The 70738-nt window shown below is 39.1% G+C and overlaps 11 protein-coding genes across 11 annotated transcripts; 6 read left to right on the top strand and 5 right to left on the bottom strand.

Moving 5' to 3' along the window:
- Positions 1 to 45785: 45785 nt before the first annotated feature.
- K441DRAFT_577753 (uncharacterized protein) lies at positions 45786 to 46445 on the top strand (the record flags this gene model as incomplete). Its single annotated transcript, XM_067644259.1, has 1 exon — positions 45786 to 46445. The coding sequence occupies one exon, from the start codon at positions 45786 to 45788 to the stop codon at positions 46443 to 46445; it is 660 nt and encodes a 219-aa protein (XP_067500372.1).
- Positions 46446 to 47063: 618 nt separating this feature from the next.
- K441DRAFT_577957 (CNDP dipeptidase) lies at positions 47064 to 48557 on the bottom strand (the record flags this gene model as incomplete). Its single annotated transcript, XM_067644273.1, has 2 exons — positions 47064 to 48362; positions 48426 to 48557. The coding sequence occupies 2 exons, from the start codon at positions 48555 to 48557 to the stop codon at positions 47064 to 47066; spliced, it is 1431 nt and encodes a 476-aa protein (XP_067500371.1).
- Positions 48558 to 49001: 444 nt separating this feature from the next.
- K441DRAFT_680095 (uncharacterized protein) lies at positions 49002 to 50212 on the bottom strand (the record flags this gene model as incomplete). Its single annotated transcript, XM_067651337.1, has 2 exons — positions 49002 to 50090; positions 50150 to 50212. The coding sequence occupies 2 exons, from the start codon at positions 50210 to 50212 to the stop codon at positions 49002 to 49004; spliced, it is 1152 nt and encodes a 383-aa protein (XP_067500370.1).
- On the top strand, positions 50105 to 50809 carry K441DRAFT_232909 (uncharacterized protein). The gene is made up of 3 exons (XM_067640657.1): positions 50105 to 50518; positions 50574 to 50702; positions 50759 to 50809. The coding sequence occupies exons 1-2, from the start codon at positions 50316 to 50318 to the stop codon at positions 50626 to 50628; spliced, it is 258 nt and encodes an 85-aa protein (XP_067500369.1). The 5' UTR covers positions 50105 to 50315; the 3' UTR covers positions 50629 to 50702; positions 50759 to 50809.
- K441DRAFT_665614 (uncharacterized protein) lies at positions 50761 to 52104 on the bottom strand. Its single transcript, XM_067649525.1, has 2 exons — positions 51698 to 52104; positions 50761 to 51623 (listed from the first exon to the last, which is right to left on the bottom strand). Exons 1-2 carry the CDS (start codon positions 51933 to 51935, stop codon positions 50935 to 50937), a joined length of 927 nt encoding a protein of 308 aa, XP_067500368.1. The 5' UTR covers positions 51936 to 52104; the 3' UTR covers positions 50761 to 50934.
- A 1131-nt stretch (positions 52105 to 53235) lies between these two features.
- On the top strand, positions 53236 to 53817 carry K441DRAFT_617275 (cytochrome c oxidase family protein-like protein). Its single transcript, XM_067645785.1, has 4 exons — positions 53236 to 53293; positions 53359 to 53401; positions 53497 to 53532; positions 53617 to 53817. The coding sequence occupies exons 1-4, from the start codon at positions 53270 to 53272 to the stop codon at positions 53703 to 53705; spliced, it is 192 nt and encodes a 63-aa protein (XP_067500367.1). The 5' UTR covers positions 53236 to 53269; the 3' UTR covers positions 53706 to 53817.
- On the bottom strand, positions 53634 to 55989 carry K441DRAFT_698891 (clathrin adaptor, mu subunit). The gene is made up of 3 exons (XM_067653105.1): positions 55840 to 55989; positions 55369 to 55788; positions 53634 to 55277 (listed from the first exon to the last, which is right to left on the bottom strand). The coding sequence occupies exons 1-3, from the start codon at positions 55878 to 55880 to the stop codon at positions 54035 to 54037; spliced, it is 1704 nt and encodes a 567-aa protein (XP_067500366.1). The 5' UTR covers positions 55881 to 55989; the 3' UTR covers positions 53634 to 54034.
- Positions 55990 to 56160: 171 nt separating this feature from the next.
- On the top strand, positions 56161 to 56529 carry K441DRAFT_577613 (uncharacterized protein; the record flags this gene model as incomplete). The annotated part of the gene is made up of 2 exons (XM_067644248.1): positions 56161 to 56272; positions 56348 to 56529. The coding sequence occupies 2 exons, from the start codon at positions 56161 to 56163 to the stop codon at positions 56527 to 56529; spliced, it is 294 nt and encodes a 97-aa protein (XP_067500365.1).
- A 322-nt stretch (positions 56530 to 56851) lies between these two features.
- On the bottom strand, positions 56852 to 57652 carry K441DRAFT_577809 (uncharacterized protein; the record flags this gene model as incomplete). Its single annotated transcript, XM_067644263.1, has 1 exon — positions 56852 to 57652. The coding sequence occupies one exon, from the start codon at positions 57650 to 57652 to the stop codon at positions 56852 to 56854; it is 801 nt and encodes a 266-aa protein (XP_067500364.1).
- Positions 57653 to 59110: 1458 nt separating this feature from the next.
- On the top strand, positions 59111 to 60252 carry K441DRAFT_665609 (uncharacterized protein). The gene has a single exon (XM_067649524.1). It carries the CDS (start codon positions 59287 to 59289, stop codon positions 59935 to 59937), a length of 651 nt encoding a protein of 216 aa, XP_067500363.1. The 5' UTR covers positions 59111 to 59286; the 3' UTR covers positions 59938 to 60252.
- A 2149-nt stretch (positions 60253 to 62401) lies between these two features.
- Positions 62402 to 64188, top strand: K441DRAFT_680090 (uncharacterized protein; the record flags this gene model as incomplete). The annotated part of the gene is made up of 2 exons (XM_067651336.1): positions 62402 to 63427; positions 63475 to 64188. 2 exons carry the CDS (start codon positions 62402 to 62404, stop codon positions 64186 to 64188), a joined length of 1740 nt encoding a protein of 579 aa, XP_067500362.1.
- Positions 64189 to 70738: the final 6550 nt, after the last annotated feature.

Below are 70738 nucleotides of genomic sequence, written 5' to 3'. Positions count from 1 at the left end.
CCTATTTATCGTCACTATTAACTTAAATCGGCAAGGGAGGTTTATTCTTTTATCTAGGTAATAGGTTGTTTATAGCTTTCCGTAGTTTATTTAGAGAGAAAATAGGGTAAACTTTAATTAAATTTAGGAGCTTTACTTTATACGCGTTACCTATATTTTTAAGAACCTTATATAGTCCTGCCATCTAATAGTCTAGCTTATAGCTAGGTCGTTTCGTCTTCTAGTTCTTTATTATAACCCAGACTATATTTCCTATAGCAAAGTTAGGCTCTTGCCTATGCTTATTTGCCTACTATTATATTAATTTTTAAGCCTTTTTTAGATTTGTATAGGCTACCATCTAGGCTTCTTTTAAGCGCTTGGTGTACTACTAGGCTTCCTTATAAGATAGTTTTTCGCGTATAGTTTGGGGTTTTTTTAGTCTTTCCTAGTTAAAGCTTATATAGGGTAAGTAGCCCATTTCTAGCTAGATAGGGGCAAATCCTATAAAATTATAAGGTAGGGTCGCTTGGGCGTAGTCTATTAGGGGTAATAGTTTAGCCTAGTTATCTTAGAAGTAGTTAATAAAGGGCTAAAGTCTCTAGTCTAAGTATTAATTTATAATTTCCGTCTAACTATCTATTTAGGGGTAATATACTATAGAAAGCTTTAGCTTAATGCCTAAAATCTAGGTAAACTTATTCTAGAAAGCTAAAATAAATTACGGCCTATAATTGGATATAATAGTATTTAGTGGTCCGTAAATTCGGTAGATATAGTAGATATATAGTTGGGCCGCCTCTTTAGCATTAATATTCTTATAATAGGGGATTAAGAATGGGCGCTTGCTAAAGTGGTTAACTAGGATTATAACTATATTATATCTATTATAGTCCGTAGGTAGTTTATAAAAGTCTATAAAGATATACTACTAGGGGCGTTCTAGTATTAGAAGTGGTTTTAATAGTCTTAGGGTCTTATCTTATAGACTTATAGATTTATAGCAGTTATTACAGTTCTGTATATAGCGGTTAATATTTATAACTATTCCGGGCTAGTAGTAGCGGTCGCTAATAATCTTATAGGTCTTATTTTTTTCTAGGGTAGGCTGTAGAGACCTAGGCATAAGCTTTGGCAATAAGCTAGGTCTATAAGTTTTATTCCTTAGCTACTACTAGTTATTCCTAGTGCTTAAGTAGTCCGTTTTTAAGGGACTATAGGCTAGTAATATTCTTTACCTTTTTACGGTACTCCTATAGAGAGGGGGGCGTTTAGTTAGCCTATAGTAGTTTATTAATAAGGTTGAGTTTAAAGGAGTTAATAGGATATATCTCGGCGCCTAAGGAGTCCGTACTTAGTTCTGCCTATATCTAGGGGTTAAGGTATTCTAATTATAGTAGTATCTAGGTCTATAATAAGATCTTCGCAACCATCTAGTTATTTAGGTCTTATTTATATCTTATAAGAGCGTCCGCACGGTTTATAGCGCTTAGTCTATATATAATTAAGAAGTTAAACTAAGATAGGGTATCCACCTAGCGTGCCTACTAGGCCGTAAGGGCCTTAGTTATTATAAAGTATTCTAGGGCCTTATAATCTAAAACTACCTTAATTGGCTTAGGGGTCCCCTTTAGCTATATACACTAGTGCTAAAAGCTAGAGATAATAGCTAGCATTTCTTTATTATAGATATAGTAGTTTAGCTTAGTATCTATTATATTACAGGACACCCCCGTAACACCTTATACACGTCTACCTGTTTCTACTAACTTAGCAATTAAAGACTAACTGCGAAATGGCAATCTAATGGCAATCTAATGGCAATCTAACGGTAATTTACGACATTCTGCTATATTCTGCCAAGTTCTACTAAATTCTACTAAGTTCTGCTAGGACTATAACCTAAACCCTATTCTGCCTATGTATATATTAACTAAGCAACTAAGTTAACAATATATGCCCTTTTCTTCCCGTTTTCCTACCTTTTTTCCTTACGCAACGTCTTAACCTTATTACACAGTTTATATATATAGCTTAATAATATCTACTTCGCTATATATTACCGTCGCTTATACTTACTTCGTAACACTACGTTGTGTTAAACTATTTACACTACCGCCAAAATAGAAAACGCACCTAAAGCCCCCGTAACGGCCGCTAATATTATATCTATCCTTTAAGAACAAATAGTAAGCATATAGAAGTCCTTTATAGAGGCCCTTAATTAATAATAAGTTACCTTAACTTAATAGCAAACCGAGTAAGAAGCACGGTATTAGAAAATGATAAAAGCCCTATAAGAAGAAATCCGCAGCCTTAAGATGCCTATACTAAGCTCCTAAGACTAAACGCTATTGCTAGAGGCTTATACACGAAACGTAAGCCCTAAACCTATAGCAGCCGTCTACCCTAAACTAACTACTGTACTATAATAATCCAAACGGTTATTTAACCACCTAATATTTACCGGCAAATAATAAGAACTCCAATTATTTCTAAGCCAGCTTAAAAACAAACTAATTAGAAATACTAACCGCTACCTAATTAAAGCTAACCGACTTTGCTACGCCCTAAGTTAACTAGAAGAAAAGGCAGCTAACCTTATTAAACCCCTCTAGCCAAACTTAGTACGAAGCCTAGTTGTACTTCTTAAAGCTATATACGGTAACCCAAACCGCTAAGCTATTACTTAAAGAAAACCTATATGGCTTAGGGAATAAAGAGTTTCCTAGTATACTTCTCCGAATTTAACCGTTACGTAAGGGAAATAGGCTGGAACGATTCTGCACTAATTAACAGCCTTATTAAATTATTAAGCCTTAAACTAAAAACCTCCCTAATAGGCGTAGACCTACTAAGAGCCCTTAATGCCTGCGCGAACGTTATTAATAAACGGTACGATAATATACTACGCCTAACACCAAAATATGCCCCTTAATATAATACGGCAACCCTATAAACGTCTACTAAGTTATTATCTTAGCTTAAGCACCCTAACGCCATAGATATTAATACTAGGACGCTAGGATATACCCTACTAGGATCCTCTAAATAAGAACGACGCATTAAGCTAGGCCTCTGCTTTAAATATAAAAGCAACTCCTACTTCTCTAACTACTACTCCGTCCCTATGCCTAAATATAATTTATAAACGGCTAATACTGACGGCCCTTTACCGGACCAATCTTTTAGTTACTACCTCCGATCTTTATCTGGCTCTAGCCCTATATCTAGTAAGCACTATTTATAAGGACAAAGCTTAAACCGACGCTCTATAAGAACTCCACCCTAATTACCTCTAAAAGGAAGGTTTTAGAGTTAAGTCGCTCTCTAAGACAGCTCTGCCTTAGGATCTTATTAAATGCTTTAGATATCACAAACTCTAACTTTTAGGATTATAGTATAACTATTAACTATTGTCTTTAGCAGAACGATTAATAGGCTAATGCTTAAGTCTTAATTAATATAGGAGCTAGCGGTATAGGATTTATTAACAAGATCTTTATATAAGAAAATAGTTTTACCCTAACCCCCCTTAACCAGCATATTAATATATTTGGATTTAATAGCAAACGCACCATCTTAGGCCGTATTACCTACGTGGTAGCCCTAAGACTCTAATACCTAAACTACGAAGAACTAATTAAGCTTTTTATCACTATTTTAGGTCACCCAGTAATCCTTAAATAACCCTAGATAAAGCTATATAAGGTAACTATTAATTAAAACAACCTTAAGCTTCTATTTACCGCCTCCCGTTATAAGTAGAATTGCCTTATAACGTACCGCCCTAACTCTAAACTAAAATTTAGGAAATCCACTAAGATCTACTAGCCTAAGATTTCTATTGATATCCACCTTACACCTAAGGAATCTACCAAATTTTACTAACCTAAGAATTCCACCAAATTCCACTAATATAAAAATTCTACTAATATCCACCAAAGATCTGGAATTTCTACCGAACCCTACAAACCGGCCCTAATTACTACGCCGCCCCAAACTAAGTAGAAGCTTAAGCTTAATACACAAAAATACCAGAAGGACTAGTATTCTACTATAAAAAGGATTCTTAAAGAACCCGAACCTAAGTTTAATACTAACTCTATACCTAATACTAAACCTAAACCTATATAAGAAACTATAGACAGTCCAAGCGAGCTCGGCACCCTAGATATCCGCATAATTAGAGCTACCCCATTAGCGTAACTTGCTAAGAAACCTAAGCATATAATCTTCGCTGTTACAATAGCTGATATTAAGAAGGCCTTAGTACTAAAGAAGTACACTAACCCTACTATAAAGGTACCAATAGAGTATTATTATTGCCTAGATGCGTTCTTATAAAAGGAAGCTAATAAGCTACTAAAATACCGACTATATAACCATAAGATTATACTTAAAGAAGGAAAGTAGCCTAGATTTAAACCCTTATACGGAATGTCCTAAAATAAACTCTAAGTGCTATAAAAGTATTTAGACAAGAACCTAAGTAAAGGATTTATTAGAGCAAGCTTATCGCCTATAGCCGTACTAGTAATCTTTGTTAAGAAACCTAGCGGCGGTCTACGCTTCTATATAGACTACTAAGCTCTTAATGCCATTACCGTTAAGAACTAATATTCAATCCCGTTAATATAAAAGACGCTAAACTAACTAAGTAAGGCTTATTACTACATAAAGCTCAATATTATCTCTACATTTAACCGTCTCTGTATTATAAAAAGGGACAAATAGCTTACTGCATTTTATACCTAATATGGACTATTTAAATACTTAGTAACACCCTTTAGCCTTATAAACGCTCTAAGGTCGTTTTAACATTATATAAATAATACCCTACGCCCCTACCTAGATATCTTTTATACTACTTATATTAACGATATCCTAATATACAGTAATAACCTAACCGAATATCGGAAATACGTTAACCTTATCTTATAAGCCCTGTACAAAGCTAGTCTATATTTAGATGTAAATAAATACAAGTTCTATAAAATGGAAGTTCTATACCTTAAACTCCTTATTTTTATAAATGGTATACAAATAGACCTGAAGAAAGTCGAAGTAATCGTAAACTAGTAAAAACCTAAGAACGTTAAGGACATAAGAGCCTTTATAGGATTTGCTAATTTCTACCAACGGTTTATTAATAACTTCTCTACCCTAGTTTTACCCCTTATAGCTCTAACCCAAAAGGATAAAGTCTTTATCTTTAATAAGGAATGTAAGAAGGCCTTTACCTATCTAAAGGTTATATTTACTACTACGCCTATACTCTAATACTTTAACCTAAACTAAATAAGTATTATAGAAGCCGACTTATCTGACTACGTTACTAAAGGTATCCTATCTCAATATAATAAGGATAGAGTATTATACCCTATAGCATACTTCTTAAAACGACTAAGCTTAGCTAAATATAACTACGAGATCTACGATAAGGAATTATTAGCTATTATTAGATATTTTAAATAATGGCGACCCGAACTAAAAGGCGCTGGATTTTTAATTAAGGTCCTTAGCGACTATAAGAACCTATAGTACTTTACAACTACGAAACAGCTAAGTTATTATTAGGCCTACTAGTTAAAATATCTATCTTATTTCCAATTCTTAATTACATACCGCCTAGGCGTCTAAGGTTAGAAGCCTAATGCCCTAACCTAACGCTCGCAAGACGCGCCAGCCCTAGAAGAAGTGCGCTCTTACTAAAATTAGACCCTACTTCGCCCTAAACTATTTAACCTACTTACCAAAGTACTTACGGTATATGTCCTTAAAATAACTAATTAACTAATTAAATAAATTATAGTTAACGAATACCTAAATAATAAGTTTATTTAAGAAACGCTTAAGCTAATTTAAGACAGCGTTAGATGCTCTAAAAAGATTTCTTTAAGTAAATGCGAAGCTCGCGGAAACCGCTTATATTACCAGAACTGTTTAGTTATCCCTAATTATAATAAGCTTAAGCTTAAGCTCCTTAAACACATATATAATCTACCTATCGCCAGCTACCCGGGCTAAGGAAAACCCCTAAAACTACTCTAACGGAAGTATTACTAGCCGAATATATATAATATAACACGAAGGTATATCTCTAGCTACTATACCTACTAATAAGCTAAAGCCTTATATAAGACGTATAACGGTCTTTCAAAACCACTACCTATTCTAGACCAAAGATAGAAGGACATCTTAATTAACTTTATTATTGACCTCCCCGAAAGTAAAGGCTGTATAAATATTATAGTAGTTATAGACTAACTATCTAAGATGAGACACTTAATCGCCTATCCCGATATATTAACGCCTGCTATTGCCTAACTATTCCTAGATTATATATAGAAACTCTATGGACTCCCTAAAACAATTATCTCCGATAAAGGTAGCCAGTTTATTTTAATATTTTAAAAAGAACTGACTACCTGACTCCGCGTTAAGGCACTATTATCTACCGCGTATTACCTAGAAATGGATGGTTAAATAGAACGCGTAAATGCTATAATGGAACAGTATATTTAGATATATACGTCGTATTTATAAGATAACTGGATTAACTGGCTTGCATTTACCGAGTTTACTATAAATAATTCCGTCTTAGAAACTATAAAAGTCTCCCCGTTTCTAGCCAATTACGGCTAATACCCACGAATAGGTTTTAAACCCTTTAGTAATATTCCTTACCCCGCCTATTACGCCTTATAAGTTATAAAAGCAAATAAATTCGTAAAAAAGATAGAGGAGCTATAATAGTTCCTTACTAATAAGATAATATGGGCTTAATCTGTTTATAAATCCGCAGCAAATAAAAAACGAACCTTAGCACTAGTTTATTAAATTAGCGATTTCGTCTAGCTAGATATAAGAAATCTAAACATAAAACGACCTACTAAGAAACTTAATTAGAAGAATGCTGGCCCTTATAAGGTCGAAAAGGTTATCTCTCCTTATACCTACTAACTGAAGCTCCCTAATACGGTTAAAATCCACCCCATATTCTATATGTCAGTCCTTTACCCTACTACCCCTATATTAGACGCCCTGCCTAGACAGATATAGGACCCTCCCCCACTAGTTAAGGTGGACGGTAAGGATAAGTACTTTATTAAAAGAATTGATAATATTAAGTACGATAAACGGAAACGCCAATATATATATCTTACAAAATGGAGGGGCTATATTAAGCCCTTATGGGAACCCGTTAACTCTATAGGACTTATATAAGCTATAGAAGACTTTTATAAACTTTACCTAGAACTACTATAGCCCTATCTCGCAGAAGCTTAAGTTTAAAGGGGGGGTACTATTATGGGACACCCCTGTAATACCTTATATACGTCCACCTATTTCCACTAACTTAGCAATTAGAGACTAACCGCGAAATAGCAATCTAATAGCAATCTAACAGCAATCTATGGCATTCTGCTATATTCTGCTAAGTTCCACTAAATTCTATTAAGTTTTGCTAGGACTATAACCTAAACCCTATTCTACCCTATATATATATTAACTAAGCAACCAAGTTAACAATATATACCCTTTCTTCCCATTTTCCTACCTTCTCTCCTTATATAACGTCTTGACCTTATTATATAGTTTATATATATAGCTTAATAATATCTACTTCGCCATATATTACCGTCGCTTATACTTACTCCGTGACACCATACTCTAACACTTTAATTTGGACTAAATAAGTGTTATAGAAGCCGACTTATCTAACTACATTACTAGAGGTATCCTGTCTTAATATAACGAGGATAGAGTATTGCACCCTATAGTATACTTCTTAAAATAACTAAGCCTAGCTAAATGTAACTACGAGATCTACAATAAAGAATTATTAGCTATTATTAGATATTTTAAACAATAGCGACCTGAACTAGAAGGCGCTAGATTTTTAATTAAGGTCCTTAGCGACTATAAGAACCTACAGTACTTTATAACCACGAAATAGCTAAGTCATTATTAGGCCCACTAGTTAGAATATCTATCTCGTTTCCGATTCTTAATTATATACCGCCTAGGTGTTTAAGGCTAGAAGCCTAATACCCTAACCTAACGTTCGCAAGACGCGCCAGCCCTAGAAGAAGCGCGATCTTACTAAAATTAGACCCTACTTCGCCCTAAACTATTTAACCCTCCTACTAAAGATCTTATGGTATATGTCCTTAAAATAACTAATTAATTAATTAAATAGATTATAGTTAATAAATACCTAAATAATGAGTTTATCTAAGAGACGCTTAAGCTAATATAAGATAGCATTAGACGCTCTAAAAAGGTTTCTTTAAGTAAATATAAAGCCCGTGGAAACTGCTTATATTACTAAAACTATCTAGTTATCCCTAATTACAATAAGCTTAAGCTTAAACTCTTCAAACACGTATACGATTTACCTATCGCCGGCTATCTAAGCTAAGGAAAGACCCTAAAACTACTTTAATAGGAGTATTATTGGCCGAATATATATAATATAATATAAAGGTATATCTCTAGCCACTATACCTGCCGATAAGCTAAAGCCTTATATAAGACGTATCCCTTGCACCGATAATAACGTCCTATAAAATGTGGCCCGTGCGCACCAATCATATATGGGCGGTAAGTCGTTCTGCCGCATCACCAGGACTGCGAAAANACGCGAGATNCCCGCACCCACCCCAAATTTGTATGCGCACGCATGAATGCACCCATTACCACTATATCTCGCCTATATACTCCTTAAAATAACGACTAAATTAATTACTATAAGCCGCATAAGTGCATTTATGCGTGCGCATACAAATTTAGGTAGGGAGAGGTGGGTGCAGGCATCTCGCCAACTTTTTTGTCCACAGCGTGCGCAAGAAAGTTTTGATGTTCTTGACTGCGTGCACGGGCCACATTTTATAGGACGCCATCGGTGTAAGGGATAACAGTCTTTTAAAGCCACTGCCTATTCTAGACTAAAGATAGAAGGATATCTTAATTAACTTTATTATTAACCTTCCTATAAGTAGAGGCTATATAAATATTATAGTAGTTATAGACCGACTATTTAAAATAAGACACTTAATCGCCTGCCCTAATATATTAACGCCTGCCGTTGCCTAACTATTCCTAGATTATATATAGAAACTCTATAGACTCCCCAAAACGATTATCTCCAATAAAGGTAGCTAGTTTGTCTTAGCATTTTAGAAAGAACTAACTACTTAACTCCGTATTAAAGCACTATTATCTACCGCATATTACTTAGAAATGGATGGCTAAATAGAACGCGTAAATGCTATAATAGAATAGTATATTCGGATATACACGTCGTATTTATAGGATGACTAGATTAACTAGCTCGTATTTACCAAGTTTACTATAAATAATTCCGTTTTAGAAACCACAAAAGTTTCCCCGTTCCTAGCCAATTACGGCTAGCACCTATAAATAGGTTTTAAACCCTTTAGTAATGTTCCTTACCCCGCTTATTATACCTTATAAGTTATAAAAGCAAATAAATTTATAGAGAAGATGGAGGAACTATAACAGTTCCTTACTAATAAGATAATATGGGCTTAATCTGTTTATAAAGCCGCAGCGAATAAGAAACAAACCCTAGTACTAGCCTATTAAATTGGTAATTTTATCTAGCTAGATATAAGAAATCTAAACACGAAACAATCTATTAAGAAACTTAATTAGAAGAACGCTGGCCCTTATAAGGTTAAAAAGGTTATCTCTCCTTACGCCTACTAACTAAAGCTCCCTAATACAGTTAAAATCCACCCCGTATTTTATATATTAGTCCTCTACCCTACTACCCCTATATTAAATGCCCTGCCTAGATAGATATAAGATCCTCCCCTACTAGTTAAAGTGGATGGTAAGAACGAGTACTTTATTAAAAAAAATTAATAATATTAAGTATAATAAACGGAAACGCTAATATATATACTTTACGAAATAGAGAAGCTTTACTAAGTCCTTATAGAAACCCGTTAACTCTATAGGACTTATATAAGCCGCAGAAAACTTTTACAAACTTTACCTAGAACTACTACAGCCCCATCTCGCAGAAGCTTAAGTTTAAAAGGGGGGAACTATTATAGGATACCCCCGTAATACCTTACACACATCCACCTATTTCCACTAACTTAGTAATTAGTATCAGATAATTTATATAGAGCTATTCATTAATAAAATGGGTTAGTTAATTAATGATCTTAATTGTGTCTTAATGTAGGGCCCCTAGGCTTAGACGAAGATATTTATAATATACGTAACCCATATACGTGACCGTGCACGTCCTACGCCACCAAGAATACAGATTATCTAATATACCCCCTTAGCTTCGACCTAGTTAAGGACGAAGCTAGCCACCTTCTTATGTCCATTAATGCGTCAATTGAACCATAATCTCATCTAAATCCTTCCATCTCGCTCTAATATTCTCCCTTAGGTCCTCCAGTCGCTTCTCCTTATTTAGCCGCTCCTTAATATCCACTATCCCAATTTTATTAACAAAGCTTTAAAACCTCTACTTAGGCAGGGCCTTCGTAAGTTTATTAGCAATTATCTCCTTCGTTACTGTCTATCGAAATTATACTCGTCTCTTTACGTATTTCTAACGTAGCTAGTATTAATAGATATTAATATATTGGAGCTTTGTGATTAGCTTTGCTGTGTCTTTTATAATTAGTTGGAGCGTCTAGGTGTTATTACAGTTAATAATTAAGGGCTTATTTAGTTGTAACGTTATTACTTTAAACAGCCTACTAATAAAGATAGCTTCCTTTACTGTCTGTAATAGGGCTAATAGCTTAGCTTTTATGCTTAACGTTATAACTATACCCTACTTATTTACTCTCCAGGCGATTAGCCCCTTAAATAGCTTTATAATATATCTTTATAAGCTCTTTCTATTAATGGAGTTGTCCGTAAATAATGCGTTGCTAACATAGATAAATAATTGCGCTTTACTTCTACCGTCTCCGTTATCTCGTCCTTAGTTACGTATTCCTTTATTTCTCCCTCTACCGTTTATTTCTTCCTTATCTCCTCTATAGTAGATTACTCTACTCCTCGTACTATATAGATATTGGATAACTCTATCTACCGCTTAATAGTACTCTTAGCTTAGGTCCTAATTAAACCTTACTAGCTATAATACTATAAAGGCAATATCCGGACGCGTTATAGTGGCTATATAGAGTACTAAACCTAGTTTTCTCTAATATAGTATTGTAGAAGCTAGTAGGGATATAGAACAGACTAATAGGTCTATATTAGGAGATGGACGCATCAGACGGATTATATAGTAATCGGTAGGGAGGAGTTCCGATTCTGCTATAGGAGTGTTTAAAAGACGCCCTTTAAGATCTATCTTATACTAGTTAGCTATCTTTTTAATATAGGCTTTCTAGGATAGCTATAGGAGCCTCTAGCTATAATTACGTAGTATATAGATTCCTAGGACCCATTTTAGCTCGCTAAGGGTATTTATTTAGTATTCCTTACTTAGCTCTTTAATTACTTCTTAAGCTTTCTTCTTATCTATCTTTCGGTAGTAGAAGATAATATCGTTAACGTAGAAGAAGATAACTATTCTACCTTTTAGCATAATACACGGCTCCTAGGGTACTTCTTTAAAACCTAATTCGTTTAATAAGCTCGTAAAATTCTTCTGCTATAATAGTGGTGATTATTATAGTCTGTAGAGGGCTTTTCTTAAGCGTAGTACTTTATTTATCTTTTCTTTATTAAACCCTAGCAATAGCTTTATATAAATAACCTTGTTAAGATTATAATAAACAAACGCATTAACTGCATCTATTTATATTATCTCTAGTGTAACGGAACCTTATAGCAGGAACTACGGTGGGCTCGTTATTAGGCTAGGTATATAGGTAAAGCAAGTTAAAGTTAACAATGTAATAATAACTAGTGGAGTGGTTGCCTAATAGATTAACTCTAATTATATTCTAAGAATTACTATAAAGAAGGAACTATCTAAGTAGGGACTATAGTCCTTTAAATACACAACCGTACTCCTATAAAATCCTCTTTATACGTAATATATATCTTATATATAAGGTATATAAGTTCCTCTTATTTCTCTCATTTAATACATAGCATATTATGTGACCTTAGTTACCATTTCTTATTATATAGTTCTACCGGTTCCATTCTAGACCGTGCCTAAATTAACTAACTAGCTTCTTCTAACTCTTTCCTAAGTAGTCGTAATATCGTACTTAAAGCATCCGTAACACTATCTCCCTCCTCTTTATCTTTATCCTTAAAGATTTAAAATATCTCTAAGTCGTTTACTAGAGGTGTAATATCCATCTAATTAATTTAGTTAATATTATTGCTTATTATACCTAAAGCAATTTCTTTTTTATACGCTCAACGTCGTACTCGCACTATTGCTGCGATATTATCTTTTAGTGAGATTATACCGTCTCCGTGTTCTTACTGTTCAAAAGAGGGGTTAGGTTGCATTATATTAGTAAACCCATCTTCGCGATAACCGTCCTCTTACTTAAAGTGCACTAAAGCGAATATTTGTTCGTCTTACGACGTTCGCTCTACCTCTAATACTAAATATATACAGCCTATTATTCTTAGTAGTCGTCTAGTTCCCTAATTAATTTGTCTTAGGGTCTTATATTTAATCTACTGCTACACAGCTAGATAGTAAACTGTCTTAAGCCCTTACTAAATTAGAATGTTCCCAAGATGTAGAACAGAAGGCCCTAAATACTTATATTGCGGCGTCTACTCGTCTACTTCGTCTTAAGAAGGTTTATAAGAAAGTATATTTTAAAGAGTAGAAACTTATAGAATAGGGTCTATAGGAACTTAGTAATAAAAGAACGGATTCTCCTCTAATAGAGAAGGAAATAGATCTAAGTAGTTCGGCAACTGCTCTTTTTGGGTCCCCCTTAGGTAACTTATTCTTTAGCAATTCTTTTTTATTAATACTGCCTAACCTAATCTCTTCTAATACTCCTTTACCTTTCTTATAGCGTTCTTTAAATTCTCTAGTAGTTCCTAGGTAGTCTTAGTATAGCCTATCTACTTAACCTTATACCATATTTTATTGTTAATGTCCTTATAACTAACAATCTTTAAAACTTACCATTTGTCTTCTTCCTATCCTCTATACGTGTCTGCTTCGTAGGCTAGTAGCTTAATATTCCCATATGCTAGCTCTAGCATTATGATATACTATATAGGGTAAATCTTTATTTTAGCTAGTAGGTCTAACTTAAACGTAACTAGTGAAATCCTCTACGTAATTTTAAAAGGTCCTAGTCTAACATAGTTTAACTTTTTACTTAGTTATCAACTCTTAAAATTTTTGTATAGTAGCTATACTTTATCTCCCTCCTTAAGATCTAGTCCCTTAGATCTCTTAGCATTATAGTACTTTTTTATTCTTTCTTATACTTCCTTTACTAATTCTATAAGGTCTATATAAAGATTTATTAACATCTTTATCCTTTCTTTTACTGTGCTACTTATCTTTTTCGCTTATTATAGTAATAATAATATTCTTAGCTTATATCCATAATTCGCCTTAAATAGTAATATGCCTATTCCTTCTTAAGGTGTTATATTATATATAAACTATATAACTAGTAATAATAATACCTAATTATTCTATACGTAATTAATATAGTGCCTTAGATACTACTCTAGTGTCTAATTTAATCTTTCTGTTTAACCGTCTGTCTGCAGATAATATGTAGTAAAAGTTACTACTCTAACTCCTTATTCCGCTAAGAATACCTCCTAGAATACTGCTATAAATCTTAAATCTCTATCTAATATAATTTTGCTTGGTACTCTATATCTTATAAATACTTCCTTAATATAGATTCTAGCGATATCTTCTACTAATATTTCTTCTGTATACGCTATAAAGTATCCCTACTTTATAAGCTTATCTACTATTACTAAAATCGCGTTATAATCTTATCCGGTAATAGGATCTCTTAACTTTAGTAACTTAATAATAAAGTTCTATAATATGACCTCCTATAGTCTCTTTAGTATTTTAATAGGTTATAGCCCTCTATATAGCTTATGCCTTATTAGTTTATTTCTTTAGCAATCTAAACATTTCTTTATAACTTTTTATGCTAGTCCCTAAATCCTATTAATAATATACTCCTCCTAGAGTCTTAACACTAAGCCTCTAGCTCTATTATATCCTTAAGTCATTCCCTTATAGAAATTTTTTATAAATTGTTCTACTATGCTTCTTAGGATATACTTAGCTTTTTAATTCTTATATATATCCGTCTGTAGATCTTCTAGTTATACTTCTAGAATTCTTTATGCCTAAAAGCTTTCTAGTAACTTATAAACTTTCTCTAGTTCTTCCTAAGTCGCTATAATCTTTAGATAATTATACCTAATTAATCCATCTATATCTTTTCGCAGTAAAGCCCCTAATAGTTTCTTATTATTTTATAGTTTAGCTTTCCGGCTTAAAGCGTCTACCCTTATATTATCTATGCCCTTAGTATACTAAATCTTAAAATAGTATTCTGTAAGCATCTCTACCTATCTAACCTATCTTTAGTTAAGTTCCTTTATTATTAGGAATTCTATTAGGTTCTTATAATCCATCTTAACTATAAATAGTTTCTCTGTACCTTATAAGAATGCTTTTTATTTTTTTAGTGCTGCAACTATACCTAATAACTCCTTATTATAGATGTTATAGTTTAACTCTAGTGGTATTATCTTTTAACTATAGTATGCCACTAGGTGCCATCTATTTTAATATTTTTATATAAAGTATGCCTCTAGTATATAGTCTAATATATCTATTTCTATAACCGTCTCTAATCCTAGTTAATAGATCTTAAAAACTGGCTCCTAGGTAAACAACTCCTTAACCTATTTAAATAGTTTTTATTACTCCTTTCCCTATACCTATAGTTCTTCCTTCTTTATTAATCGCATAAATGGCTTAATATCCTTTAACCATTGCGCTATAAACCTTCTACAGTAATTATAAAACCCTAGGAACAATCTTAATTGCGTAGCGTTCTCTAGTTTCTACTAATTCACTATAGCCTCAATCTTCTTTAGATCTATACTAAGTTGGCCTAGTTTAATAATAAATCTAATAAAATCTATTTTCCTAGTAAAGAACTTATATTTCTTAATTGCTACTAGTATCTATTCTTCCTATAGTCTCTTTAAGACCCATTTAACGTATTCCCCGTATTCTTCCTTAGTTATTAAGTAGATAATATTATTATTAAAGTATACCATAACAAATTCATCTAAGTATTCTCCTAATATATTATTAATACGCTTCTAAAACATTACTAGTGCGTTTATAAGCCTAAATTGCATAACTAATAGTTTATATAGTCCTTCCTTTAACCTAAAGGCTACCTTTTATTTATTACTGTATAATTACAGCACCTGGTATACAAACGCGTAAATACGCGTTCGTGCACCAACCACCTACGTGCTGACTAATCAGGGGGGAGGCGCGTCAGTATATAGACCACGTAGTCTACCTCAATAGAATCGACAGTCACCACCGTCTAAATAAGCATACGATACTATACGTATTTTGTGCCCCTAGACACGACTCACTTATACCATTAAATTGGTACCAACACTAATCAGTGAGCGCGCACAGATCAGGAGATACGCACTTGCTTAGAAGACGTCCAACGCTCCACCTTACAAGCCCCTATTTCAGTTAAAGAGAATTAAAGTACTCTAGATTTGGAAGACGTCTAACGCTCCACCTTACCTAGAATTACCTTAAATCTACCCTGGTTTTGGAAGACGTTTACGCTCCACCTTAATTAGAGATATTAACCACTGTACTAGTAGTCAACGCGACCACGTTAAGAACACAATCACACCAAGAACGCAACCACCACACCCTACTAAAATACCCCGGCCTCCTCTCTAACCCCTTACAGAGACCCCTTACCCTTTTACGAACCGTTACGGACCCGTTAATCACTTTTACGGACCGTTACGGAGACCTCTTACCCTCCTGCGAACTACTACGGACCTATTAAGACCCTATGGAGACCCCCTTACCCTTCTACGAACCGTTACGGGCCCATCAACCGATTTTACGGACCCTCACAAGACCTCTTCCACCCGCTACGCACCATACTACACTACACAGTATGGCAGACATCAGCAAGCAGGTTAATGAAGGTCAAAAGAAGTAGAGACAAGGAGTCAACGTTACGTCTATAGATGACGTCAACAACTATATCAAATTTAAAATCCTTAAGTACAAATACTTTAAGCTCATAAACGTCAACCTATGGGAGCAATACCAAGAAGACTTTGCGGACTTTACAGAAGCCATCTTTAAGGAATGCAACCCCACTACTATCCGTAACCTACGGACCCTTTTATATAACTAAGGCGTATAGGTTAAAAGGAACAAACGGGTCACTATCGCACGGTCCTTATATAATATAATATATAAGGAGGACCGAACGGAATAGACTAAGGAAGAAATCCTAGACGAGTACAATACTATTAAGGAACTCTTTGCTTCTTCTAAACTTAATATAATCGCTAGCCTTATACCTAACCCTCTTAACTAAATTCGTCCTATAAACCCAAGCAGTTTCAGAATTAATCTTACTAGCCAAAGTATACCCAGTACTTATATTACGGACCGTAATACCCCTATAACCTAAATTACGGACCGCAATACCCCCACGAACCAAAATACGGACCAAATCCCTTCCGTTATTTAAACTACAGATCCGCAACCTATATATCCGCAACCCATAAATCCGTAAGCTACAGACCCGCAAACTACCTAAGTAAAGACCTATGGTAAGGAGCTAGCTAACCTAGCTAAGCTCTATACTGACGAATCTAAGTACAGCGGTGAAAATGATAACTTTGACTTTAAACTGACCATCTTTACGGACCTCTGTTAGAAGGCCGATATTCCTAAATAGGAGTTCAGCCAAGCCTACTCTACTATGCTGCGCGGCCTAGCACTTAACTACTACTACACCAACCTTAAAAGTAACCCCCTTGGTGTTTCCTTTAATAAGCTATGCGAAGCCACACGTAACTACTTTGAAGGACTGGAATATAGGCGTGATATCCTTACCCAATGGAATGCAACTAAGTTACGGACCGTAATGGATAAGAATACTGAAAAATCAACCATAGAGTGCCTATAAATCCTTATTAAAGACCTCCGCCACCTATAGTACGGTCTTAATATTAAGCTTTGAATGGACGACTTCTTGCATAATAAACTGATTACGGCCTGCCAGGAAATAAAACCCTATAAATACGCCTGTTACAAGCCCGCAGACACTGTAGCTGGCCTTATTAACGATTTACGGTCCTTTATTGTAACGTATAAAGCCTTAAACCCGCCAGGCAGTACTTAAGCTTTTATTACGGACCTGTAAAATCCGCAATCTAATTTAGATGCCTACTTTACGGACTGCTGATACCGCCAGCAGTATCCGCATTGACTAGGTTCTACCCGCAACCTCCGCAGCAACTCCCGTATGAAAGTATACCCCCGCAGATGAACCAGTCAGAAGTGCTTTGTGTGCGGTAAGGAAGGATATTGGTCTATAAGGCATACCCAAAAAGAACATAATAGGTCTAAGAAGAGATTTAATAAACGAATTAGCCAGTTTATCTTAGAATACAAAGGAGAGGAAGAAGAGGAGCCCCCTAATGAGTTAATAGAAGCTCTTATAATTAACTTTAACCTAGACAACTAGGAATAGGAGACCCTAGAGACGTTCCTAACTACTTTCAGACCTTTTACAGACAGCTAAGCCTTTAATATTACGACCGTATTAGCCGACCGTTCCTTTATACACTCAGTTGCGCCCAAAAACTATTCCGCAAGCACCCCCGTTACGGACGTTATAGATCATAAGCAGGACCCATTTGCATATATTACCACAGAACGCTATACCCCTAAGGAATTCTACGGTGTTATAATCGATATAGGCGCCTCTAAGAAGTCTACTACAGGCTACGGACAATACCTTGTATATAGGACTACCGCAAATGATAATACGGATATTGATATTACGCAAACTGGGGCCGTAAACGTCCAATTTGGCATTGGCTTAACTGCATTAATTGGATTAGTTGCAGTTAAGACCCTAATTGGCCTAGTTAACTTCTATATAGTAAAAGCAGACACCCCTTTCTTACTTTGCCTTGCGGATATGGATAGGTTATAGGTTTACTACAACAATATTACGGATACCTTGATCGGCCCCGCAACTGCCCCAGAAAGCAAGCATATTACCCTACCAATTACATGACGATTTGGACACCCGTTCCTTATATGGGGAGAGACTTTACGGACCTACATTTAGGAATCTTTTAACTATAACCCGTGCTACCTTACCAGTATGGAGATCCACCGTCTGCACCACCGTTTCGGCCACCCGTTAGCCAAAAAGCTATATAGAGTCCTTGAACGCTCTAGACACGACGACGTCAATAGGAAGGCAGTTAATTACCTGACTAAATACTGCTCCTTTTGCCAGAAATACGGACGTTCCCCAGGCCGATTTAAGTTCACCCTTCGCAAGGACCTTAACTTTAACCACTTAGTATACATAGACATTATGTACATTAACGGCAGCCTAGTATTACATATAATTAACAAGGCAACCCGCTACCAAGCCGCCCGTTGGTTGCAAAATATATCCGCAAAGTACACTTGGGATATCTTACGGACCTACTGGATTAACACGTACGTTGAACCTCCTAAGTATATCACCCACGACGCCAGTAGGAACTTCATTAGCAAGGAATTCCAGCAGTATGCTACGGCCATAGCTATATTAATAAAAGCTGTTCTAGTTAAGGCGCATTAGTCCATTAGGCTTATTAAGTAAGCTTACCTAGCTCTACGGAGAGCTTATCAGATTATTACGGACGAGTACAAGGATATCTAAAAGGAACTAGCTTTACAAATAGCCGTAAAAGCCATTAACGACACCGCTGGCCCTAACGGACTAGTACCCACCCTCTTAGTTTACGGAGCCTACCCAAGGATAAGCAGCCTAGGCCCTCCTGCCCCGTCTATTATAGAATAAGCAGCTACAATACGGAAGGCAATAGCCAAAATAGTCAAATTACGGGCCAAACAAACTATTAATAACGCCTTATACCACCGCAACGGACCTAATATAACCTTAGTACACAACCTCCCGCTTAACTCTAAAGTCCTCATATAGCGTAAAAGCGGCAGTTGGAATAGACCTTACCGTCTACTGGCCGTAGAAAACAAGACGTGCTGCATATAGCTTCCTAGCGGGCCAACTAGCTTCAGAAGCACGTCCGTAAAACCCTACTTTCAGCCCGAAAACACCCATGACGTTAAGCTAGATAAACTAGAAGCAACCGCCGAACCAGACGAACCAGAAATAACTGCCAAATCAGACAAACTAGAGGCACCCTTGCCTACCCTAAAGGTCCCCTAGAAACCCACTAAACCTACCAAACCTGCCGTAAAGCGTGGCCAAGGACGCCCCCGTAAGAATCCCGTAACAGAGAACTACCTAACCTCTGCAGGCACATCCGCAAAGCAATCTCCGCCTATAGATATATTAGTTCTAGTATAGGAAACCCCTTTTACGGACTCATGGCATAAAGAGATTAACGAACTACTTAAAAAGGGTATCTTTGCGATTATAACAGAGAGAGACGTTCCGCAAGGCGTTCGTATATTTAACTTATGCTTTGTTGACAAGATTAAGCACCCTAGTACTAACAAAGCCTTTAAGAAATCAAGGCTTATTATACAAGCTTATAATAACTAGGGAAAGGACCTAGTCCTTACGCAATTACCTATAATTTAACGGGTCAGTCAACGAATTATACTCGCACTTACGCCTAGACTACAGCAAACTAAATCCGTAGCCCTTTACTTACGGGACATCTCACAAGCCTACGTGTAGTCTAATACCTACCTAAGTAGGGATATCTTTATATAACCACCCTATAAGCTTAACCTACAACTAGGAACAATTTTATAGGTTATAAAACCTCTTTACGGAGTACCAGAAGCCAGAAACCATTGGTTTAAGACATACTACTAGCACCACATCAGTAAACTTAAAATAGAACAGTCGACCTACGACCCCTGCCTCCTATACAGCCCATCGAACGGCCTTAGTATTATTAGACTCCAAACAGATAATACCCTCTTCTTAGCAGACCGGATATTTGCGGACGCTAAAGAGACTAAACTACAAGAAGCTAAGTTCCTAGCAAAGCCGCAAGAGCAGTTAACTGAGTAGACTCTAATTAAGTTTAACAAAGGCTTAATTATATAAAAGGGCAACTTAATCTAGCTGACCCAGGAACGCCAAGCTCAAAACCTAAAGCTTATTATAGTAAAGCCTACGGACCTTACTAGTTCCCGCGGAGAGACCTATAAGACCATAAATATAAAGGACTAATACGCTGCACAGCGTGCAAGAGGCGCCTATATTGCCACAGTCTGCCAACCCAAATCTGCCTACGACTTATCCTTTACGGCCCAGGCAGTAGATCCGCAAGAAGAAAATATTAAGCAGCTTAATAAGCGTATTCAGTGGCAAATTGACAATACAGCAAGGGGACTTACTTTTGTACCACTAGACCTAAGTTCCCTTAGCTTACTAGCATTTACGGACGCCTCCTTTGCTAATAACAAAGACCTATCATTACAAATCGGCTTTATAATTATACTTACGGACCACAATTAGGACGCAAATATACTGCACTAGTCTTTAATTAAGTGCAAATAAGTAACCCGTAGTGTACTAGCCTCTAAACTATATACACTAGCTTATGGCTTTAATATAGCAGCCGCAATCAAATTAACGGTCCAGAAGATTCTACAACTAGAGCAGTTACCCCTGGTTTTATACACCAATTCAAAGTCCCTTTACGACTGCCTAGTTAAACTAGGTACGACATAAGAGAAGAGGCTCATAGTCGACCTAATGTGCTTACGTTAGGCCTATGAACGACGTGAGATTACGGAGGTCAAATGGATTAGCAGCGGAGACAACCCAGCAGACGCCATAACTAAGGCAAAGCCGTGTTAAGCTCTTAAAACCCTAATTAACACAAACAAGCTTAACCTAAAGGTTATAGAATAGGTAGAGCGAGACTAACGGAGCATTTACGGTTCAGCTACGGCCCGTCGGAAGGCCGTACGGTGCATTCACGGCCCGTCAAAAGGCCATACAGTTTATTTTACGGACCGTAAGCAGGACTTACGGCCAGCTTGGAGCACCATTTGGAAGGCAACCCAGAAGGCACCTTAGGAGGGATTTCCTATGTATTTTCTTATATGTTTTATGGTTCTATTAAGGCAATTACGGAGGCTATACACAAGTGGTTTTATTTTCTAAGTACCGCTAGTGTATAATTACAGCACCTGGTATACGAACGCGTAAATACGCGTTTGTGCACCAACTACCTACGTGCTAACTAATCAGGGGGGAGGCGCGTCAGTATATAGACTACGTAGTCTACCTCAATAGAATCGATAGTCACCACCGTCTAAATAAGCATACGATACTATACGTATTTTGTGCCCCTAGACACGACTCACTTATACCATTAAATTGGTACCAATAATTACCTTCCTTAATTCTAATCTAATAGTACGCCCATCTTAGATTTATCTTCGTAAAGATTTGCGCATTACTTATCCTATCTTAGATTTTACTAATTAAGGGTAAAGAATACCTATCCTTCCTAGTAATGCTATTTAACTATCTATAGTTAATATATAGCCTTAGTTTACTATTCTTCTTTAGTATAAACAGTACTAGATAACCCGCTAATAACTACGATAGTCTAATATATCCCTTTTATAGGTTTTTCTAAATAAACTCTTTTAATACTCTACCTTCTTCTTTAGTAAGCTTGTAAATTAGAAAGAACTTTAAACTTATTTCTAGTTCCAATTCTATCTTATAGTCCTATACTATATACTTTAACAGCTTTTTACTCTCTAGTAACCATAGTTTCTTGCCGTACTTATAGTATCTCTTTAGTATATAACTTAAGCCTCGCTTAGTTTCCTTATATATTGCTCCAACTTAGTACTATACTAACTTAGCTTACTATTATATTTTGCGTTATTAAGTATCCCTAATATTAACCTAACCTATAATCTAATTAATCTTTAGATTATATTCCTGTAACTAAGGCATTCCTAGTACTACCTTATTATTCCCTAATAGTAATATATTAAAAGATATCTTAATCTATTTCCCTTTAATGGTTAACTAAATAGGTCCTATTTTTAGATTAATAATCCCTCCTTTATAGGTTATTAGATCTCCTAAAATTGTTACTAATAAGTAAGGATACTCCTTTTTCCTATGTGGTAATCCTATTCTTTTAACTGCTACTAGTAAGATATGGTTCCTTATTACTCTACTATCTATTAATACTTTAAACTACTAATCTTGCTATTTAACTCGTAAATTTAGGTATTATCCTTAAATTCCTTTAAGGGTCTAAGGCTCTACTACTAGCTCCCTCTAGTCCTATAGGCCTCTACTTTTCCTAACTATTAGCTGTTTAATCCTATTTATACTTAGTCCAACTTAAGCCAATACTTAGTTTTCTTTTTATCTTTAATATACTATAGACACATATTTTCTAGGCATTCCTACTACTATTATCCATCTAGGCATTCTTCTATAAGGAATCTTCCTAGCTAAAGTATTAAGTCTCCTAACTCCTAAACTTCCACTAGATGCCAACTATGTATATACTTAGCGTTCTAGTATTTCTATTCCTTAATTATCCAATACATTCTTATAGGATATTTTCGATACTTATCTTTAGGTGCTCTGTGCATATTATACGCATTATCTACGCACGCAATTTACGTTAATGTATAGTGTGCTAGGTACTTTAGGTTAACCCTTAGCTTATCTTTATCCTTAAGTTTAAACCTCTCTTATATTAATCTAAACGTTATAACTTTATTTATAGGTATTAAAATACATCTCTTGCTTCTCTAGTCCTCTAAACACTTCTCTAAATCTCTTAATATTATAATTAAGGCTCCCTTAATATAACTCATTACTTTTTCCGTAATTAGGTAGTCTTAGATAACTTTCTCGTCTAACTATATATAAAAGTCTTCCCACTTATCATTATACCTCTGCCTATACTACTTTTAGTATAGCTACTAAAGTATATACGGCTTGTCCGTAAGGAAGTATCTTCTTATTATTGTATTATAACAGCCTTTTATATATCGTTCCTTAAACCTAGTTAAAATCCCTAGATCCTCTTCTTATTCCAGTTTAGTAAGCCACTTAGCTCTTAGTATGCCTACTTTTGGCCTATTAGTAATTCTTTATATAGGTACTCTATCCCTTACACGTCCCAATATACTAGATCTCTTATCTAGTTTTTGTTCTTACCATATAGTAATTCTTACCCTAAATTTTACTATAGTTTCTTTCCTTTCGCGTCTTATAAGTAGATCCTTAAAGTCTTCTTACTTCTTAATCTCGGTATTAGTCTTCCGACCTTTAATCCGAACACTATATTCTACTAGTAAGTCCTCTAAGTCTATATATCTATCTCTTAGTCTAGTTGCTATTTATACTATAGATTCTCTAATCTATTTAATAGTCCTTATTCGTTACTTAAAGTCTTAGTTCTATAGAATTCTTAATCCTAAACTTGCTTCTAACTTAAGCTTTACTCCTACCTTAGTCTANCTAGGCTTACTTAATATTCTCATCTTATCTTAAGAGTCTTAAATCTCACTCATCTCGTCTTAAGAGTCTTGTGCCTGTGGGAAACTCTATCCCAAGCTTATTTGTATATTTTTAAACTAAGCTACTACCCTGCTCCATCAATTGCTATTTATTATAGGTTCTTAGGTATACTTATCTTGTTTTAAGAATCTTAGTCGTCTTTTATCTTATCTTAAAAATCTTAAACCTTTAGCTTTTTGCCTTTATTAAGTGCCAAAGTAGTTTACTGTCCTACTTCTCTTATATCTTATAAAGCGATAGATATTGTGTCTAGTAGGGTCTTAATCCCTACTAATGTTCCCTATTCTGTAGTAAAATTATCCTCTACCTCTATTATAACATCTTTAAGGTTTACGTGCTCCTAGTAAGCCGCCTTTATTACCTTATCGTTACGGAATGTTTTGCCTACGTTAAAATTATCGTCTTTAATATTCAATCTGCGAACTAGTTTATTAGTTCCTCTATACTCTATAGAATTTAGCTCCTATAGCTAATAGCTTGCGCCGTACTTAGCGTCTCTATAAATTTGGTATATATTATTATAATAGAACGTAAAACTTCTAATTAAATATTCTTTTGTTCCTCGCAGTATACTATTATCCCTTTATACATATATATCTTCCGCTANTAGTCTTGTTCTCTTTATTATATAGTGACTTTAACCATCTTTATAATCCCTTGCGAAATAACCCTATTTCCCGCAATTTATATAAGCTCCGTCTTTAAACTATTAACTTTACTATAGAGTCCGCCTAAACGTCTTCTGCTACTAAGATCCCTAGTTTAGCCTCTACTCCTTAGTCCTATGATTACTAGATCCTTAACCTCTAGGTTTTTATAGTTTCTTACTCCATCTTTTATAGGCTTCTTTAGTACTACTTAGGTTTATTAGCTCTGCGCTATACTATAGTTTCTAACTTAGCTTTAGTTATTACGTACTCTACGTCTTATATAACTATAAAACTCTATCCTAACCTCTCTTAGTTTGTTCCCTTTAGTAGATCTAATTATTAATTTTAATCGCTTAATCTATTAAATCCCTTAGGGTATCCGCATCTTCTATTAAGATAATCGCGTCCTAGACTTTAGCCTTAAGTCCTTATTTATACTATGCTATAAGCGCCCTATTATTCCACTCTACTTATATTACTAGTGTCTAAAACTACGTTATATACTTAATTACTAATATTTATTACGTAATATCTTGGAGTTTTTTTTCCGCTATAGTTACCGCCTCTAGGTCTCTAAACATTTATATAAGTCACTCTGCAAATCCTTTCTAGCTTAAGAATATAAACCGTACCTCTTAGTTAGTAGTTGTTATTCCGTTTGCCTGTCTCTCTATAAGGTAAGACTTAAACTATTTAAGTGCTCTTCCTAATAGAAATAGTCCTATATAGGCTATTCGATCTATAGGTGTTAGTAGCTTTACCCCTTCTTATATAACTTTAAAGTGTATTTACGTAAGGAATCCCTTAAGCTTTGTTCTTTCTCCTAAGAATCTCTTAATTAATAGTAGCTTAACCTTCACTACTCCTATCCTATTAACCCTTTTTTCTAACGCTATATTGTTTGCTATTAACTGGTTAATTACCTTTTATAACTGTCTAACCGTCACAGGTTAAGAATTAGTGTCCGCTATATTAGTGTCCCCTCCTAACCTTAAAGTAGTTGCCGCCGTCAATAGCGTCATAGTGGCTGCTTTTAGTAGTATGTTATTTAACTTTCTGCACTTATTACCGTAACTAGGTAGTAATTATATAATAGAACCTTATAGCAGGAACTATAGTAGGCTCGTTATTAGGCTAGGTATATAGGTAAAGTAAGTTAAAGTTAACAACGTAATAATAACTGGTAGAGTAGTTGCCTAATAGATTAACTCTAATTGTATTCTGAGAATTACTATAAAGAAGGAACTATCTAGGTAGGGACTGTGGTCCTTTAAATATATAACCGTACTCCTATAAAATCCTCTTTATATATAATATACGTCTTATACATAAGGTACGTAAGTTCCTCTCATTCCTCTTATTTAATACGTAGCACGTTATATAACCTTGGTTACTATTCCTCGTTATATAGTTCTACTGGTTCCATTCTAAACCGTGCCTAAATTAACTAACTAGCTTCTTCCGACTCTTCCCTAAGTAGTTGTAACATTGTACTTAAAGCGTCCGTAACATCTAGGTTGAATTTTATAGTAATCGCCATAAGGGTTTGGAAGGTCGTACTGGCTAATATAGTAGCTCTCGTAGGTAGGTCTCCTAGGGCCTATTGATTTCCGTAGACTACTAGGCGTGCTTTACATTTATAGAGAAATCCGTACTTATCTATCTTATAAATAAATACTTATATTAAGCTAAGGACCTACTGTCCCTTTACGTACTTCTTATCTATTTCTTAAAACGACCTTATTTGATAATAAGATTAGAGATAGGCTTATTAAGCCTCTTAGAACTAATCTTAAAAAGGATACGTATTAAGGTTTTGGATTAACTAGGGTAGTAAAGGTAGGTTCTTCCTATATAATTTAATATCGCGTATTCTGCCTAATTTTAGCTTACTATTATTAAGTTAACTATTAAGGTTAAACTTCCTTCCTACTAAGAAGGCGCCATAATAGGCTAATGTGATTCTTTTAGTAACAAAGTCTTTAAACCTATTATCGCTGGCTTCCTTAAACAAGTCTTTAACTAAGTTATTAGACACCCCTTAAGTGTTAAACATATCTCCTGCTTAATAAGTAACGTCTTAATTAGTACCTTATATATCTAACTTTGTAGGATACTTAACGTAAAAGGCATATAGAGATTCTTCGTCTTCTTCTATTAGAGGTAGTATATAGTATATATCTTCGAGAGCTCTTATAAGCTTAAGATCTACTAACTTATTAAAGGTTTAAACTGGCTCATTAACGTTATCGTCTTCCTCTTAAATTAATGGTTTAAATACTTCTTTATCGTCTTCTAGAAGGACCTTATTCTTAGTCTAGTTATTAGGGAGTTAAATCTCCTCAATTAGCGTGTCTAATTTAGCGTATAGGTCCTTTAAGATGTCCGTTTACTTACCGTTAAAAAACGTCTTTTTATTAAAGATAACGTCCCTAGTAGAGATAATAATACCCTTATATGGGATCCAGATCCTATAGATATTAGTAGAGTTATAGCCGATAAGATAGCCGATATGGGCTCGCGGATTTAGCTTACTTAGCCTTTTTTTTTTTAGCTAGGCGTCTAATATTATCGCGTACGCCCTACAGCCGTAGGCTTTTAGGTGCGCTAGTTATGGTTTTCTTAATCTCCTATTAGCTAGAAAGGTATAGAACCTCTTATATAGCGATTTCCATCTATTACTTTCCCGTGGCGTTTAATTTTAAAGGTAGACTATATAGTTAACTATCTTATTCTATAGATCGTGTAGTAAATTAGTAGCAATTTTTATTGCTTATACTCTCTTAATAATTACACCCCCTAAGTATTTAGCGGTACCGTTTTAAGCTTAGGTATATAGCGCTAAAGGCTTAAATATAATCCCTTAAGTCCGTAGCCATTTAAGGGTTCTTTTTCTCCCTAGCTCGTTGTCTAATTTAATAGTATTAACCTTAAGGTTATACCTTAGATAAACCTACTAGATAAAATCTTTAAGCACTTATAGTATCTCCTTCTTTTTACTATACGTCGTTATAAAATACGAGAAGGATCTTTCTAAGAAAGTGTTATAGATAAGTATAACTCGTATAAATCTAGTATGCGCTTTCTTAAGGTCAGTCTAGTTAATATAGAGGTTAAGATAGGGTTTATTAATTTTCTATCTTTGGAACCTTCGTAAGACCTAACGCTTAATTTTAGCGAGGCTATAGTGTTAATATTCCATCGTCTTAGGGCCTTAAAGCTTAACTCCTAGGGCGTTAAGACCTAAATAATAAAGGCTTATAGGTCCTAGATAACTTAGACGCAGATACTATAGGCGTATATCTCCTTTTAAATCTAGACGAGCGTCTTTTAATAATGCTCTGCGCTTCCTTTAGTGTAGTAGTTAGCTTATATTAAACGCTAATAGACTTCCTAGTTAGACGTATTTAATAGTCTATTATTTATAACGTTCTTCCATTTAATATAGGACTAAGTTATTATTTTAAACTAGAAGATTATTCTTTTCTTTATTGTCTTAGTAGTACCCTTATTTTTAAAGTAGACGGAACGATACTAGATTTATATTAAAGTCCATATAAAAGGCAACGTCCTTAAGACGTAGGATTCCCTTACTCTTGTCTAGTTTTGTAACTTAGATAGTAACGTTGCTATTGTGGGAGGGTACGACCACTCTCAGATAGGAAAGTCACAGTGCTGTCTGTCTGTCTGTCTGTCGGTCGGTCGGTCAGTCGGTCGGTCAGTCGTAATCAATCAGTAGGAAAGCAGTCAGTAAGAAGAAAGGAAAGAATGTATTCTCGGTAGGTCGTGATAGGGAGAAGGAGAGAAGCCGAAGGCTCGATATATACAGGAAAATGCTAAGGCACTAAGTAGTGGCCTATTTTACCCTACCATACTATAGCCTAGTATAGGCACTTTTAAGCTGCCGGTGATGACGTATTTAAGTCTTAAAGCTTTCCTAAAGTTATAAAAATAAGAGAGGTTATTAAAGATATAAAGAGTGGTTCCTAAGTTAAGAATAGTCGATAGCTTTAGTAGATGGATTTAACCTATATAATACAATTTTAGGAATATTGCATTAGCTTCTCCCTTAATCTTAACTTTATAACTCTTATCCTATTATTATTAAGCCTTATCTTTCTATTTTTTAAGTTTAATCTTTATAACTTGGTTAGCGAGATCCTTATTCTTTTCTACCTTCTTTAGCACCCTTTTAATGCGAGTATCTCCAATTGTGACTCCTTTAGGTCTCTTGTCTTTAAATAAATACTAATAGTCCTATAGGGAATATCCTTGTTTCTCGCACACTAAGTACACGGGTAGTAGCTTCTTATAGGACGTCTTCTCGTCTACTAGTAACCCGGCTCTCTTTAAGCGTCTAGTATATGCTAAAGTTCCTTTCCCCGGACCTTTAGTAGTATTAGAGTGATTTATTATAGCTTGCTCTGCGAAGTCTATATTAAAGGTACTCTCTTTTATAATAGTATTAGCTTTTTTTAAGGGTATTCTAAATCCTTCTTATAGCTCCTTTACTACTCTATAGTATTTGGAAGATCTTAACTTCTAAGGGTTATTTAACTCGGTAGTATACTTTATATAGTAGGCGTTATTAAAGGGTTAAACGACTTCTACTAATTCTTATAGCCAGATTTTATTAGATATTTAAGGGATCTTATATTTCTTTCCTAGTACTATTATATATTCCTATTGATTTAACCACTAATTTAATTTTAATAAGTGTTTAAACCCCTTAAGAGCTTCCGTGTACTAGTGTTGTAGGTTTTTTCTAATAAACAATAAGGTATATTTTATATTCTCCTTTAACCGAGATATCTATTCCTTAACTATAAGAGAAGGGTTAAGCAGTAGCTTCTTCTAAATTAATACTATGGACGTAATTTGGGTGCGAATCTTTTAAAAGTGCGAATCTTGTTTTAGGAAATACTTTATATCCTAGTCATAGTATCGTCTGCTATTCTTGTACGCCCTCTATTGATTTGTCGAGAGCTATATATATAAGGTTACATTCTCATTAAAATCTGTGACTTCTGGATAGGCTGGTTCTTATAGTAGACCTCATTAAGGTGCTTCCTTATCTGGGTTAACGTAGGCCCAAATTCGTTTATCTACAAGGGCTTGTAGTTGCTAGATCCATTGCTCCCAGTCTTCTGGCTTATTAAGGATAATTGTGGTAGACGAGCTTGATGTTGGTGGAGTCATTTGACTAATAGGCAGATGGGAATTGAGATGGAATTCGTCGTCAGGATCGTCCTTGTCGCAGGATCGTCTTTGTCGTCAGGATCGTCCTTGTCGCCAGGATCGTCCTTTAACGATTGAGGTGGAATATCGTGGAATCTCGTGGAATCTTATGGAATCTCGTCCTATGACAATTAAGGTGTCAGAGTCTGACGATGAGGTAGAATTTCTTCAAATAATTAAGTAATAGCTGAATAGCTTCTTGTGTCGGCGGACTGGGCTTATAACTATCAGATAGTTTATATAGAGCTATTTATTGATAAAATGGGTTGATTGATTGATGATCTTAATCGTATCTTGATGTAGGGCCCCTGGGCTTAGACGAAGATATTTACAATACACGTGACCCGTGCACGTGACCGTGCACGTCCTACGCCATCGAGAATACAGATTATCTGACAATTAGAGACTAACCGCGAAATAGTAATTTAACGGTAATCTAATAGCAATCTAACGGCAATCTACGGCATTCTGCTATATTCTGCCAAGTTCTATTAAATTCTGCTAAGTTCTGCTAGGACTATAACCTAAACCCTATTCTACCTATGCACGTATTAACTAAGTAACTAAGTTAACAATATATACCCCTTTCTTCCCGTTTTCCTACCTTCTTTCCTTACGCAACGTCTTAACCTTATTATACAGTTTATATATATAGCTTAATAATATCTACTTCGCTATATATTACAGTTGCTTATACTTACTCCGTAATATATTATAGTCTTTAAATAGTATATAATAGGGTACTACTCTCCGTCTAGTTACTTCTAGGAAAAAATACTAGCTATTACGCCGTCTAAGGCATTAGTTTCTAGTATTAAGGGCCGTTTTAGGTTAAAATAGGCAAGTAGGGGAGCCGATACTAGCCGTTTCTTAAGCTTATTAAAGGCCTGCCTATATATAGCGTTAAAGTAAAAGGGCTAGTCTTTTTTAGTAAGACGGTTAAGAGGCTAGGTAATTCTGCTATAGTTTTTAATAAAGCGTTAGTAGAAGTTATAAAAACCTAAAAATAATTATACCCCCTTTACGGTCTATAGGGGTATGTTAGCGACTTAGTTAATTGAGATATAAGTACGGTATAAGGGTCGCGTAAGCCTATATAATTGGATTGTTTATAAACAAGAATCTAAAGCTAAAGAAAGGAAAGGAGAAGAAGGGGAGCGCCGCTTAAAGCTATATACGATCTTTATATCACATAACCACAATATATAGCAATCTGTGGTAACTTGCCGGTGCGTAGTTCTACCAGATTCTGCCAGTGCCGTAACATTACCCCCCCCTCTAAAAAAAGCCTGCCCTTAGGCTTTGCCGCTAAAAGTCTTAGTAAGAGAATCTAGCTAATTAGATAACTTTAACCGCCGGTTAAAGTTCCTAGATATCTTAATACCTTATATAACTAAGAAATTTCTAGGGTATTCTTATCCTTATATTCTTCTAGTAGCTTATTATCTTTATTATACTAGCATTCTATCTACTTATCTAGGTACTTTAGCGGTCTGGGTTTATTAGGGTAATAGCTATAAAACTCCTAAAGCTTATAGGGGCTACCTATAAAGTTCTATATAGGGTACTAAGTAGGGTTTAGGTTATATCCTTTCTAACTAATATAATACTTTAACGTTCCCTTTACAAGTTTATATGCTAGTATTTCTTTAATTTCCTATTTATTATTATCGTTAACTTAAATTAGTAGGGGAGGTTTATTCTTTTATCTAGGTAGTAGGTTATTTATAGCTTTCCGTAGCTTATCTAGGGAGAAAATAGGGTAGACTTTAATTAAGTCTAGGAGCTTAACCTTATACAAGTTGCCTACTTTATTAAAAATCTTATATAGTCCTACTATCTTATAGTCTAGCTTACGGCTAGGCCGTTTTATCTTTTAGTTCTTTATCGTAACCTAAACTATATCGCCTATAGTAAAATCAGGCTCGCGCCTATACTTATTTACCTACTATTCTATTAATTTCTAGGCCTTTTTTAGGTTTATATAGGCTACTTTCTAAGCTTTTTCTAAGCGCTTAGCGTACTGCTAGGCTTCCTTATAGGATAGTTTTTCGCGTATAGTTTAGGGCCCTTTTGGTCTTTCCCAGTTAAAGCTTATACGGGGTAGGTAACCCATTTCTAGTTAAATAGGGGCAAATCCGGTAGAGTCGTGGGGTAAGGTCGCTTAGGCGTAGTCTATTAAGGGTAATAGTTTAGCCTAGTTATCCTAGAAGTAGTTAATAAAAGGCCGGAGTCTTTAGTCTAAGTATTAATTTACAATCTCCGTTTAACCGTCTGTCTAGGGGTAATATACTATAAAAAGCTTTAGCTTAATGCCTAGGATTCAGGTAAACTTATTCTAAAAGGCTAATATAAACTACGGCCCGTAGTCGGATATAATAGTATCTAGTAATCTATAAATTTAGTAGACGTAGTAGATATACAGTCGGGCTGCCTCTTTAGTATTAATATTCTTATAACAGGGAATTAAGAATAGGCGCTTGCCGAAGCGGTTAACTAGAATTATAACTATATTATATCTATTATGGTCTAAAGGTAGCTTATAAAAGTCTATAGAGATATATTACTAGAGGCGGTTGGGTATTAGGAGGGGTTTTAATAGTCCTAGGGTCTTATCTCGTGGAATTGTAAACCTACGGCAGTTATTGCAGTTCCGTATATAGCGGTTAATATTTATAACTATTCTAGGCCAGTAGTAGCGGTTGCTAATAATCCTATAGGTTTTATTCTTTCTAGGGTAGGCCGTAGAGACCTAGGTATATACTTTAGCAATAAGCCAAGTCCGTAAGTTCTATTCCTTTACTACTACTAGCCGTTCCTAATACTTAAGTAATCCATTTTTAAGGGACTATAGGCTAGTAACGTTCTTTACCTTTTTACGGTACTCCTATAAAAAAGGGGCCGTACGGTTTATCTATAGTAATTTATTAATTAAGTTAAGTCCTAAAGGGTTAATAGGATATATCTCGGCGCCTAAGAAGTCTATACTTAGTTCTGCCTATATCTAGAGGTTAAGTGTTACGGCACTGTTACAGACCCTCGTCAGGGGCTCGTCTGGAGCCTTGGCGCCATGTATATAGACGTGTCCTTTCCTCGACCTTCTTCTAGTCCTCGTCTTGATATCCTCGTTAATAGACTACCGATCGTACAGGCTTGCGCGTCCCTCGTGTCGTGCTCATGCCTCGATTGACTGAGTCGCTAACATTATATCAAGACCAACCACCCTTTCTTCCTGAGAAGGAACCCAAAAATATCTATAAGGACATAGAACAGGACCCCAAGGACACAGAACAGGACCCTAAGAACTAGAACTAGAACCAGAACCAGAACCCTAAGAACATAAACGGAACACGAACGGAACACGAACAGCACACGAACACAACTATAACCCTAAGAACCAGACACGCACGGACAAGGACCCCTAAAAGAACCTACCAGAAATTACCTAATACCCCTACATCTAGCGAACACTAGATTAATTCGACTGGGTCAATCTAATTAAACTAGAGCCTTAATATAGGCCTATTACTAAATCGAATCAATCAAATTAAGGCCTTCTAGGGAGGCATAAACGATTAAATTAAGCGTATGACCCTAACCGTACGACCTAACCGACGAACGAACTAACGAATTAAAACGTCAAAATAAGGTTTCGCTAAGACGCTAACTGGACCCTTCCTAACCCTTTTAAATCAAAAGCAAACGACCTTGACGACCAGTTATACTAGACGTTAATTATTTAAACGTACAGCCAGCGAACAAGGAATGATTTGGTCAAATCAATCAATTAAATCAAAATTAAAAGGAATCAATTTAGACCACTTAAAGAACCTACGTGTCTTAACTTCTAAGCAAGCCTCTGCCATTAGTTCGCTTAGGTGTACGTAATTAAAGTTAAATCTAACCTTTAACAACTACCTACCCCGTAGGACTCTATTATCATTCTTATTAAAATATACGAGTATCCATCACCTAGACATCAAATATACGCGACAGAACTAGCAGCAATATCACCAATAGTATAGCTCCATCAGCTCTTCCGTTTGAACCTTCCTATACTGCGTTAAAGAGCCTCCGTCAAAAGGTCTCTAATTACACCACTACCTCCGTTACTCTACCTCATCGACCTAAGAACCTATCTACGGATCTTCACCCCTACCTTAACAACGCTATCGTAACCCTAAGCACCTCAACGGCCTATCTGTACGATGATAATGCTCCCTAGGCTATAAGGGTAGTAGAGGTCAAAAAGGGGGTAGAAAGAGTTGATACAAAAGTCGACGAAGTCAAGGCTGAGGTTGCGGAAGTCAAAGCTTAGGTCAATGAGGTTAATAAGAAGGTCGATGAGGTTAACAAGAAGGTCAATGAGGTTGATAAGAAGGTTGCGGAAATCAAGACGGAGGTTGCGGAGGTCAAGACATAAGTCAACGACGTCAAGTTACAAGTAATGTCGTTAGAAATGCAAATAGACGACGTTAAGAACAGCCTTTTTAACCAGACGCAAAGCCTTAATAACCACACATATATTTAACTAAATTCTATGCAAAAATGGCTCAACAACCAGATTGAACCTATCACAGCTTATGTTTAGGATGGAGACTGCTACAGGTATATCGTGGCTAAAGGTTTTCCTAACAGAGTTAAAGACTTCTGGAGGCTTATTTCAAACCCTAAGACCCTAACAGATCTCGTAAGACATTACTTAGTACAAAACTAGGAACGATAGAAGAGGGCTACCTTAAGGGACACCAACGTTAGCTATTATATAGAACTAGAGGATACAGTTACCGCGCATCTATATAAGTGTCTAAGGGCCCTGGCCATAATATGGGGCCTACAGTATAGTATCCTTAAACCCCTAAGACCTTAACGCTAAGGCCTAGGAAAGCGTAAGGCAGAGACAGATAATGGGTTAAGACGAGTCAGGGCATAAGAAGACCAGGACAACGATTCTATAACAGGATCAGAATCAACCTCTTCACAAAATGTTAACAACCAAAGGTCTTAGCTGAGCAGGGTAATATCGGTGCAAATACGGGTACCTTCTAATACAGAGAGAAGAGATCTTGTAAAACTGCTAATGGTAGCTAAAAGAGAGGATCTAAGAAGACGTAGCCCTAAGTCTACACATTAGGAGCCTAGTGATTCTCCTAAGCTTCAATAGAGGATTAGATCTACTCCTTCTACTAAACAACGGAGGAATTGGATGCGTTATAGCGACGGTTAATTGGTCCATACCTCTAAGCTTTAAGGACGATATTAGGACCGCACCCCTAGGGAAGAGCTTTATTAACCAGTCTCTAGCCCGGAACCTACTCGACCATTCTCTAGTAAGGAGCTTAGATAATTAGCCCCTGGTCTAGGTCCTACTTAACCACTCTCTATACTATAACCTGACCCAACCTAACCGACAAGACGTCGCGCCGATACGCCTACGACACCGATCCCGACGCTAGTACTGTACTACTACCCAAACCAACTAACTTCTGCTACTCTACCTACAGCTACCTAATCGACCCTTGCTGCTCCGCCTATAACAATAATTTAGAACGGATCTATAATATGGCTTTCTTAACGGGGAGGACAACTACAAAGCCTAAGGGCAGGCTTTTGCGGAGGGGGGGTAATGTTACGGCACTGTTACAGACCCTCGTTAGGGGCTCGTCTGGAGCCTTGGCGCCATGTATATAGACGTGTCCTTTCCTTAACCTTCTTCTAGTTCTCGTCTTAATATCCTCGTTAATAGACTACCGATCGTACAGGCTTGCGCGTCCCTCGTGTCGTGCTCATGCCTCGATTGACTGAGTCGCTAACATTAAGGTACTTTAGTTATAGTAGCGTCTAGGTCTATAATAAGATCTTCGCAGCCGTATAGTTACCTAGGTCTTATTCGCGCATAGTAAGAGTATCCGCACGGTTTGTAGCGCCTAGTCTATATATAATTAAGAAGTTAAACTAAGATAGAATATCCGCCTAGCGTGCCTACTAGGCTATAAGGGCCTTAGTTATTATAAAGTATTCTAAGGCCTTATAATCTAATACTACTTTAATAGGTTTATAGGTCCCCTCTAGCTATACACGCCAGTGCTAAAAGCTAGAGATAATAGCCAGCATTTCTTTATCATAGATATGGTAGTTTAGTTTAGCATTTATTATAGTCTTTAAATAGTATGCAATAGGGTGCTATTCTCCGTCCGGTTGCTTCTAGGAAAAAAACACCAGCTATTACGCCGTTTAAGGCATTAGTTTCTAGTATTAAGGGCTATTCTAGGTTAAAGTGGGTAAGTAGGGGGGCCAATACTAGCCGTTTTTTAAGCTTATTAAAGGCCTGCATATATATGGCGTTAAAGTAAAAGGGCTAGTCTTTCCTAGTAAGGCGGTTAAGAGGCTAGGTAATCCTGCTATAGTTCTTAATAAAGCGTTAGTAGAAGTTACAGAAACCTAAAAACGATTATACCCCCTTTACGGTCCGTAGGGGCGTCCACTAGTTAATTACGGTCGTTTTCTCTAGGTTAGCCTTAATTCCGTTTATGCTAATAATAAAACCTAGGTACTTTATACGCTTAATACTAAATTTTAACTTCTTAATATCGGCCTAGAGGCTAGCTTCGCGAAGGCGTTATAGGACTTTATAGACGTGCTCCTTATGTTTTAGTTCGTTCTTTAAATAGATTATAATATTATCTAGATAGGCCGTATAGAAGTCGTTAAGGTAGTTAAAGAGTATATCGTTTATATACCGCTAGTATGTAGCTAGTCTATTAGTTAGTCCAAAAGAAAGTACCTTATATTTATACGTCCCGTAATAGGTCTAGAATATAGTAAGATCCTTAAACCTAGGGTTTATCCTAATTTAGTAAAAGGCCTAGCGAATATTAAGCTTTATAAAAACCTTAGCTCTACTTATTTAGGTAAAAGTCTTATTAAATAAGGGCAGCGGGTAGCGGTCCTTGCGGGTTATATTATTTAGCTTATAATAGTTAATGCAGAAGCGTAGTCCTCTATTTAGCTTTTTAATAAAGAGAATAGGTAAGTTAAAAGGGACTTAGCTAGGCTCGATAAAGCCCTTATTTAGGTTATTAATAAGATACTGCTTTATAGCCTATAATTCAGCAATAAACTATAGGTAGAGAGGGCTAAAGCTAAGGGTACTTCCCTTATCTTGCTCAATCTCAATCTTATAGTTATACGGTCGGTAGGGTAGAAGTATATTAGACGCTGCCTTAGAGAATACATCCTTAAATTTCCAGTGTTAATTAGGCAGTTTTTACTCCACTAGTTCTTTATCCGTAAGCCCGCTTTCTTATCTACTAAGCTTACTTTCCTTTTCCTTAATTATTTAGTTAATTTTGTATAGGCTAGTTGTAAAGGTAACGGTATTAGGCTAAACTAGGTTCTAGTAGAATCCTATAGCGCTAATATAGTAGACATTAACTAGTGGGAGGTCCGTAGGTTTCTTTAGCGTCTATTAGGCCGTAGTTTATAGTATAGGGTTTATAGTCTTCCTTAGCTTACATTCTATTTTCCGTAAGTTATCCTTCCTATCTATTAGTTTAATGTAGCGTCCAATATCCCTAGCTTTCCTTTATAGCTTCGTAGGGTTCTCTATAGAGAACTTAGCTAGGTTACTACTAATTTCCTAGGTCTCTAGTATAGGTAGTATAACATAGGTAGTCTAAGGGCGGCGTAGTATACGGATCTATTACGGGTTAAGCTATACGTCCTTCTTAAAGGCCTAGTCTCTGCATATAGCATTGGCTTAGTAAATAGTATTAATCTAAGGCCGTATAAGGTTTTCCATTATAATGCTGATTTCTTTTATAAAGGAAGGGGTTAGAGGTAGAGTTTTAGGCTAGATAAGCCATTTACTCCGTACTTTAAGCTATAAGCCTAAATAGGCTAGCTATTTTCTTTCTAAGATTATATTATGGCTTCTTAAGTCCGTAATAAGAAAGGGGATATTATACTACCTTCGTTTGTTAACGTAGAGGTAGATCCGCAAGATAGTTATAATAGGTAGCCCTATCCGTCCGTTATAACCGCGAATAGTGATTAGTTTAGGCAGTTCTTTAAAGGGTATATTTAAAAAGTCGGCTAGTTTTACAGCGCACTTTATATCAATTAAGGTAAAGGCATTTGCTCCTAAGTTAGCTAAAGTAAAGGTTAAAACTTAATATCTATTACGAAATAAAGTATAAGGGATAGTGCAGCTTCTTTTACCAACTAGCTAACCTAGATCGATATATAATATATCGATCCCTTTTAACCCTAGAAAGAAGTCTTCCCCTAAGGTTCCTCTTTTTCCGGCTCTATACTATCCTCCTAAATTAATAGGACCTTATTTATCTTTACCTTTATTAGGCAGTTCCTTATTAGGTGGCCTATTTAACCGTATAAGAAGCAAGCTCCTTAATCGCTAAGGGCCTATATATAGGGGTCGCTGTATATAGGCCGGGTGTATACTAGGCCTATAGTAGGGGTAGCTACACAGCTAGCTGCTAGGTTAGCTGTAGGAGTTATTAATTATACTAGGGCACTACGGGCCGTACTTGCAGTACTTGCGGCCTAGTTTATAAGGTTTTTAGTTTTTAGCTAGTTAGCGCGTGCCTTAATTTAATAGAGGCCTTAGTTAATAGCTAGGCAATAATCCATAAGTTCCTTTAACGTCTATACTATAGTATAAGCTAGTAATACGGCCTGTTATAGGTCTAGGGTAAGCTTATTAAAGAGGTCTAGTAGTAGGTCTTCTTAGGGGATTTAGGCCTATCCGGCTAGGTATAGAAAGCGGGTTTAAAAGGCTAAAAAGGTCTCCGTTATTTTCATATTTAGGCTTTTATAGCTAAGGCAGGCGTTTTATACTTTAAAAAGGTCTTTATAAATAGAAGACAAGTGTTTAATTATTTCTTCTTTAGAGATAAAGGGGTCTGCTAAGTCTTTAGTATATCGCGGGTGTAAATACGTCTAGGCGTCTCCGCCAGTACGGCTAAAGATATAGGCCATTCTGGCTTAGGCGTTAGGGAAATAGTCTACATTAACTTTAAGCTTATCCCGTAATTAAAGCTTCTAATTATTAAATATAAGGTCGGTTCCGTCTATAAGTAGTAGGGGGTCCGCAACCTTTACTAACCGCTTTAGTGCTATATAGGCCTTAGTAGATCTACTAAGGCGCTAGAATAGGGCCTAAAGGACTATAGTAAGTCTTTAGTTGTNTAATAATNACTTATTATTAGATANAGGGGTATCTCTNGCTTTAAGCAGCTCTCGNANTNNTTTAATTTCGGTATTAGTAGCCGTAAGCTCCGCCTAGGGGGTTAAAACGTTAATTATTTCTTCATTTAAAGTATTTAAGGGTCCTACAGCTGCTTTACCTACTACTGTAGTTTATAGCATAGTAGTAGGGGTATTAGATAATTCTAGGTAATTTCTTTAGGGGTTCTAGTCTATATATATCTTGTAGGTCCTTTCCTTAGGGTTCTATCCTTTTCTTTTAGGTCCTATCCTTATGGTCCTAGTAATGTCCTTAGGGTCCTATTCTGTGTTCTCGTAAATATATTTAAGTTCCTTCTTAAGAAGAAAGAGTAGAGTGAGCTTTAGATAATGTTAGCGACTTAGTTAATTAAGATATAAGCACGGCATAAGGGTCGCGCAAGCCTGTACAATTGGATTGTCTATAAACAAGAATCTAAAGCTAAAGAAAGGAAAGGAGAAGAAGGGGAGCGCCGCTTGAAGCTATATACGATCTTCGCGTCACGTAACCGCAATATACGGCAATCTGTGGTAACTTGCCGGTGCGTAGTTCTGCTAGGTTCTGCTAGTGCCGTAATAGGGTGCCTACTAGTTAATTATAGCCGTTTTCTTTATATTGGTTTTAATTCCGTCTATACTAATAATAAAACCTAGGTACTTTATATGCTTAGTACTAAACTCTAACTTCTTAATATTAACCTAGAGGCTAGCCTTGTGGAGCCGTTATAGGACTTTATAGACGTGCTTCTTATATTCTAGCTCGTTTTTAGAGTAGATTATAATATTATCTAAATAAACCGTATAGAAGTTATTAAAGTAGTTAAAGAGTATATTATTTATATACCGCTAGTACGTAGCTAGTCTATTAGTTAGTCTAAAATGGAGTACCTTATATTTATATATTCCGTAATAGGTCTAAAATATAGTAAGATCTTTAGACCTAGGGTTTATCCTAATTTAGTAAAAGGCCTAGCGGATATTAAGCTTTATAAAGACCTTAGCTCTACNTATNTNGGCNANAGTCTTATTAAGTAGGGGTAGNGGATAGCGGTCCTTNNNGGTTATATTATTTAGCTTATAGTAGTTAATATAGAAGCGGAGTCCTCTATTTAGCTTTTTAATAAAGAGAATAGGTAAGGTAAAAGGGGCTTAGCTAGGCTTAATAAAGCCCTTATTTAGGTTATTAATAAAATACTACTTTATAGCCTATAATTCGGTAATAAACTGCTTATAGAGGGGGCTAAAGCTAAGGGTGTTTTCCTTACCCTACTTAATCTCAATCTTATAGTTATATAGTTAGTAAGGTAGAAGTATATTAGACGCTACTTTAAAAAAAAAATTCTTAAATTTCTAGTATTAATAGGGCAGCTTTTATTCTACTAGTTCCTTATTTATAAGCTCGCTTTCTTATCCGCTAAGCTTACTTCCCTTTTCCTTAATTATTTAATTAATTTTGTATAAGCTTATTATAAAGGCGACGGTATTAGGCTAAACTAAGTTCTAGTAGAACCCTACGGCACTAATACAGTAGACATTAACTAGTGGGAGGTCCGCTAGTTTCCTTATATCTATTTTCTAGACCGTATTTTACGGTCTAAGGTTTATAATCTTTCTTAGCTCCTATTCTATTTTCCGCAGATTATTCCTCCAATTTATTAGTTTAGTATAATATCTAATATCCCTTACTATTCTTTATAGCTATATAAGGCCTAAGCTCTCTATAGGGGGCTTTTTTAGGTTATTATTAACTCCCTAGGTCTTTAATGCGGGTAGCGTAATATAGGTAGTCTAGGGGCGATATAGTATACAGATCCGTTATAAATTAAGCTATATATCTTTCTTAAAGGCCTAGTCCCTACGCATAGTATTAGCCTAGTAAATAGTATTAATCTAGGGCCGTATAAGGTTTTCTACTGTAATACTAATTTTTTTTATAAAGGAAGGGGTTAAGGGTAGAGTTTCGGGCTAGATAAGCCGTCTACTCCGTATATTAAGCTATAAGCCTAAATAGGCTAGCTATTTTTGCCCTAAGATTATATTATAGCTACCTAGGTCCATAATAAGGAAGGGAACGTTATACTGCCTTCGTCCGTTAACACGGAGGTAAATCTATAAGATAGTTATAATAGGTGGCCCTATTCACCCATTATACTTATAAATAGGAATTAGTTTAAGTAGTTCTTTAATTAATGCATCTAAAAAGTCAGCCAGCTTTACGGTATACTGGGTATCTATTAAGGCAAAGGTATTTACTTTAAAGTTAGCTAAAGTAGAGGTTAAAACTTAGTATTTATTGCGGAATAAAGTATAAGGGATAGTATAGCTTTTTTTACTAACTAGCCGACCTAGATTAACATCTAATATATTAATCCCTTTTAACCCTAGAGAGAAGTCTTCCTCTAGGGTTTCTCTTTTTCTAACTCTACGCTATCCTTCTAGATTAATAGAACCTTATCCGCTTTTACGCCCATTAGGTAATCCTTTATATAGTAACCTTTTTAACCATAAGAGAAGCAAGCTCCTTAATTACTAAGGGCCTATATATAGGGGTTACTATACGTAAGCCAAGCATTCGCCAGACCTATAGTAGGACTAGCCGTATAGCTAGCTATTAAATTAGCGGTAGGCTATACGGGTAGTGCTATAGGGGTTATTAATCGTGCTAGGGTATTATAGGCCGTTTTTATATTACTAGTGGTCTGATTTAAAGGGTTTCTGACTTTATACTATTTAGCGCATACCTTAATTCGGTAGAGGCCTTAGTTAATAGCTAAGCACTAGTCCGTAAGTTTCTTTAGCATTTATATAGTAGTAAAAACTAGTAGTACGGCTTGCTATAGGTCTAGGGTAAGCTTATTAAATAGGTCTAGTATTAGATCTTTCTAGGGAATTTAAGCCTAGCTAGCTAGGTGCAGAAAGCGGGTCTAAAAGGCTAAGAAGGTCTCTATCGTTTTTATATTTAGGCTTTTATAATTAAGTCGGGCGTTTTATACTTTAAAGGGGTCCTTATAAATAGAAGATAGGTAAACAATTATCTCTTCTTTAAAGAGGAAGGGATTTATTAAGTCCTATGCGTACCAAGGACGTAGGTACGTCTATACGTCCCTACTAATACGGCTAAAGACGTAGGCTATTTTAGCTTAAGTGGTAGGGAAGTAGTCCGCATTAACTTTAAGCTTATCCTATAATTAAAGCTTCTAATTATTAAATATAGGGTCGGTTCCATCTATAAGTAATAGGGGGTCCGTAACCTTTATAGACTGCAACAATACTAATACTATATATTAGGCTAGAGCCTTAAGGACTATAGTAAGTCTCTAGGTATTTAATAACTCTTTATTAGGTATAGGGGGTTCTCTAGCTTTAAGTAGCTCTTAAAGTCGTTTAATTTTAGTATTAGCTGCTATAAGCTCCACCTAAGAGTTTAAGTCAGTTGCTATTTTACTATTAGAGGTATTTAAGGGTCCTATAGCTACTTTACCGGCTGCTATATTTCTTAGCATTGTGGTATAGTTATTAGGGTAACTTTTAATAGGATTTTATAGGGGTTCTGGTCTATACGTATTCTATAAATCTTATTATTCTTTTCTATTCTTCTAGTTCTGTTCTATTCTTTAAGTTATAGTAATAGTCTTTAGGTCTACTTCTATATTCTATTCTTATTTATAGTCTATAAATATTTTTAAGTTCCTTCTTAGAAAGAAGAGGTAGTTAAGCTTTAGATAATATTAGCGACTTAGTTAATTAAGATATAAGCATAGTAAGAGGGACGCGTAAGCCTATATAATTGGTAGTTTATAAATAAAGATCTAAAGCTAGAGAAAGGAAAGGAGACGGAGGGTGGCGCCGCTTAATGTTATATACGATCCTCTAGTTATATAATAGTAACTATCTATAACTATCTATAATAGTTTATAACTATCTATAACAGTCTATAACTATCTATAACAGTTTATAACTATCTATAACAGTTTATAACTATCTATAACTATCTACTATAATTTACTAGTTTCCACTAGTGCTGTAACACTATTTAGTCTATAGGTATTACTAGCTTCGCTTCTTCTTATATAATCTTAAAATGCATCTATATAAGAAATTTCTTAAGTTTTAACTTCTTACCTAAGAATCGTTTAATAGATAGTAGTTTAATCTTTACTACTTCTATCCCATTAATTCTTTCTTTAAGTATCCTATTATTGTTTATTAATTAATTAACTATTGCTTATAATTGTCCAACTATAACTAGCTAAGAGTTAATATCTACTATACTAGTGTTATTACCTAATCCTAATATAGTTACTACCGTTAATAATATTATAACTACTACTTTTAGTAACATATTATTTAACTTCTTTTACTATAACTTCAGTAGTAAATATACAATAAAGCCTTATAGGAAATACTACGATAGACTTCTTAATGGGCTAGGTATATAGGTATAGAATAGTTAACAACGTAAATATAACTAGTAAAGTGGTTACCTAATAAATTAACTTTAATTATATTCTAAAATTTACTATTAAAAAAAAACTATATATAGAGACTATGTGTCCCTAAATATATAACTCCTCCCTATAATAAAGGTTTAGTATATTAGTACGTTAGTACGTTAGTATATTACGTTTTTACATTCTTACATTCTTACGCTCCGAACTTATAACGTAACTAGCTACGTAACTCAGCTACCTTTTATCCTATAGCTTAATTGGTTCTAGTGCCTCCTATACTATCTTAACCAACCCATTTATATCTCTTCTTAGTAGTTATACTACTGCCAATATAAGGTCCGTAATAGTTAAGGCATTTAGCTAGCTAGATTATAAATTAATTACAAACTTAATAAGTAGATTAATTACTTAAGCTAACTTTTTAACCTTATCTTTAGTAAAGCGGGTAAGAAACTTAAATTATTTATTATTTAAACCTTCTTTCTTCTTAGGTAGCTATACGTTAATAAGCTTCTAAATAGGCCTTATCCTCTTAAAAGGCTTCTACGGCTATATAGGTTTGGTATTAGCGAATAAGGTAGCTAGCGCGGCCGCTATAGCGTTACTATTGTTGGTTTATAGTAGCTATAAAGCAATAGCGGAAAATGTATAACGTTTAAGCTCGTCTACATACTAAGGATATTAATATTAGGTAAAGAAGGTGGTAAGGGGCAAGGATCACTCTCTATTAAAACCCCTAGTTAACTAATTAACGGAAGGTCGCGCTAAATGTATATATAAGCACTAGAAATTAGCTTTACCTTTTATTAGATACCTTCTATCAGTTTATTAAAACCCCCCTATTAGAAATATCCCTTAGACGTAATTCCGGTGGTTTCGTATAAACGTAGTTAGTTAGGTTACGGACCGATTGAAAATCCGCACCAACGGAATCACGTCTAAGCTTGCTAAGGTAACTCTTCGGGTACGATAAAACTGGCCCATTTAGCATATACGCAACCCCTAAAAATTAAGAGTTAGAACACCATATATATTAAATCTAATACCTTATTATTTAACCGTCTAATTATCTGCATTTATATAACCGCTTTATATACTACTTATACTACTTCTAAACCTTCTTTTAGTTTAGCTTTTCCTTAAATATATATATAAATTAAGCTAGCGCAGCTTTCTTTATTGTATAACGCCTTAAATAAAACTTCCTCTTTAACCCTTAAGCTTAAGACTTAATAATTAAGAAATTGGGAGAATTTCCTAGCCTTATAATAATTAAGAGACTATAATTCTTTACTTAAGAATATATCACTCTTAAGTTATAAGTAGAGTCTTTATCTTAATAAAGAGTAAGCCCTTTTAAGCGGAAATTATTAAGAATTATTAGGAGAATATAGTTAATATAAACGTCTATAGTTATCTTTTTAACTTTATTTAGAACCTTGTATATAACTAGCTTCTTATAATTAAAGCTAATAATTATAAAAATTAAGAAGAGCTTAATTAAGACCTCTTCTTATACCTTAGCTTTAGTATCTTTACTCACAACCTTCTTCCTTAAAATATTATATCCTTTATATTAACTTGCCGAACCCTTATATTATTTAATACGCTTTATAATTTAAGGGCTAATTTTAAAGTAGAATTTATTACAAAAAACCATATCTTCCCAATCCTTTAAATGCGGTTATTAAGGGAGTTAGATATTAATAAAATTAAGATAATTATTAGCTTACGTTTAAGTTAACTCCTTTTTTTCTTTACAGACAGCGTTTATAATCCCTTTATCTTTCTTATATGTCCGTTAAATTGGTTAATAGTATATAGAGAAAGGAAGCTTAACGCTAGTAGCTTCCACAATATTAATCTAAGGCGCGCCTTTATGTCAAGAGGGATATATTTATCGTTAAAATAATTCGCGATTGCGGCTGTTTCGGAGCGTTTAAGAGACCTAGGTTTCCCACGAGGGTCTGGACCTGCGTTAGGCTGGTTATGCCGTGTATAAAGCTGTTTTAAAGAGAGTATTCGACTCTAAATTCAAGGTGCAACGCCGGTAATATCTCGAATCTCCTCTCGAGTAAGCGTAAGATCTTGTTTACGCGCGAGCGCTCATAGCGTAAAAACAGCGCATCGCTGGGGGTTTTTTACTTGTCCGACATATTGTGCAAGGCCTAGAGGAGGCGTATACTGTCATATAAGTGCTTTTTATGCTTTGCGAGACCGTAATCGAGCCATTCTGTGTGTTGCTTTAAAGTAAACAAATCGACGATTAAGTGGGTTGCGCACGTGCCAAATGGGCCGGTTTTATCGTACCCGAAGAGCTGCCTGACGAAACCCCCCTAATAGCCTCACAGAAATCTCACCACTGCAGTGTTTGCCACGAGATTCCCCCTGTCAAAATTATCCAATTCATTATGAGCACCTCAACTCTCAAGTTGAGGCATGCCTCCCGCCTCCCTCGCTCACTGCTTCCGTACCAATCAGCCCGGCATGAATCAACCACCCGCCGGCATAAAAAAATGCAAACCCTCCCTCCCTCACCCTCCTACGCCTCCAATACCACAACTTCTGCACACATCATATTTAACCCACCTTCGTCCGCCCCAAATGTCTACCACACCCCACTCAAGTTCTTACCTAAGAATGACCGACGGCGACAGCTCTATTCTGCGGCAATGGCTTCATCAACACAAACTGCGCTCTCCACACGCACGCCCATAACTGCCCAAACTGGCACTCCCTTAAGCGTGGCTTCTTTTCTCCCTCCAAAACCCTCAGCTTCTCTCCCGCCTCCCGTACGCATGCCTTATGAGAAGAAATACCATCTCACTGACGTTGAAATTGCTGAAATACGTTCACTGCGGTCGTCAGATCCGGATTTGTGGACGAGGGAGCGCTTGGCAGAGAAATTTGGGTGCAGTCAGTTTTTTGTGGGTTTGGTGTGCAAGGCACCGGAGAAGGCTAAAACTGTGGAACGGCAGCATCAGGAAGCGAGGGAACGGTGGGGAAGGAGGAGGAAGGAAGCGAAGGAGGACCGAAATATGAGAAGAGAGACTTGGGGGAGAGATTTGTAGACGAAGAATATTGGAAACTGGGGATTCGAGCGGGCCTGGGAAAGATTGGAAGCGACGAGCCAACTATTTGGAAGCGCGGCGGGAAAATCCGAGAGAGCTTGCATGTGTTATTCATGCTGCATTCGTTTGTCGAGGGATTCGAATGAAGGGCGGTGGGAGGATTGGGTGTAAGATATGGTGATTTTGCATGCGTCAACGCAGGGTATGTATATCTTACGAATCTGGGGGAATTTTCCGTTCGTTGTATAATGGACTATTTACCGATACATTAAGATCAACATAACAGAGTGAACGTTCAAAATTCCTACAATTTACTCGGGCTGTCCAAATTTGCGTTCCCAGCCGCATAATGGGGTCACGCAGCTCTCATTTGGTCGGGCTGAATCACTGAGGCGGTAGCATCAACATTGTTATGTAGGCAGATGACTGCATGGTGTATTTTACGAGAATTTTCTTATCTGAAGGTGAGATTCATTGGATAGTCTCTAGAGCGACTTGAAGCACCTCGAAGAGACTTATAATGCTGGTAGGAGAGTCCTGAGGTCTATTGAAACCTTTAGAAAGAGTCTGCTTCGTATGTATTCCGTCTGTTTTATATTATCTCCGTATTTCCCACCCCTAATTCATCGGCTCCTCAGCCGCATAGTGAAGATATGCACCCAACAACTTGATGCCCTCAATGTAGTTTTTCTTATCTAGCTTCTCGTTGATTGAATGCGCCGCATCTGTGGAGCTACCCATTGGTAACAGCAGCACATTCTTTCCAGTCGCCTGTTCAAAAGTCAAAGTGACAGGTATACTACCACCTTCCCTGGTTAAATCCGGTTTTACTCCCCACACGTGCCTCACTGCCTTTCCAGCTGCAGTAAAGTTCCAGTGTTTAGGCGATGCTACCCACCATTTTCCAGCATGCTGGAGGTATACACGGCATTTATTTTTCGAGCCTAGCGCGGCGAAAGCGTCGTTGACATGTTTATATACAAGTTCGTTGACCGCTTCGATCTCCATGTCGGGGACGGTACGTATGCTGAACTTTCCAGTTACTTTGGCAGGGATGACTGTTTTGGCGCCGGGAGCGCTGAAAGCGCCTTCTACACCATGGAGAGAAAGCGAGGGGTAGCGCCAGCGGCCCATGAGTGTGCGTTCTTTGTCTGGATAGAGGCCGGTTTCGCTTCCCAATGATTCGTATAGGTTGTCCATTGTGAAGGCAATGTCGCCGTAAAGAGACTTCTCCTCATCTGTAAAAGGGGCGACAAGGTCATCAATTCCTTTGATCAGAATCTTGCCGTCTGGCGATACCAGCGTGCCCATTACACGCACAAGGTCCGTCATAGGCTCGTGCACCGTACCGCCGAATACGCCGCTGTGAAGATCCTGCCCTGGCCCAGATATCTCAATCGAATAGTAGTTGCACCCGCGAAGACCATATGTCAGACAGGGCTTCTCGGTTCCCAGCCAGTAGTTGTCTGAAATGCAAACAGCATCCGCGTCCTTGAAGTACTTCTTGCTCTCTTCCATGATAAAATCATCAAGACCCTCTGAGCCATATTCCTCCATACCTTCGAAGCACATGAGCAGATTCACTGGGAAGTCCACACCGGCTTTTTGATGGGCCTCAATAGCATTTAGCCAACCCAGCACAGGTCCTTTATCATCGGTACTACCACGTCCGTACATGCGCCCTTTGTCATCTGTAGTGAGCTTGAAAGGTTCTGTTGCCCATCCATCTTCTAATAGTGCAGGCTGAACATCGTAGTGGCCATAGACGAGGATCGTGCGCTTTTTGGAATCATTGCCATAACGTGCGACCACAACCGGCGGTAGTTGGAGGTGCTCTTTATGTGGCTGCTTGCCTAGTGGCCGTAGCTCTACCTTTGCGCCCAAAGACTTGAGCTCTGAGGCTAGAAACTCGCCCATCTGATTGGTATTAGCGGGAAGTTATTGTAATATGTCTGAGAGATATAGGCATAGATTTTTTACCTTGATAACCTCTGGCCTCCTCTCATCCTCGGCGCTGACACTTGGAATCGCCACAGCCTTCCTCAGCCTCTCGATGAAAGCATCCGACAAGCTATCGACTTGCTTGAAGTAAGCGTCGAGCTGGGGCGCCATGCTATCGACTTGCTTGAAGTAAGCGTCGAGCTGGGGCGCCATGATTCTTTTATCACTGTAGAGGTAGGGCCAAACCGGCTTAGATGACCTGCGCGATATTGAAGGGAAGTAATTTCGAATCGAAGGGAGAATGTGTTGAGATGGGAGGCGGAGAGAAAAGCCGGTGGGAAGGTGGCTAGGTGAATAGGGTGAGGTGAGCCTGCTGAGTGGGAGGGGACGCAAGGTAGCGCGGGGCATGCTTTGGGTTTGGAGTTGGGGTTGAATCGACTGGCACCGGTAAACAAAAACTAGTATACGATCGTCTCTCAATAATTATTTGCCATACGTCATTATTTACAAACATGTATAGCATGGTCCAAACACTTGCAAACATACTCCACAAGTCATTGTTCAAGACTGAAAGGTCCGCAAGAGCTTCATCGGTCTTCCAGAGCCGTTGGGTTATTAAATATCCTCCCTTTCAACTCCCATGTTTACTCCCGCCTTCGTGATGATGAAACCAAGTCGCTCTCCAGAACTAGAACCTAGCTTCCATGCTTCAAATTTCTCCACATTAATTGCAGAAGCCCTCCGCCCTTTCTCCGCAAGTGCGCCCTCTATGCTCGTCGCCTCGGGGAAGGGGGTAACGGGTATTCTTCTGACCCCAAAACGAAGAGTTGGAAGTAGAGACCAAGAGGATGTAAGGCTGGATCTCATGCTTTGAGCTCCTTGAGCGGTGTGTGAAGTAGATGAAAGTGACCAGCTTGTTGTAACGATGGTACAAGAGAAGGTTCGGGAGAGGTCGGTAAGTTGTCGCGCCAAGGCAGCATATACTTCGTTCGTTGACAGCGCTCTTGATTCAGAAAGGCGTGCGGTATCTTCCTCTGTACGAGTTTGCCAAAAGAATGCGCTAGCGCTGTCAAGTATAATCGAGTGAAGTGGTCGATTAATTGAGGCATGGGATGTCGAGTGAAACAAATACATAGGTAGACTAGAGACAGTCGAGAGCAAAGAAGTATGAGACCAAGGCCGAAATATATGGATGTGGGACAGAGAAGATTGAATAAGATCATGGATAACTTTCGATTTTCCTGTAGTTGAGAACTGGGCTCCATTTACGGGTTGGCTAAAAGAGAATGACGATTCTAGCTGTGAAATCACGTAATGAGACATGACTTCTGTTAGCCTCTGGATGTCGAAGCGACAGTCTGTATCCAATACAACTACTGCACCACCCTTCCCGTTGAGCACCATACCCCGATGAGTTCGTGGAAGGATGGCGAGAGTGGTCATGTAATATAGTAAATGTGTTTTCCCTCCACCAGAACCCGCCGAGATGAATTCAATGAAGGGTCCTTTGGATATTATATTTCGTGCAGAAACATCTGGCAATGGTCGATCCGCTGCTGACGATGACCATGGCTCCACTGGTGGCTGGGGTTGCGCTTGAGGTATCACCCCTTGCTCACGAAATGGAAGAAGGGTGTCAAGCGCCTGGATACCAAAATAGGGAGAAACCCCAGCATGGCTGAGGGCTTTCAATGAATACAGAATCTGTTTCCATGATTAGATGTGACCTATGATGGTGATATATCAATTCTGGTTCCACCCACCTCATCCAGTCCATCCTCCTCCACCTCACGTAGCAATCTCCTCCCTAGATCTTCAGCACTCATTCTTGAGCTCAATCCTCAAGTTTTTTCCAGTATATCCTGCATGCCTAATTCTCAATTTCTTAATCCTCAACATCAATCTCTAACATCAAGCTTCTAGTTGTAGATGGCGCCGCCAATAGAAGAATTCCTCCCAGCCCAGCTCGAGCAGAGGCTACAATATACAATGAACGGCAAGCTGCGGAAGAGCCCTGTTGAGTTGGAGAAGTGCAAGTTGATGGAGATGGTGCAATATATGTGCGAGGTCAGCAATAGGAATGACCCGAACGCTGTCGTGGTTTGTCAGCCGGTGGTGAGGTTGTTTCGGAGGTGAAGGCTGCTCTCCCACCCGTGAGCAGCTGAAGCTAACAGCTTGGGACAATAGGTGCGCCAACGGATTAACAGTGGAGACGACGGCCTGGGAAGATTTGCATGATTGAGCAAGTAGGAGAGTGTGAGAGCTTGGAATGCGATTCTTAGTGCTCTGGGTTAGGGCAGATGTTATTGTCCAAAGGTGCGTCAAGATTCGAGGATTTTGCCGAAAGTATCACTGAGAGAGAATCATGGTAGGAGTGTTTTGATGATAACTCCCTCATCCAAGCTTAAAATATTTTGCTAGCAAATTCAACTCCAAAAAATGCAGCTTAAGCACCTTTAATGATCCGCTTGCCTACCCAAAACGCCTCGCTGATAGGATGAACCCATAACTCATCGGAGGACTCTAAGGCCCAGAATAAATGCTCGACCTAAGACGCCCACATCGCTGTCTGCGCTGCCTTCCTCCAATATCTACGGTCATAATTGACAAGCGCTCCTCTTTCCAGCTTCTCCTCCATCGCGGCCTTCTTCCCGTCAGCTGCACCATCATACCCAATGTCCATATCCATATCCCTTATTAGAAACGCTTGTTCATCTTGCTGTATTGTAGCCATGGTCTCAGCCCACATCTGTTCGCTCTTCTGTTGCCCGCTCTGGTTATCCCGTGTCCCTCCCCGTTTCTGAAACCCGCTTTTGCTTGCTGCCATAAGCTTCCGCAGCGCCTGCTCAGCTAATATTCCTTCTTCCGTTGCACGTTCCCTGATCTTGCGCGGGTCCTGTTCGCGTTCCGTGTACACAGGTGATTCCTGCCATGTGTGCTTGCTTGGGAAATTAGGAAAATGGGAAGGTATGTAGTTCCGCTCTGCTTTATCCCTTGCGCCAGAAAGCTCCAGACCGAGTAAACCTTCTAAATCTGGTGGTGGTGGTTCTGCGGGCGGCGGAGGAGGTATCGGCGGTTGAGTTATTGATGGTGGAATTGGAAGGTTGAGGTGTTGTATCAGTGAAGCTGGCTTTATACCCATGTGGGCGAGTGCGTGGATAAAGTCTTGTGGAATGGACTGAGTGCGTCGGCTTGAGCTCATTGACTGCTTAACCAATGATAGAAAATGTAACATGTCTGTGGTTGAAAGTTAATGGGTGGATATAATGACAGGCAAATAGAGTATTTCAAACTCTACCGAGCTGACATACACTCTTCAACCTCAGCCCGGAAAGCCTCAAGCGCTGTAGGCTTCACGCTGTCAAATCCTATAGCACTTAGATGTAGCGATATGGCGCGCAACATCTGACTCTTGAAAAAGAGCTCATCTTGTGGTGCCACCAGCGGATCGACATAAAAGGGTTGTGTGTGCTGGAGTTGGTGATGTATCCTTCGCCGATTACCGTCTGGGTAATTGCCATTGTTATTTGGCGGATGCGGTCTCTTCATAGTGGATGCTGAGGAGCTGGCGCACTTCGGATCTAGCCATGCATGGGCTTTACCAAAGAAAGATAGAAGAGAAGGAGACTCGTGACTTGACTGAGAGTCTATAGCGGCGCACTTACAGGTGCATGATAAGGGTATTCAAAGGTGGTGAGAAGGTCGTGGGTGGCTTGCTTTGCGGCTCTGGCACAAGGAGTGTCGGTTACGTTGCTTGTGGAACTAAGTCCTAGCGTGCATTTGTAATATGCCCGCCCCATAGTAATTTGGTACGTGCGCACCATCGCATGACGCGTCGGATGTCAAAACAACACCTTGCCTTCGCCATTGAATTTGAAGCTTTTGATCCTCACACAAATCTTCTATCGCGATTGAATCTTGGAGTGTTTATTCGTCCTCATCGCTGCCAGGCTGGCAGGCAGAGCTTACTAATTACTACACTTGGATCAATAAAGCCCCCATTGATATCTGAGGCTTCGCCAGTCGCTCAATCTGAGTTCTTTCTACTTTGACGCCAGATTCGCGCTTAAATTCTTCTATACCAGCCTTGCAAACTTCACCGCTAACAGTTATAGACTCCATAGCCTTATATATTTCGTAGCCGGACTCCCCCCATATACGCGCCCGGCGCTTATAGCCCCCCCTTAAACAGCTATATAAAAAGCGGGTTTCCTAGATATGGCAGCAGGGCAGTTAATAGCGACGATAGAAGGAATAGGTGTAGATATTCTCGCCTCTTAGTGATATAAGCTCCTCGTTGTCCTCCACTATATCATCGGCAAGCTCCGTCAGGTAATAAGCTGCTGCACAGGATCTGGTCTGTCATATAAGGCCAGAGCTGGTTGGACTGTTCAACGCTTAAATAAAGGTCCTGCTGGAGGGTGAAGAAAGCACACCTCTAACCAGCAATATCGTCGGGTATACGAAGGATTGGGTGAGCGCTGCTGCTGCCAGCGGCAGTAGGGGGGTTGGAAGCGGGTGCGCGTCTGCGAGGCATTGCAAACTCCTCTCAGATTTGATCGCGATAGAGGATTTGTATGAGGATCAAAAGCTTCAAATTCAATGGCGAGGGCAAGGTGTTGTTTTGACATCCGACGCGTCATGCGCGCGATGGTGCGCACGTACCAAATTACTATGGGGCGGGCATATTACAAATGCACGCTAGGACTTAGTTCCACAAGCAACGTAACCGACACCCAAGGAGTGTCGCCGGAAGTTACCGAGAGGCCTTGAACGAGCTTTACATACATACAACCTCACACCACCGCATTGACTTCAATCTTCACCACATCTCCAACCTTCGTCTGCATTACAACACCTCTTCGCTCACCCAATCTTCTGCAATGGCAGTCAAGCCAATTACCGGGGTATCCCTCCCAACCGGAACTCTTGGACCTCGGACGGGAGAATGGAGCTAACATAAGTGCTTTAGATGCTCCGTCGCGGCATCGTACTCGACCTCACAGTCGCTCTTGGTCAGTAATATCCTCAAAAAGCTACACGATTACTTTAATTGCTACATGTCATGCACTATAGCTATCATCGATATACGATAACTAACTCCCCGCAGGTCTCGGAACAACAGCCGGCTATGCATGGTGGTATGGTAAGTGACAGGACTACCGCTGATATACGTTAGCCCTTTTCTCAGCAGTTATTGCGAACTTTGAATCTCACACCTTTCTAAAAGGCTACCACGTCCCCGCGGTCCGCCACCGTGATGTATTCTACCAAAAGATCGAAGATGAACGGGTAGCTGCCCTTGGCCAGAACAAATAAACTTATTCTGGACTTGCGGGGTGGGTGAATCTGTTACATGTAGGAGGATGATAGACGGTGCATAGATTAGGCATTGGCGTGGGTGGACTGAACTGTATCATACAACTGTGGGAACGAAGTTTCAAAAGGTGCCAATCCAAGCCAATTCAAGATAAGCTTTTGCCCGCCGCAATATCGGAACGACATGTACAAAGATATAGCTGGCTGTTAGGCAATTTTTTGCCACGTTTATATTCAAATCGGCTGCATATACGAAAGCCTTCGAAACACCGCCTATGCAGTCTACACCTCTCCCGGACATCCAAGTAGACCGGAAACCTATGTAGGAATTAACACCTAACTTCAACCCCCTTTCTGCTAACGGTAAAATACTTCACCCCTTTGTATGGTGTGACTCCTGAACCTAAACCTCGACTTTTTTTCGCATCCACCAGGAGACTGTCAACTCTGACTCCACTGGCCAACCATCCCTTGACTGAAAAGCTAATTGTAGCTGATGAAGGCATTAGCACCTTATTCATCTTCACCTTCGCATTCTTCCGTTCCATCTGCTGTTCATGCTGGTATCCCTTTGACTGTTCAACTTCGAGAGTGGCGGTTTGGTAACCTCCACCATCCTCATCGTACTCCCACTTGTCACCCCCACCGCTGAAACCTGCAGGTCCAGCTTGCCCAGTGTCTTCATCCTCTTCAGACCCCATGACCGACCCTCGCAAGGTAGCCAATGCGCCAATAGCCCCGCCGTGACTGGAAGCCATGAGTGTGGCAACGTCTTTCCCACTGATTCGCCAACCAACCCTGGCATCGCCCGGGGCATACTGAGTGTCGCCTTTGCTAGCTCGTAGATCTGTAATATTGCGCACTCCAGCCGGCAAAGGCACATTGACTATTATTTCATCGACACTGGGATGGGCCGACGTGCCACCAGCGCCAAAGGCTGTGCTAGAACGTGAACCTAGGCCTGCAGCACGCGGGAATGAGGAAGATGGGCCAGATGCAGCTGATGATGAAGAATTGAATCGAGAGGAGAGCGTCAGCCTGACTTCAAATTCGGCGCCTATGGGGCCAAGACCTGTGCGAACTTGTACTATCGCGGGAAGGTTGAGGCTCGAGGCTTGTTTTGTTGCGGAAGCGGAGAAGGGCAGGGAGTCTCCGCCCAAAAGATCCACTTCATACCCCGCAAGAACGAATCTCCCATCTGGTGGCACAAAACTCAACTCACCGGGTTTTTCTCTCCACCTTGCGAGCCTAACGCAGGGGTGAAACACGGGAAGGCTGATCGTGTTGGCAATGCCACCAGGAGCATTCAGTTGTAACATTAAGTCTGGCACTCCAGACACCTTAGCCGTGAATGCTATAGTACCAAAAGCTAGCGCACTAAGTGGAATGCCAGAGGGTGCAAGAGTTATGTTGAGGGTTTCTACAATGTCCACATAGAGTTCATTGCTGGTGTGACGAACGTTTGCGCGGCGCCATGGGACAGGAGAGGCTGTATTAGAATTTGGACGCGGAAGATTTGGCCGTGGCAGTGAGAAGGGCGTGCTTGCTGATGGGGTGAGTGAAGGCGAAGAGCTAATTTCGGGGCATTAGTATAAATGCACAGTTTGGAGTATGCCTGGAATAAATAGAAATGGATGTAGAGAACTATCGCTGGGTTATATACCTGGGTAATCCTACACCTCCTAGTAATTTACCCATCCATGATGGCGCTTCCACAACGTCTCTCAGTGCATTTGGCTCTGTAATGGACACCAATCCTCCATCACACATCTCATTCAATAGTTGTGCCACGACATCATAAGAGCTCTCAATCTTGCTTGCTAGTAGCGGTGAGCCGAGGAAGTCTTCTAAAGCATCCGCTACACGATGCAGGAATTCCAGCACCAAAAGGGGTTCTGACTCGGCCGAGGACGGCGAAATAAAGAGAAGGTGATCCTGAAGTATCGAGTAGGCGAGTGTTGGTGGATGAGTATTTGGGAGATATATCAGCGAAGGTCGTGGCGAGGGATAGGCAAGGTAGAGAGGTAACAGGACGCTAGCAGAAGGTGGTCGAGCCCTATAAACATGCTCTAGTATAGTTGCACTATGGACATTAGGTACGGCGGGCCAGCATGGTGGGGTAGTGGGGAGTTACTTGTGCTCGTCAAAGATGTAAAGCGCTTCTATGGCACTCATGTTCGTCTCAGGTTATTGAGGAACCCCTTCGCAAGATCGGGCGTGCGGCCTGGAAGGGTTGTCCATAGAACATTAGAAAGGCAGGGGTGGTGCCCGGGTGGTGGATGAGATTCTTTGGTGTTTGTTGGTCGATGCGTCGCTTCGCAAAGCTTCCTCCGCAAATCTACCAGGGCTGCATGCATCTTTCTACAGTACTTCATAGTTCATCACCTGTTGCACTCCCGCACATCATTGTGCACTTCTACACTCTGATTTGTTTGACATGCTATCTCCAAGGTAGATGGCTAGGGATACACCTTCACTATATGCGCTGGAGCCAGGTCCGAAGCCGGACCAAGCCTTGGCCGAGGACAAAACTAATGTCAATGACTGTCTACCATGCCGTATTATGGGTATTTTGCTTCGCTCCCTCTCCATCTTAGTATCCACTCGAGTTGCTTAGTACTAATTAAAGCTTTACCAACCAGGCGGGGGTGCGTTCATTGGACTGGGTGTATACAGTTACATCTCTGGTCAATCCCAGCTCCGGCAGCAGCAAGCAGGAATTCTAAACAGTAAATCCATGTTTGGAATGAGGTCACGCCAGGCCGGTATAACGAGCATTGCGGCCACCCTTGTTGGACTTGGAATATACAGACTTGTTAATTAGAGCAGAGGCGACGTTAGAGAGCATGGTGCTGGCGTTTTATGTGAAATAATGCAGAAAGGATGAAGATGATTTATATTAAAATAGCAACGCTTTGCATCAAATCACCACTCTAAGGGCTAAATCAGACACTACCACGCTATGCATATTCCCATTCCATTTGGTATCTCGGCAAACCATGAGAAAGGCACCTATTTAAATGCTACTCCTTCCAATGCATAACCCGCAAATGCTGTTAACCCAACTGACGCCGCCTCTTGCTAATAATGTACCGTCTTTTAGGGGCACTGAAACCATCCATCCCCGTGAATATAATATGCAGCCTTCATGAGAAACGATTTCTCTTGCTTCCTCCAAAGCCGTCTTTTCGTTCGTTCCAAGATCCACTGATATCAAAATAATCGCCGAATGGCAACCTTCGCTTGAAGCCAGCACCACTGCCTAGATTTGAAGATGGACGGCTGTTGGCGCGGCTAAATTGACGGTTTGAGGAGCGCCGTGGGACAACTTCAACGCGCATAGATGGTATTGTCGTGATGTTGCTGTTTGATCCCGAGTGGTCCGACATATCTATTTCGCTTTCTTGAGATGGCGGAAGCGCATGCGAAGAACGAAACGTGAAATCAGCCCGGAAAGGGGTCGTGTCTGTATGGTTTGACGGAGCTGACAGGTCGACTGGCATTGGCAGAGCAGATTCTGGTCGAGGGGGCGAGGCTGGCCGGGGTGGAGGAGAGGATTGCACAGCTTCCGGACTGGGTTTTCTCTGCATTATCGGTGACGAACTTCGCGCCCTTTTCCCCTCTTGTGCTTCGTCGTCGCTATCACTTGTCACCTGGCCTGGAACAGCTCCTTCGAACCGCTCCGTAGCCCACTGCCTGACTCTCCAGCCCTCTCCATCACACAAGCCTAGACCCTCCTTGTCCAAAAATCCAATAAGTTCTTCCAGGGCTTCCTGATAGCCCTCTGCATGTGCCCGAGCTTGATCAGCAGCGGCAGTTTTATATAAGTTTGTCACAGAAAGGGCTGCCGATCGAAAGGCTTGGTGTAGGTCTGGCTGGGGAGTTGTTTTCCGTTTTGAAGATGTCGCAGATGGCAGTGATTTATTTAGAGCCCGCATGGAGTCCATGTCGTTCTGGGAGAGGTGAGTGTCTGCAGTGTAAGAGGCAAGGTTTCTCGGGTGACGTACAATTGCCTAAGGAGAGAACGGCTAACAGAGCCTGGCTAGGAAACGTATTAAGCAGTCCCGGTTGACGATTTTCTGGGAATGACGAGGCTCTCGTGGCGGGGCAGATGTTGGTGATTCTGATAGCCAGCCTCGGCGTGTGTTGGCCTTCTATCAAACTTGGCACGGGCCCTTCGTTCTGCTATGCCAAGCCCGCTTAACCATCATTTTCTCCGAGGCCCCATACCTTGCCCGATACCGCCGATCGTGGCAAGTAAAAAATATATATAAGCGAGGTGACTCCGTCACCTGAATTACTACTAAGTATCTCGAAAATCTAGGGACTATTTAGTTATAAATCGCCTCTATATTATAATCTATTAATCCATACGTCTTTTAGTATTATCTATCCCTTGCACTGATAACTGCGTCCAATAAATTGTAGCTCGTGCGCACCAATTAAAAGGCTTGCTTGAAGGGAAATATTGGGAAGTGTTAAACGTGCGCGGGCGTGATGTAGAGTACCTAGAATTTCTCGCACGGGCCACTTATTATTGGCAGTCATCAGTGCAAGGGATATTATAATTAGTAGCGGTTACTAACTATGCTTATTTAAATCTATAATTAAGTTAATTATTTAGTAAGGCTCTAGAAAGGCTTTAGATTTAACTTTATATAATATATACGTGGGTTGGACTGACAGGTATGCCGCCAAAGGGGCAATAGGTAGCCGTTGCCTCCTTCGTGAATGCTGGCTTCAAGAAGGTGAATGTTAGCAGAACTCGCCAGACAGTTGCGGTCACGTGACTGGAGAACTATATAAAAAACCCTACTCCGAACAGCGCCGCCCTTCTTCTTTCTCCTTTCCTTTCTCTAGCTTTAGATCCTCGTTTATAGACTACCAATTGTACAGGCTTGCGCACGTTGTATTACGGTCCTAGTGCCTCGATTAACTGAGTACGCAACGTCTATACAGAAATCATACTATACGGTAACATACACAGCGTCAAAAATTGCCAGCCATGATTATTAGCCAATGTATCCTTGGTAAATCGTACACTTGAAGAGCCATTTGTCCGGTCCTTGCTATATCCCTTAAACCGTCAATTATCGTCCTACGTTATCGATACAGATTTGGCTAATCAGGATGTATAAATTTTTAGTGTTATATGCACAGGCCATTCCTTTATCGATAAAGTAGTACCCTGACGGTTCAAGGGATAATGTGGAATTTGGAAGAGTGTTTACAGTCTTTATGTCTAGGCGCAGACAAGAACTTGTGCAGCTATCCCCTAGCCTCCGAACCGTTCGTGAAACGCAGTTGGTCACGCAGCTTATATTTCTTCCTTTCTCAAACATTAAAATTTTCACTGCAGCAGAACTTCGGCTGGGAAGTGTATTCACCGGTTTTGTTTTGATTGGCCAGAGAGGCGCTACAATGGGTGGCGAAGTGCTCGCAAGCGTTTACACAGCCCCCACCACATAGGATATTTGCCTTTGGCTCATTCTTCCACCTCAACCCATGCATATCCTTCTTCTCTGATATACCAAACTTCTCCAGTCTCCCGTAACGAAGCCTACCAATACTCACCGTCAATATGGTCATCTTTGGTGGCCTTGAGCTTGTTGCTGCAGGTTACCTGATCCATCGTCATTCTAAACATAAGCGAGAACGACGCTTGCAACAAGAAGCCTTCTTAGTCCCACACCAACGCGGTCGCGCTACAAGCACTCCCTCCATACATGAACATGGCGGTCGAAGCTATTCACTTGATCAGAACTACACATATACCGACCAGAAGCCACCAAGCTGGCAGCATCTTCAGCCTCAACTGCAATACACCTGCTCTCCCACTTCCCAGCTTCCACATGCCAATAGTTTGCCGCCAGCAGGCTGTCCGGTGACGGTATGGCCTCAGCAATGGGAGCAGCTGCAGCTGCAACCGCAGCTTCAAGCTACAAACTCGCACATTACCTATCAACAGCCCCATAACACCCAATACACCAACTCGCAGCCATACCACAACCCCAACTATTCGACTGGTCTGCCCGACTTCTCTCGAAGTACTACCTCTCTTCCAACGCGTCTCGACATTCATGAACAGCAAGAGCAGTTTGAGACGAGACCTACGCATATAAGTACCACTGATGGGTCAATAAGACATGTGAGGTTTGCGGAACCTAGTGGCAGCGACGAGGAGGCCCAACATAATGAATTCAACGATCCTCCACCAGCGTATACGCCGTGAGAAATTACATCGAAATCTTCACTACAAGGCTCTAGACAGGAAGGCAGAGTGTGTGTGGGTGCTGGCATCCATTTTTAGGTGTATAATGTGAAATCTACACAAGTTTTGCAGATGAGTTGATTTGGGGATGAAGGGACATACTGGATGTCGATTTTCTACATACTATTTAATATTGAATTTCTTGCCTGCATGTAACTCTATGTTGAGACGATTCACATTCCCTTATGTGTACCATGGGAGTTAACGATATATCTTACATAATGTCACACACACATTATGTACACAACATTGCTTCATTCATCCCTTGTTCTGCACAACATGGAATTGACACACGAAGGTCACCTGGACACGACTAAACTCGATTTTAATCACCCCCGAAAGATTGACCGAATCAACATCTTCGGCTATTTCAGAGACACGTACATTTCTCAAGTTCAGGTACAGGGTTTTATGTCTCTGCCAGGTGTAAGAGATGCTGTAGGGCGTGTTGAACACAATATTTTACTGTAAGTGAAACGATCCCGGCCAGTAGGAACTGCGCCAGCATAGGGATATCGTTAGGATGTCTAGGAGCAGATTCCTGCATCCCGAGTAGCGCCGCGGAATCAACTTCCGGTGTTTTGAGTTTTTAAACACCTGCAACGACCCCATCAAGCCATCCTCATCTACCCAATCCTCCCTATCGTTCCAGTCCCAAGGATTGCTGGAGCAGTATATTGACTTGAGGTGTTCGAGCGTGGGTGTAACAGGAACCCGGAGAGCATGTACAGTCTCGCTCGGCTCAGCCCACGACCAACGGTTACTTGGTCCTGCCATTGTATAGAGAAAAGAATTGAGACTATTGAAAGGAGAGTGTCGAGTTGAGCCGTTGAGTATCCACAATACTGGTGGTAAGTTGAAACGACGTTACGCTACAGGGATGCAAAGATGATAGGTCGATATTCTCATCCAAAACGAGGATTTCATTTCTAGTAAAACTTTCTAGGTAGCTATTATCAGGGGAGCAGGTCCATGCTCTGTGGTTCTTCAAATCCCTCACACCAAATTTCCATCTTCTGTAAGGCCCCTAGGTGGGCTAGAAACTGATGTTCAATACAATTGTTTATCATGCTCCTTCTGTTCTCATAAGAAAAATGAAATAGGGCACCGGATCGTCGTACACGATCATTCGCAATTCTTCTAATTTAGGAAGCAAGAGGAGTAGAATGACAATCGCCACTGTTTAGGCTATCAAAGAAGGTAGGCCGGCGATCCAGGCCCAAGTGCGTATCACTTTGACGGAGAAGCTCCCACTTATATCCAGAGGGTGCTGTGCTTTGTGATGAAAGAGAGTGTTGAATCCCCAACATACCGAAGGTCTAGATCCAATTGCTTTACACACTTCGCAAGTTCCGGTCGTTCAAGGATGGTGAAACATTGAGTGATGAGTACATTGTTGTGGTTTTCGAATCGTTGGCATAGAAATGGCTCCATCAGAGCGTGGAATGTACGCGAAACCATGGAGAGGTTAGTAACGTCTGCTTGTGATTTATGTATGGTAAAATCTCCAAGAGCATTTCAGTGGGCAGGCCTCGTATGCTATCCATAGCGCGGAGCTGCTGCTAGGAGATGAAAAGTGGATGCTGCGTGAATCTTACGAGCGAGCCATTTATTAGGAAGTTTTCAGCTTCGTTGCTTCCCGGAGTGTCCAATTCTGGAGCACAGGAACCAATAGCGCTGCAAGAAGGACAGTACGAATAGTCGCAGCATACAATTTCGTCAGGACGGGTGGCACTAGTGATTGATGATTGCTCTTGGTTAAGTGATACACCGAAGGTTCCATATTCGGCAATTCGCGATGGCAAGTTGGTGTTGGGCGGGTGCCGGCCTCGCACGGTCAGATCGACGATCTCCCCTCTGACATGTCGCTTTTCCAAGGAACTTGCGGCTTGCTGGCCACCCAAGTGCCAGTCTAACCCATAAAGGCCTCATTGGCATTTTACTCTATCTGGCCGAGGCCAGCCCTGTTTCCGCCTCCTGGTGCAAAAAGCCCAGTGGAGAATAAAGGGGTTTAAAACCATGCTGTCCTTCCTCATCCCACCTAACGTCCTGCAAAAATCGCACCACTTCTCTATTGATCAGCCTCGGCACCCCAACGACTCAGCATCCTTACACAGCCGAAGGGCTGAGCGTTCGCTCTCCTGCTATCCACTGCACACGCTTTGCCATCCTAGATCGCTGGGGGTAGCAGATGACGTCAGTCGTGCCGAGCCCACCTCCTCCCCCCAAAACGAAGCTAGAAGGCCCGTCCCTTTGCTCGGTGGATGAGATCCTCAGCCGTACTCCTGTTCCAACTGTTGTCATCGATGGGTCGCTGTGCATTCACCAAGTCTCGGACAGTTATCTAGCCTTGTGCAGGCGTGCTCGGGAACAGATGGTTGGCGTCCACCTTTACCAGTCCGTCAATAGAAATGTGGCCGTACACATGCCTAATGTAGACTCGCTCCGCACAGCTATCGATACTGCCCTGGCGACTCGCAAGGCTCATATTCTTGGGGATATACTGGTTGAGGACGAAAATTACTGGAGTATACGGGCGATACCTGTGTTCCGCCACGAGACACTTCTTTACGTGGTCCTCGAGGTCGAGGATACCACAGAGGAGCACATGAAGCAGGCCGAACTCGAGGAACGGCTATCCACTAATGAGACATTTCGAATCTTGGTCGACACGGTCAAAGACTACGCTATCTTCATGCTCAACCCTAAAGGCAATGTCGCCACTTGGAATGCCGGAGCACAACTTTTGAAAGGCTATACCAAAGAGGACATTGTGGGTCGGCACTTCTCCAACTTCTACGGCCTAGAAGATCGGCTTGCTGATAAACCGGGAAAAGAGTTAGTAATAGCTTTGCGAGATGGGCGGGTGGAAGATGAAGGATGGCGCTATCGAAAAGATGGTTCGAGATTCTGGGCTAATGTGATTATTACGCCGGTATACAGAGGCGATACCCTGATTGGGTTCAGTAAAGTCACCCGAGATCTCACTGAACGAAGAGCTGCCGAAGCTCGTTTGCTCTCAGCCTATGAAGAGTCTGCGAAGCTGAAATCCGAGTTCCTGGCAAACATGAGTCATGAGATCCGGACTCCTATGCATGGCATGCTATCAGCCCTGACTTTGTTGATTGACACTGGCTTGGATACTGAGCAGTTGGAACTGGCCCATATCATTGAGGAATCTGGGGGCGTTCTGCTACAAGTTATCAATGATATTCTGGACTATTCAAAGCTCGCCTCCAGCTGTTTTTCCATCAGTTCTGATGTTATCAGCGTACCAGATATTATATCCTCGGTCGCCCGTAGTTATCAAGCAACATTACGGCCTGGAACGCGCTTAGAAGTTGACCTCGATCCACGACTACCTAGCTCTGCTAATGGAGACCCCCTTCGTTATCGCCAGATTGTCCAGAACTTAGTGTCAAATGCAACGAAATTCACCGAGAACGGTCACGTTAGTGTACACGCAATGCTCCTGGAAGAGGAGGAAAGTTCATTTAGCATTTGACTGAAGTGACGGACTCCGGAATTGGTGTGCCACTAAATGCGGTTGGATCCCTCTTCACGCCATTTACGCAATTTGACAACTCAGCCACCAAGCGTTACCAGGGCACCGGATTAGGTCTTTCTATCTGCAAAAGCTTAGCTGAACTTATGGATGGCAGCATTGGTTTTCGCCCTAATCCCGCAGGTTATGGCAGTATCTTCTGGTTTTCCACGAAATTAAAAAAACTCAAAAAACTGGAGCAGTTGGATGAACTTGAAACGAAGCTGCAGCCCACTGCAGTCTCCTCAACCCCTCTGCCTTCCACCAACATCAAACTAGCGGCTACAGGAAAGAGGCTCTTGTTAGCTGAAGATAACCACATCAATCAGAAAGTCATGCTGAGGATGCTTAAGGGTCTTGGGTTTGAGCATGTCGATACAGCATTGGATGGTGTCCAGGCAGTGGCGCTTGCGAGGAAAAAGCTGACAAATTACGACCTGATTCTTATGGATATAAACATGCCTCATCTTGATGGAGTAGGAGCGACGGTGGAAATTAGAAATGCTGGTCTGCAGATTCCTATCATTGCTATGACTGCAAATGCCCTAAAGGGTCAGGCAGAGTCATACTTGGCAAAGGGAATGGACGACTACATTGCAAAGCCCGTGGACCGACAGCTCTTGCTCAAGACTTTACTGAAGTGGATACAATGCACAATTTCTTCGTAACATACTGCTCTGCCACTCAAATATCTTAATTAATATCAGCCAAAAAAAAAGCAGCGTTAGCAGCAGGAGCATGAAATCCCACAGTATATACCGCAGCTCTCATGGATACCGGACAATACGAAGTCGGACACTGCTGCAGCTTTGTTGATGTGGATGTGTAAAGTGCAAATCTCTTACATCCTCGGCAACATCATCAGCCTGCGTCTTGTGCTGTGCCCGCAAATGCGTTTCATCGAGTAATTGAGTACGGAGCTAGCTTAGATGGGGAGTGACATTTGGAAGGCTCGGGTAGAGTATATACAGGTTTATAAAGTAGTTTGGGTACGTGTTAACAGTCAACCACACACTGAGATAATCGCACAGATAAAAGGAAAAACCCAAGATCCGAATCCAATGGGCTCACGCTTGATTTTCCCGGGACTCAATTGTTATCCCAGTTGTTGTTTTGCGGTGAAAGTCAGCATGGCTGTTACGTTAAGCTCTTAGACTCTTTGTAGAAGATTTTAGGGGTACGGAGCGTCTGATTTATAAGACGGTAATACAGGATTATAAACACGTGGAAGGAGGACCTTCAAGTTGATTTCGTGACGAAAGCTGAAGCCGAGTTAGAGCCACAGAATAGAGTACAGTTCTAAAGTAAGTGTGTATCACAGTAGACCACTCTAACTGCATCACGGATTTTACGGGGGGCTGTCAGATGCTCCCGGATGCTTCCGGAGGTAATACCGGTAGGTTTTATGAGCAGTGCGCTGCTGTGGGTCGTGGGGAGTGGTCATATTCTTGGCACTGGGAGACAAAAGCATTCCTTCTTGTGTCTTACCAACGTACGATACTTATATCTATGGAACAGGACAAAGGAGCTACAAGGGTGCGCATTACATGGATTTTGCACTTCGTAAAATCGCTCAATTAGAAGTTAAAGCCATTAATTGAGCCTTGATCAAGACCAAGTGGCTTAACGCCATCACATACACCCTGGCTTCTTGCGGAGGCTCGGAAGGACGTCGGCGGGAAGGGAGTTATCCCAGTTGACTCAGACCCTCGGAGAGAAAATCCACCTCACCTCCTGCAAACTCCTGAGCCAATCAGCGGCTGGCACCGCCACACCTCTGTAACCCCTGTGATTCCTATAAACTCCTAAGCTAATTAGCGACCGGCGCTGCAGCCTAATGTACGCCACGAGCGTTAGCGCTTGCGCTAGCTTTAGCAGCCAATTACAGAGCGCTGAGGTGGATTCCTCTCTGAGGGTCTAAGGGATTATAGGCGCGTTTTATAAGGGCTGTACAGCCTTACTAGTAGATAACAGTTTAATTGCCTTTAACGTTATATACCACCCCCTAATATAGCGCTGCTTAGCTTGCTAATACCTCTATTTAAAAGCTTATCTCTTACTTTATATATTATATCTATAATAGAGCCCGACTATGCCCTTAATAGGCGTCTATCTAAGTAGGATACTTAAAGTCCTTTATCTAGCTACTCTAGCTAGTCTAGTTTTTTTAGCCTATTAGAATACTTTATTAATATATCTAAGGATTCCTCTAATAGTAATAACTAGATGGATAATAATAGCTAACCTAATACTAGCGAGCCTAAACCTCCTTTATTAAACTAAAGTATAAAATAGTAGAGGCGCGCGAAGAAGTTATAAGCTATAGTTAATACCCTAAAACAAAAGGGTTGGACCTTTATATTATTCCTATCTACCTAGGTTAGAGTAGACAATACAGATAATAGGGGGGTTATAATTAGGCACTGTTAGTATAGTCGCGTTAAAAGACAATAGTAAGTATTATTAGATGCAGTTGCGAAAAATCCGTAACTTAGCTATATTTAAGGGGCAGTTATACTAGTAGGGTCTTTTACTATAGAGCTAGACCGCCTTATTTAGAAGCTATACTTTAATATATTTAATAGGACGTTAAATATAAAAGACCTAGACTTTAAAGTTACCTTCTACACTATACGAGATATTGCCCTAATATAGTATATAACTTTACTATAGCTTTTTAGTAACCAGCGCGCCTATAGAGTAAGTTATTAGGCGGGAGGTTAAAAGGTAGAAGGTTAGAAGGCGGGAGGTTAGAAAGCGGGAGGTTAGAAGGTAAAGGGTTAGAACGCTTTAATTAGATAGGCGTATACTATTACTAGTATAATCTGTTCTTCTAGAGCTAAGAAATGGTTAAATTTCTTTACTTCGCTTATAGATATCTACCTTATAGGCTTTAGGGTAAAAAGGAGGGTGTTTAAAATGCTATTCGGCTTTAGGCTATGTTATAGCTACTATTTAGTAAATCGCATTATAAATAGTATTGCTAAGGAGGTAGAGGTATGTTAATTATCTTATATCTATCTCCTGCGAACTTTTATAAACTTCTAGGCTAATTAAAAGAGCTCCTATAAACTTTTATAAACTCCTAGGTTAATTAAAAGGGCTCCTATAAACTCTTTTAGGGGCTAACATTTATAGAGGCATCTTAAGACCCTAGCGTATAACCTATAAATAGTAGTTATATACGATAATATAAACTTTAAGGACATAAAACGCGATAAATTACTTAGTTATACATCTGTTATACGTTCGCTAATAACCGCTACTATTATATTCTATCTAGAATTACCTTTATCTGGGCTATATTAATTAATATATAATTTAATAAAACCGCTATAACTTAATAATATCTTCTATTCACTTGCTCGTAGAGGTAGAGATATATTCTAAATAATGTATTAATTAGGGGTGTAGGCCCAAGGAGAGGGTAATCATCTCAGCCTGCTGTATTGCATAGTAGGTTCCCTACTATCTCAAGCAGTGGTAGATGATTACACACTCATTACCCCCCTCGGGCCTACCGCAAGCCTAAAAGGCTGCAAAATCTATCTATAGGGTAGAGGGTGGGAAAGCAAAAAGCCGAAAGGCTGATTATAATAGATATTGATGTTACTATTCAGAGGGAAGGCGTGACTTCGCTTTAAATAGACATTTTTATCTATTCACTTGCTCATAGAGGTAGAGATATATTCTAAATAATATATTAATTAGGGGTGTAGGCCCAAGGAAAGGGTAATCATCTTAGCCTACTGTATTACATAGTAGGTTCCCTACTATCTTAAGCAGTGGTAGATAATTACACACTCATTGCCCCAAACAACGCGTACCGTTAGAAACTAGCGGTATAAGGCCTACGCCCTACAACTAATATAGAAGTAGGAATATATCTCATCTTTTTTGCGACTATAGGGTATTATTAAAAGACCGTTTAGATAACCCAGAACCTAGGTAATATTAAAGGCTATTAATAACGAACCTAGTGGTACAAGGCCTGCGCCTAATAACTAATATAGGAGTAGGAATATATATCGTCTCTTTACGCCCATAGAGTATTATTAAAAACCGTTCGGGTAGGTAATATCGAAGGCTATTAACGACGACGACGTAGTAAGCTGGAAAGCGTCAATTTAAAACCTGTTAAAAAACCCTATGGGAAAAATTGTCAGGAAAGACTACTTATTAACAGCTATTGTGGAAAAACGCGACGCGAAACTTCGCGATCCTCTAAGGGGTAAGACGTTTTATCGCGACAACAACACAACGCCGTACAGCATAGTATTATTAAGGCTATAAGACGAATAAACAACAAAATCTCTATTAAATAAGCCTTATTTTAAAGCGAAAAGCCGAAAGGCTAATTGTAATAGATATTAATGTTGCTGTTCGGAGGGAAGGCGTAACTTCGCTTTAAATAGACATTTTTATCTAGTTACCTAGCTTTATTGGAGATAAGTTAATAGTAAAGATTAGCTATTACCTTATCGCTAACGCAATAAAGGGGGTTTATCTATATAGGGTGGAGCGCGTCTTTACTAAAAGTAATCTTTTCCCTTAAATACTAAGTATACACTATATTAATACTAGGAAGACTATATTTTAGCAGTTTAGTACTATAATAGAAGATAAGGGTACTATCTAGGATATATACCGCGTCTATAAGAATATCTTCCTTAACTAGCTTAGACTTTAGGCTCTAGATAACCCCTATAGCTTTATATATAACGACTTTACTAATCGGCTCTGGCTTGCCTATAGTGACCAGCTTACTATATATTATATTAAGTTGGTAAAATAGGAATAGGCCTACGCGGGTTGTCCTTTTAACTATTAGGACTGGCTCCTTAGTATACCTTTATAGTTCTATATTAAGATAAACCTATATAATACTATTATGCGTACGTATTTAGCGCCCGAGGACTATTAAGAGGAGGCGCACTATTGTCTAAGATCTAACGTTACTCTATAAAATCGTGCACTATTTATACGGGAGAATGTTAAGTACTATTAAGTGGTACTAATTGTTAAGTAGGGCTTTATAGCGCGCGTAACAGCCCTCTTCTATACGGCTATATAGCGCCGAGGTCTCCTTACTATAATACCCAAACTATCTAACCTATTTAATCCGTTATTGTTGGAATGCATAGAGAATGTTACTTAGGCAATTGGTTGCCTTATACTAGAGCGGTTCCTAGAAATAGTTAAGGATATTTAGTTTACTACTTTTACTATTAAAGTATAGAGCGGCGTGGACTTAAGTGGGCGTGCATATAGTGATATTAAGTTTTAGATAATATGTCGCCTGCTTTAAAAAGCTAAGCTACTTCTTACTGTTCGGCATGCCGTTAAATATACCGATATGGGTATACTACAATGGCTTATCAACCCCCTTATTATCTACTTCTTTAGCGCGTTATAGTATAATTACAGCCGCGAGATGCTGTTCTATTAGTGGAATCTTACTTTAGTAAATTTGCCTAAACTCTAGTATATAATACTAGCTTTAGGGGTTATAAACTAGCTTAGGTCTCCTAATATATATAAGGCCGTTAATTTTAGACTAGAGTACCTAAACGGCAGTTATAAAATTGAGATAAAGTGTTATAAGAACTCTACCCATGATACTAATATTATATTTAATTAAGTATGTCTATTAAACGCGACGGTTAGGATAGTATGTAGTAAGATAGAGCATATATTTAGCGAGGAGATGTTAGATGCTTATACGCGGGCTTTTATGGAACTTAATATATTCCTACTTGCTTATATAATCTATTTAAGTAATCTAGCTATGCCGCGAGGCCCTAGGCAGCTGGTAGGCTTATAGCTATTTAACTTTTATAATATTCTCTATATTAGTGTAGATGTTTTAATAAAGAGGATTAAGTAGTTTAACTAGCTCTATATACGGAACCTATATTTAGCTACTACTTTCTATCCTCTTCTAGATACTAATGACCTAACTGGCTTTACGGATATATAAGAGTTTACTAATATTATTGGCGATAGGTTAGATAAGGTGGATCTTACCTCTGACTAAAATATAGGCTAGGAGCTAGACGTCCCCTAAACCCCTTGCCCGGACATTACCTAAACTACTATAAACTCCTAGGCCAATTAGAGCGCGCGCTAAGCCCCTTACTACTATTATTCCCTAAGGTCTTCTAGCAAACTGCTATAAACTCCTAGGCTAATTAGAACGCGCGCTAAGTTCCCTATTATTGTTATTATTCCCTAAGGTCTCCTAGTAAACTGCTATAAACTCCTAGGCTAATTAGAACGCGCGCTAAGTTCCCTACTATTATTATTGTTTTTTAAGGTCTCCTAGCAAACTGCTACAAACTCCTAGGCTAATTAGAACGCGCGCTAAGTTCCCTACTATTATTATTGTTCCCTAAGGTCTTCTAGTAAACTGCTATAAACTCCTAGGCCAATTAGAACGCGCGCTAAGTTCCCTACTATTATTATTCCCTAAGGTCTCCTAGTAAACTACTATAAACTCCTAGACCAATTAGAGCGCGCGCTAGGCTATAAGCTTATAGCACGTTTAAGCAGTAGAATAAAAATAACCTTTATTCTAATACTACTACTTTAGAGTAGAGGCCCGCCATACTTACTTTTTTTATCTATCTATACTAGAGTAGAGGCCTACTATACTTACTCTTTCTATCCATCTATACTAGAGCAGAGGCCCGCTATACTTACTCTCTCTATTTATTTATACTAGAGTAGAGGCCCGCTATACTTACTCTTTTTATTTATCTATACTAAAGCAGAGGCCCGCCATACTTACTTTCTTTATCCATCTATACTAGATACCCCTTTAACTTAAACCTAGATAGGAAGTAGAATAAGAGCTTTTATAACGCCTTATAGTTGCCTATAAAGGATAACTTACGGTTAAGCCCGCCTAGAATACCGGCTTCTTTACCTATATAGGATCTAAACTAACTAAAATAAGGTTAAAGCTTACCTATAAAGAAATACCAGTTTTCGCTGTGGCCGTTAATCCTATATTATACCTTTTTACGCTATTATACCTAAACCCCTAGCTCCTAGAGGAGGTAGTGGCGGCCCCTTTAGAAAAAGAGATTAAGGGGGAGGAGGTAGCAACCGTAAGCCTCTTTAGGACTTACGCCGCTTTAATAAACTACACCTACTAGAGCGGGCCGCTATATAATAGCGAGTATAGGCGTTACCGGGCCTGCTTACCTGCTAGAA

Source organism: Cenococcum geophilum (assembly GCF_001692895.1).
Source record: "Cenococcum geophilum 1.58 unplaced genomic scaffold K441scaffold_44, whole genome shotgun sequence".
NCBI classification, from domain to species: domain Eukaryota; kingdom Fungi; phylum Ascomycota; class Dothideomycetes; order Gloniales; family Gloniaceae; genus Cenococcum; species Cenococcum geophilum.
Note: the sequence above shows the minus strand (reverse complement) of the source record. Positions and strands in the feature narration are given on the sequence as shown.

What these genes read in the sequence shown, in the direction of transcription:
- K441DRAFT_232909 (XM_067640657.1), top strand. Translation starts at nt 50,316, where the DNA reads ATGGCGCCGCCAATAGAAGAATTCCTCCCAGCCCAGCTCGAGCAGAGG. An exon ending in GTGGTGAGGTTGTTTCGGAG is followed by an intron (nt 50,519 to 50,573) that starts GTGAAGGCTGCT and finishes TTGGGACAATAG; the next exon opens with GTGCGCCAACGGATTAACAG.
- K441DRAFT_665614 (XM_067649525.1), bottom strand. Translation starts at nt 51,935, where the DNA reads ATGAAGAGACCGCATCCGCCAAATAACAATGGCAATTACCCAGACGGT. An exon ending in CCGGGCTGAGGTTGAAGAGT is followed by an intron (nt 51,624 to 51,697) that starts GTATGTCAGCTC and finishes TTTCAACCACAG; the next exon opens with ACATGTTACATTTTCTATCA.
- K441DRAFT_698891 (XM_067653105.1), bottom strand. Translation starts at nt 55,880, where the DNA reads ATGAGTGCCATAGAAGCGCTTTACATCTTTGACGAGCACAA. An exon ending in TACATCTTTGACGAGCACAA is followed by an intron (nt 55,789 to 55,839) that starts GTAACTCCCCAC and finishes TAATGTCCATAG; the next exon opens with TGCAACTATACTAGAGCATG. An exon ending in GGAGGTGTAGGATTACCCAG is followed by an intron (nt 55,278 to 55,368) that starts GTATATAACCCA and finishes CCCCGAAATTAG; the next exon opens with CTCTTCGCCTTCACTCACCC.
- K441DRAFT_617275 (XM_067645785.1), top strand. Translation starts at nt 53,270, where the DNA reads ATGGCAGTCAAGCCAATTACCGGG. An exon ending in CGACCTCACAGTCGCTCTTG is followed by an intron (nt 53,402 to 53,496) that starts GTCAGTAATATC and finishes AACTCCCCGCAG; the next exon opens with GTCTCGGAACAACAGCCGGC. An exon ending in CGGCTATGCATGGTGGTATG is followed by an intron (nt 53,533 to 53,616) that starts GTAAGTGACAGG and finishes CCTTTCTAAAAG; the next exon opens with GCTACCACGTCCCCGCGGTC.
- K441DRAFT_665609 (XM_067649524.1), top strand. Translation starts at nt 59,287, where the DNA reads ATGGTCATCTTTGGTGGCCTTGAGCTTGTTGCTGCAGGTTACCTGATC.